At 43.4% G+C, this 72,089-nt stretch overlaps 1 protein-coding gene across 1 annotated transcript; it reads right to left on the bottom strand.

Annotated features, from left to right (window-relative positions):
* Positions 1–24,896: 24,896 nt before the first annotated feature.
* On the bottom strand, positions 24,897–50,929 carry LOC122733939 (non-histone chromosomal protein HMG-17-like). The gene is made up of 2 exons (XM_043974639.1): positions 50,865–50,929; positions 24,897–25,173 (listed from the first exon to the last, which is right to left on the bottom strand). Exons 1-2 carry the CDS (start codon positions 50,927–50,929, stop codon positions 24,897–24,899), a joined length of 342 nt encoding a protein of 113 aa, XP_043830574.1.
* Positions 50,930–72,089: the final 21,160 nt, after the last annotated feature.

The following is a 72,089-nucleotide window of genomic DNA, read 5'->3' as shown; positions in this document are numbered from 1 at the left end:
GGCAAGCATAAGATGATCATGTAGGAAGAAGTTGCAACCTGCCCCACTGATGAAATAACACATTCATGAGAGTATCTAAAATAAGAGGCCTGACGATACTTCTCCATGCCTTATGGTTATTAAGCACTTTCATATCCACTGGCATATTCGATAATGTTTGGTTTTTTGCGGGGCAATGAGGATTAAGTGACTTGCCCAGGGTCACACAGCTAGTAAGTGTCAAGTGTCTGAGGCCGGATTTGAACTCAGGTCCTCCTGAATCTAGGGCCGGTGCTTTTTCCACCTGTGCCACCTAGCTGCCACTACTGTTTGACATTTTCAAAAGGACATGGGTGGGGCAGTGAGGTGGCGCAGTGGATAAAGCACCAGCCCTGGATTCAGGAGGACCTGAGTTCAAATCCGGCCCCAGACACTTGACACTTACTAGCTGTGTGACCCTGGGCAAGTCACTTAACCCCCAATGCCCTGCAAAAAAAATAAATAAAAGGGCATGAGTAACCTGGCGGGCATCTAGAAGGGGATAGTCAAGATAGTGAAGTGCCTCAAGATCAAAACAAATGAGGATTATTTAAAGGTATTGAAAATGTTTCATTTAGGGCAGAAAAGACGAGCAGAAAATGATCAATTGAGAATCACTTATTAAGCAGTAGACCCTGGGTTAGGTGCTACGAATACAAAGACAAATTTGGGTCCTTGCCTTCAGGGCAATTGTGGTGGTGTTGTCATTATATAAATTATTCTTCTAGTTCTGCTCACTTGGTTTTGCATCAGTTCCTAGAAGAACCCACAATTTCCTCTGAAACTGTTCATTTAATAATCTCTTTATGGCACAGTGACATTCTATTTCATTGTTATATCACAATTTGCTTAGCCATTCCCCAGGCACAGCTAGGTGGAGCAGTGAATAGAGCACTGGCCCTAAAGTTGTGAGGACCTGAGTTCAAATCTCACCTCAGACACTTAAAAGCTATGTGACCCTGGGCAAGTCACTTAACCCCGAGTGCCTCAAAAATCCAGGGCCATCTCCAGTTGTCCTGATGTATATCTTGCCACTGGACCCAGATGGCTCTGGAGGAGAGAGGGAGGTTGGTGACCTTGCACAGCCCTCCCTCACTTAAATCCAATTCACTGCAAGTCATGACATCGCTATGATGTCATGGTCCTCTTCAAGAATAAAGGAACAGGGGTGGCTAGGTGGAGCAGTGGATAAAGCACCAGCCCTGGATTCAGGAGTACCTGAGTTCAAATCTGGCCTCAGACACTTGACACTTACTAGCTGTGTGACCCTGGGCAAGTCACTTAACCCCCATTGCTCCGCAAAAAAAAAAAAAATAAAGGAACAGTCATTCCCCAACTGATAGGTTTCCCCTTAATTTCCAATTTTTGCTACCACAAAAAGAGCTGCTAAAACATTTTCATGCACATAGAACCTTTTCCTCTTTCTTTGACTTCTTTGAGGTATAGGATTGGAACTGGTAGTATAGGAGCAAAGATTATTTTAGTAACTTTTTGGGCATAGTTCCAAATTGCTTTTCAGAATGGTTGGATCATCTCTTAGCTCCATCAAAATTGCATTCATGTGCCTGTTTTCTCTAAGCTCCTCCAATATCTGTCATTTTCCTCTTTTGTCATCTTTGCCAATCTAATGGGTGTGAAGTAGAACCACAAATTTGCTTTAATTTGCATGTCTCTAATTAGTAGTACTTTGACTACATTAAATTTCTTTGTACATAAACTTTTTAATTGTATATAATTTAATTGGCCATAATCAAAACTGTCCATTTTACCTTGTATGGTCCTCCTTATCACCTGTTTACCCATGAATTCTTTCCTATCCATATATTTGAAATGTAATTTCTTCCCTGCTTCTCTAATTTGTTTATGATGTAATTTAAAAAATATCAATTATATATCTATTTGAAACTTAGTATGCATTATGTAAGTTGTTGCTAAATTTCTGCTAACTGTTGTGCCTCTCAATTTTTCTCAAAAAGTCAGTTCTTCCTCCAGTAGCTGGGGTAAATCAAATACTATGTTTGTTTGCTTCTCTATGTTAGAAACCTTATCTGTTCCACTGATGTCTGTCTGTCTGTCTCCCCTCTCTTCTCTCTCTCCCTTTCCCTCCCTCTCTCTCTCTCTCCTTCTCCCTCTCCCCCTTTCTCTCTCTTCCTTTCCCTCTCTCTCTCTCCCTCTCTTCCTCTCTTCCCCCCAGTACCAAATCATTCTAACAATGACTACTTTGTAGTACAGTTTAATATCTCATTCTGATAGATCTCTTTCCTTCCCACTTTTTCATTATTACCCTTGAGATTCTTGAATTTTTGTTTCTCCATATGAATTTTATTAGTATTTTTTCTAACTCTATAAAATATTCTTTTGGGATTTTGACTGGTACAGAGCTCATTAAGTTGATTAATTTGGATTGTGTTGTCACTTTTATTTTATTGGCTTGACCTACCCATGTTTCTCCAATGGTTTAGGTTCATCTTTATTTCTGTGAAAGGTATTTTATAGGGGCAGCTAGGTGGTGCAGTGGATAGAGCACCAACCCTGGAGTCAGGAGGACCTGAGTTCAAATCCAGCCTCAGACACTTAACACTTACTAGCTGTGTGTGACCCTGGGAAAGTCACTTAACCCCAATTGCCTTGCCAAAAAAAAAAAAAGTATTTTATAGTCAGATTCATATAGTCCCTGTGTGAATCTTGGTAGGTGCAAATATTTTATAACTTTTGCAGTTGGTTTGAATATAATTTTTCATTCTGGCTCTTCCTACTGAGTTTTGTTGGTTATATATAGGAATGTTGATGATTTATGTAGATTTATTTTATATCCTGCAACTTTCCTGAAGTCATTATTTTATTTACTTTTAGTTAACTCTCTAGATTTCTCTAAGTATACTATCATTTGCAAAAAAGTGATAACTGGATTTCCTCCCTGCCAGTGCATATTCCCTTGATTTCTTTTTCTTTTATTATTGCCATTTCTAGCATTTCTGTCGCTATGTTAAACAGTAGTCATTATTAACTTAATAACACAATAAGCATCCTTGCTTTGACCCTGATCTTATTGGAAAGGCTTGTCTAACTTTTCTCTATGAGAAATTATGTTTGCTCTTGTATCTAGATAAACGTCATTAATTTTGTAAGGAAAATCCATTTAATCCTATGATTTCTAAAAAAAATTTTAAATGTAAAAGGAGATTTTAAGAATTTCTTTAATTTTCAGTTTCTACTTTGTTATTTAGTTGGTTGCTCAACCACCTTTTGTTCAAGTTTTTAACTGTATTACCAATTTGATGATTTGCACTTTTTCTCTTTTGTTGTTCTCTTTTGTTTAGAGATATAAAGTTTCCCAGCAGATTTTCTATAGCTATATCCCATGATGAATTTTGGGATGTTGTCTCATTATTGCTATTTTCTTTGATGAAAATTTCTGTTGTTTCAATAATTTGTTCTTTGACTTACCAGTTCTTTAGAATTATGTTATTTAGTCTCCAATTAATTTCTAATTATTTCTCTAAGGGTTATTTAATGAATATGATTTTTGTTGCATTATGTTCATTAAACAATATGTTTAGTTTTTCTGCTCTTCTACATTTTTCTTGAGATCTTTATGCCCCTGTATATGTTTTTGTGTGTAATTAATCCATGTATAGCTTAGAAGCATGTATATTTCTTTCTATTCAATTCATTAATCATCAGAGGTTTATGATACCTAATTTTTCTGAATTTCTATTTGAGTTTGTAACTTCTTGTTTGTCCTTTGAATAGATTTATCTAGATCTGAAAGGTGTACATTAAGGCCCACTATTATAATTTTACTGTATTTCTCCAATTTGATTTTCTTTTCTATTAAGTGTTTTAAATATTTAGATACTATGTTGTTAGGTATATTTATATTAAGTGTATGACTTCATGTTAATTCATTATGTACAGCGCCTTTAAGCATAATGTAATCTCCCTGTTTATCTCTTTTTATCTTGTCTATATTTAATGTAGCCTTATTTGAAATGATGATTGCTACCCCAGCTTTTACAAGTTCAACTAACACAATTGATTTCACTTTCAGCCCCTCATTTTAAGTGTGAATATTTTGTTTCAAGTATATGTTAGATAAATAATATATTGTCAGATTCTGTTTTCTAATCCATCCTGTTCTACTCTTCTATTTTGTAGATGAATTCGTCCCATTCATATACAAAGCTATGATTACTAATTACATATTTTCTTCTATCCTATCCTCTTATACTTTTTCTTCTCTTTGCTTCCACCTTCCTTTATATAAATAGAAAAAGGTGGTAGAAGAGAGGGGATTTGCCTGACTCTCATGTTTTAAATGAAACATCCTATTTCCTCTTTTTTGTTGCAGCTCTTCTTTTCCCCACCTTGACCCTGCTTTTAGTTTTTATTCTTTATTCTTTTCTTTTGAATCTCTCATTTACTTTTCTCCCTTCCAGTTTTGCTTATGAATATTTCTTGTTTAGGCTCTGTCCTGTCTTCAAGTATTCGAAGGGCTCTGATTAGAAAAACGGATTAATCTTGTTGTTCCGATTGGCCCCAGAGGGCAGAACTAGGAGCAATGGATGAAAATTACAACAAGGCACACTTAAGCTAGATGCCAGGAAAAACTTCCTAATCATTCCAGGGGCGTGCTAAAGGTAGCTTGAACCAGCTCTCAAGAGCCAGTTGTTAAATTTTCACTATGAACATTTATTTACACCTTAGAAATTGCCTAATGCTACAAATCAGAGCTTAGTTTATTGTTTTGTTGAATGCCTACAATTAAGAAAGTAATGGAGAATGTCAATAATGCCGGTTAATCTTAAGAGTGTGTTGTACAGAGATTTCTCTCCTCCCACCCCTAAAGCCAGTTGTTAAACATTTACCAGCACATCCCTGATTAGAGCTCTCCAAAAGTGGGCTGAACTCTATTACAGCAGAGGCTGTAGGCCCCTTTGTCAGGATGCTGTGGGTGTCAGCTATATCATTCAGATTCGGGTTGGCCTGGATGACTATTGAGGACCCCTCCCACCCTGAGATGCAGTGAGCCAGCGAGTATGCGAGTATCTTGCCATATATGTGGCTTTTGTTCTTTTTGCCTTCAATTCCCATGCTCCTCTCTCCTGGATTTGGAACTAATAACCTCCCATCACAGAAATCTAGGGAAGCCAATGGTAGTGGGATTGAGTGTTGAAGGCCCATAGCAAAAAAGAACCACGTTTAAAGCCCAGCGACACAGATGCCCTTGTGTCAAAGGTTGGTGACAAGCCACTCAGCCAGAGATTTTGAACCCGGACTTGTCATAACAATAATTTATGAATCCTGTTGTTACATTAAAACATCATTAACCTGTCAGTATCTATATCCCCTTCCTACCTCCAAGTCAATCAAAAACATTTTTTTCCTTTTTCTTCCCAATATTGGGAAGGATTAGAGGTGTGTGGCGGGGGAAGGCTAGAAAGCTTCAGGGCAGAACTCCTCAAACCTTACAAAATCCCCAAGTTTCTGCCCTCCTGCATCCCTTCCCTCCCCAAACTGCAGCTACTCAAATCAATCCATTTTTCTTTCTTCGGTAGTTGGACAATAAAAGTAAGATTTACTGCAGCAAATGAATAATAAAAAAGGAATTAGCCGAAAACAAAGAAAAAGGTGCTTACATGGCAACCTTCCGTGTTAATCAAAGCCTCACGGACAGGCTGGACGATCAATATGTGACTTCAAGATGAAATACAGCAGAGCTTCCATGGAGGGGGGAGATTATGGTGGAGGGGGGAACGCTCTGGATAAAAAGGCATCTGGGCAGTGTCAACGGGAAGGGGCCAATGCAAAAATCCATATTGTCCTTTGGTGAGCTCTGAGACAGGGGCCTTCTCTGAGTCGAAGAAATGCCAGTGTTTTCTGGGCCTGCATCAAAGTGCAACCTGATTGTCTCATCTGCAGAAGAAGCCCATCTGTCTGTATTCCCTGAATCATCTACATAATTGACTTTCCAACAAGCCTCCAAGAACCAGGCATTTATCACCCTGATTGTGGCAGGCTGAGGGTGAGGACTTGCCATTTTATCAAGATCATAGCAAATGACACTCTAGTTCCTTCTCTCTCTTGTCTTCTTCCAGATTTCTTCCAACTTGTACTTACACACAGAGCAGATTCTAAAAAAACCCAAATGTCCAAAAAACCCAACCCAACCCAAACCAAACTGAGGGCTGAAGGCAGACGGGTCTCAGGGAAAATGGAAGCTAATCCCAGGAGCACAAGTGAACAGCTACTTGACAATCTGGAGAGGTAAGTTATAGGGGTGGGAGGAGAGAGACCTGGAAAAACCTCTGGTTCAGGTTTGCCTGCCTAGGAATTTGGTTGCTGATACCCTCCATGTCCAGAAGAAAGTAGTAATAACCATTTTGATTTGGGGGTTAGAGGATGTGGGATAAAAATGCAGATCTGCCTGTGTGACCTTGGGTAAGTTACTTCCCCTCCTCTAGAATTCAGTTCCCTTCTCTGTAAAATTAGGGGGTTGGACTAGGTGACCTCTCGAAAGTCCATTCCAGTGCTAGGATCCTTTGATTCATGTTTTTAACTCTTAAAGTTTCCTAAGCATCCACACATAAGTCACTGGACTTGGAGACAGGAAGACCTGGGTTCTAATCCCACCTCGTACTCTTTCTAGCTGTGTAGCTCTTGAAAGAGTCACTTTACCTCTCTTAGACTCAGTAAAATAAGGGGATTGGCCCCAATGGCCTCTAAGACCCCATTCCAGCTCCAGATCTCCGACTCTATTATGTTATTTCACAGCAACCTGTGGAGATGGGGAGCATCAGAATTATTAACTCCATTGGCCAGATTTAGCAAGCATGTTTTTAGTATCCGCTACATGTCAGGCAATGGGCTAGATGCTGGGGATACAGACAAAATCCAAACTGTCCCTTCTCTCAAGAATTCTACTGGGGAATACAAGCTATGAAAATGTAAGTAAATGGCAGAGCAACTTGAGGAGGGAGAGGGGTTGGGGGAAGTTGGGCATCAGGAAAGGCTTCCTAGAGAAGTCTTTCACCTGAGCTGGATCTTAAGGGATCTAGATGAGGAGGGCATACATTGAAGGCAAGGTCTATGCAGAGATCCAGAGGAAGGCGATGACGTGTTGAGTTGGGGCAACTGCCGGCAGGCCAGCTTGTCAGTAACATCGACTGGGAGAAAGGATGCCACATAAAATGTCTGGAGAAGTATGCCATCTCATGTGATCTTCACAATAGTCCCGAAGGTTGGGGCTGTTATTAGCCCCCACTTTAACTAAGAGAACTCAGGCTCAGAGAGATTTAAGCACCTTGCTGAGGGTTGCAGAGCTAGTATCTGAGGTGGGATTTTGGACTCAGGTCTTGACTGTGGAGTTAGCCATGATGGTGTTGTTGTTTGTGCCTTAAAATGAACTTGGTAACCATGTGGAGGTTGCCTTGGTTAAGGAGAAAGACTGGAAACAGGGAAACCAGTTAAGAGACTATTGAAGTAGCCCCGGCAAGGGGCTATGCGAAAGAAGGGGACAGGGGAGAGAGATATGGTGAATGGAGAACTAAATGAATGTGTGTGGAGGGGTGAGGGATTAGGAAGGGTCCTGGAAGGATGGTGATGCCCGCAACAGAAAGATCAATTTTGGTGGGGCCAGGTTTAGATAATGAGCTCTGTCTTGGACATGTGGAGTCAAGTCAAGTAAATGACCACCTATTAACCATTTATTAGCCACTTATTGTGTTAAGTGCTGGAGAAGCAAAGTTGAATTGGAGATGCTTACAGGACAGCCAGGTGGAAATAGCCAGAAATCAGGTGGTGGGAAACCTGGCATGGTGGACAGGGCACTGTGCTGAGCCTGGTTTCAGATCCCGCCTCAGACATTTACTAGTTGTGTGACCCTGGACAAGTCCCTGGACCTCCCTGGGTCTCAGTTTCCACATCTGTAAAATGAAGGGGTTCGACTAGATGACCTCTGAGGTCCCTTCTAGCCTTATAGTCCTATGATGATGACATCCAGATTTGGGAGTTATCTATGAAGAGAGAATAGATCCAATGGGAGCTTATGAGAGAGTATAGAGAAAGAAGGGAAGAGAAGAGGACCCGGGACAGAGAGAGCCTAGGGGGGATGTCCTGGTGTGGAAGATGGTTGATTATCTAGTAAAGGAGACTGCTAAGGAACTGTTTGAATCAGAGGACCCAGGTTCAAATCCTGCCTTTGTCACACTGTATGACTGAATGTCACATAAGTGTCTCAGCATCTGTTTCCCCATCGATAAAAATGAGGAATTTGGAGACAATGTCCCCTAACTTTCCATCCAGCCTCAAATCAATGATCCTGTGTGGGTTGGAGGAGAACTGGGAGAAAGCAGCACTAAAGATTGTATGTGGCTTTTTCTAGGTATTTAGCTTTGAAAGGAGGTGGGATCTGGGATGATAGCTTAAGGGGTTGGCACTGGGAGATGGACATATTTAGAGGCAGCAGGAAAGGAGGCAGTAGAGGAGAGATGAAGAAAGTGAGACCTGTGATGGTTAAATGACTTGTTTAAAGTCACCCAGTTTGTAAGTGGCAGAGGTGACTCCAACCTGGGTGTCTCTTGGCTTCGGGTCTGAGGTTCTTTCCACATCACCACTTGGTTCTCTCCTGCAGGAGGATGTAGAGAGGGAGGCTCCTTGAAGGTGTCTTAGTGGGAACCCCCCTCCCCACACACCATCTCCCTGCTCCAAGCAGTCAGAGCCTGTTGCTGGGCAACTGGTCTCCACAGGGACTCATCAGTCGCTGTTCAAAGTGTCCTCATCTCCGTAGGCATTGGCTACTCCCCAGCATGTCTGAGCAAGCACATTAGCTCAGAGATCTTCACTATCAGTCAGATCTCTAGGGTGACTATGCTTTAGGAAAAAAGAATCCTCTTCTATAGTTTGTTTTAAACTACAAATTTTATTCTTTTTCCCGGAACACTTTGATGTGTGTTTCTAGGTCTGGCCAGCTTTTAGTTTTTCCTCAGCATTGCTGGTAAAGACCTCACCCAGACCACCATATGCAGCAAGGAGGCATAATGGGCAAATTCCAGAATTGTGCTTTAGGCTGGTTCTTCTCTATTCGAAGGTAACTTCTTTTTTTCCAGGAAACCCACTTACCTGGAGGATGAAGTAATTAACGTATGTTTGCAATTCTGAAAGGAAAATGGCGGCTGAATCCTGCTGGTATGGCTAAGCTTTACACACTTTCTGTTTTCTAATAGGAAAGGGGCTTAGTTAATCCTTCATTAATTAAGAGGAACTAATTAAGGTAGATTTCTTTTTCATTTAACTGAATGGTCACTGGCCCTGGAGTCAAGAGGACCCGAGTTCAAATCTCACCTGGGACACTTACTAGCTGGGTGACCCTGGGCAAGTCACTTAGCCCCAGTTGCCTTAAACATCCGGGGCCATCTCCAGTTGTCTTGATGTATATCTTGCCACTGGACCCAACTGGCTCTGGAAGGGAGAGTGAGGTTGGAGACCTTGCACAGCCCTCCCTTGCTGAAATCCAATTCACTGCAAGTCATGACATCAACATCACCTTCTGATGTCATGGTCCTCTTCCCAAACGAAGGACAAACAACTACAATAACAATCATGAGAGGAAGAGCATGCATTTATATTATTTATTTTTAAAAATTATGTTTTATTGGAGACTGGCCTTGGAACTGGAAGGCTTGTTTCATTCTTTCATTCATTCGTTTATTCATTCATTCATTTTTAATTTGTCTTTCATTTATTTATTTATTTATTAATGGATTTATTTATTTATTCTTTTGGGGGGGGGGCAATGAGGTTTAAGTGACTTGCCCAGGGTCACATAGCTAGTAAGTGTCAAGTGTCTGAGGTCAGATTTGACCTCAGGTCCTCCTGAATCCAGGGCTGGTGCTCTATCCACTGCACCACTTCGCTGCCCCCCACTTGTTTCATTTAAATTCCACATATACCATATACTTCCTGTGTGACCCTGAGAAAGTCACAAGACCACTCGTTGCTCTATGTCTATAAATTGCAGAGAAGGTGGTCCACCCGCATTCATAGAGGGTGTCTCCTCACCCAGGAGTTCCCTATGCCAATGAAATCACAGGTCCAGTCATACACCCTCCCTCAGGTATTTGGTCTTTTATTGATGCTTATTGCCTTTATTTTACAATCATTTCCTTCCCCAACTCCATTCCCAGATTGAATACTCCCTTGTGACAGAGAAACAATTAGGCAAAACATTTGATTACAGAAATTTTATTTGACATTGTATGCATCATTCTGTCCTGGGAGTCCCCCACTTCTCTGCTATGAGGATGGAGGGCTATTTCATTGTTTCATCCCTAGGACCTTCAGTCAATCCAGCAGCACTTAATTATGTACCAGGGACAGTATTAGGCACTGGGGGTACAAAGAAATTTTTAAAAACAGTCCTTTTCCTCAAGGAGCTTACATTCTAGTGTGCTGAAGTGGCAAACTGAATCTCTTGGCTTGGAGTCAATGAAGACCTGGATCCAAGTTCCATTTCTGCCACATACTTGCAGTGTGAACCAGGATAACTTAGCTTCCCAGTGTCCCAGGAAAAAAAAAAAAGAATATAAAGTTGCTGAAGAATTGTCTATCTCTGTGGGAGGAGGGAATTTTCACCCTGGAAGTTCCTTACACTGATAAAATTACATATACTATAAAAAAGGTTTCTACTCTACATACAGAATACTGTGTAATTGGGGTTTTTTTGTGTGGCAATGAGGGTTAAGTGACTTGCCCAGGGTCACACAGTTAGTAAGTGTCAAGTGTCTGAGGCTGGATTTAAACTCAGATCCTACTGAATCCAGGGCCAGTGCTTTATCCACTGCACCACCTAGCTGCCCCAACACTGTGTAATTGTAATGGAGGCTACTTTGTTGAAGGAAGGCTAGGATGTCAGGCATGGGTATGACATTTTTTTTCTTTCTGTCTGGCTAGTGCCACTTTTTACTGTCTTTTCTGCTAAATTTTTCCTTTTTTAGCCACACATTAAACAAAGAGGTTATTATTCCAGAGTTTGATTTAGGCGGACCATGACAACTTGAGGGTGCCTTAATGTAGGGAAACCCTACTTGGCAAAATTAGCAAAGGTGAACAGCTCGGTGTAGTAACCTAATGAGGCCCCCAACCTGGGACACGTTGTCCCTGATGACTCTGAGACTCTGGCAGATAGGCATCTAGGAAGAAGGGGAAGTCTCAGAACCCTTAATCAGATATGTGGCTACAGCTGAGTCAGAATAAACTCCAGATTTGAATTTGTGGTGTGGCCGACTCAGATTCGGAGGCCACAATGTGTGAGGTGCCTAAAGGAAGTGCACATAGACACAGACACAGACAAAGATACAGACACAGAAACACACACATACACACACACAAGCCAAAGTGCTGTCTTAAGAGGATACTAGACGTAGAGCTGGAAGGGACTTAAGGAAGGGACATTAGACAACCCCCTCCAATTTTACAGATGGGGAAACTGAGGCCCAGGGAAGGGAAGTGATAAGCCCTGGGGCACACACTGAGAGCTGAAAGGGACCCAATTGACCTTGAAGGCTCTTTGTAACTAGGCTGCTTGTGGCCCTTCTAGGCTTCTTACACCTTTTCCCAACTCCTCTCTTTGTGTCTTTGCTTTTGCTGTCCCCTCTGCCATTCTAGCTCTCCTTTGAGGCCAGCTCTATCCACTGACTAGACCACATGGCCTGTGGGGATGAAAATGAATCGGGAGAAATGTAAAGTCTTACGCTTGGGTTCAAAGTATCAACTTCACCAGTACAAGTTGGGGAAGTGTGTGGCTAGAGAACAGTTGGTTTAAAGATGGTCTGGGGGGCTTAGTGGAGTACAAGCTCAATATGAATCAGCAATATGAAGTGGAGGCCCCCAAAGCCAACATTTTTAGTGCTACCTTAAGAATAGCATCATGTCCAGGAGCAGGGAGGTGATAGGCCCAATATAATCTTTTCTGGTTGAACTACCCTGAGGATACTGTGTTCAAATCTGGGTTCCATATTGTGTGAGGTACCAGATACCATTTTATTTGGAGTGACACTGACAAGTAAGAGTTGATGGAGAGGTTGGTAGACAACTAGTGGGAGGACTGGAGGCCATGCCCTGGGAGGAAGAGTTGGAGAAGCCAGAGTGTTTAGCCCCCAGAAGACAAAAACCTAAGGTGGAGGGCACACTAGCTGTCTTCAAGCATTTGAAGGGCTTGCATATGAAAGATTTGTTCTTCTTAGCCCCAGAGGAAAGGCAGATTTTGGCTTCGTGTGAGCTTAAACTTAAAGGAGGCATTGTGACACACACACACACACACACACACACACACAAAAGTGCATTTGCTCTGGAGTCAGAGAATCTGGGTTCAAATCCTGCCTTTGGTGCTTATTGCCTGTGTGATCTTGGCCATGTTCTTTCCCCTCTCTGAGCCTCAGTTTTCCCCTCTGTAAAATAGGGGAGGGGTGTCAACTAGATGGACTCTAAGGTGCTCTTCAGTCCTAGCTTTAGGAAACTTCCTAGCAATTGGGACTTTTTTTTGTGGGGCAATGAGGGTTAAGTGACTTGCCCAAGGTCACACAGTTAGTAAGTGTCAAGTATCTGAGGTAGGATTTGAACTCAGGTCCTCCTGAATCCAGGGCCAGTGCTTTATCCACTGTGTCACCTAGCTGCCCCCAATTGGGACTTTTCTAAAGCCGAATGGGTCAATTTGGGAGAGAGAAGGTTCCTTTCACTGGAAGTGACTATCAGTTGGGGATGTTGTCAGAATGAAATTTCTATCCAGGTTTGTTTGGACTAAATGATCTTTGAGGTTCTTTCCCACAGTGAGATATTATGATTATATGAATAGCTATGACTATTTCTAAAATGTCCAACCTGTGAGATTAAAAATGTTTTATTGATGCCCCTTCCTAATGACTTACCCATGACCCACCATAGAACCTCCCCCCATAACAAATCTATATATCTATACCTGTATCTGTATCCATAGCATATCCATATCTATCCATTCTATCTCTGTCTCTATCTCTGTTTCTACCTATACCTATACCCATATCCATATCTATCTCTATCTCTGTCTATCTCTCTCATCTCTATCTCCATCTCTATCTCTCTATCTCTATCATCTCTATCTCTACCTCTACCTCTACCTATATCTATAGCCATAGCCATAGTCATATCCATATCCATTCCATATCCATATCATATCCTATCATCCTCTCCTCCTCTCCTCCCCTCCCCTCCCCTCCTCCTCTCCTCTCCTCTCCTCTCCTCTCCTCTCCTCTCCTCTCCTCTCCTCTCCTCTCCTCTCCTCTCCTCTCCTCTCCTCTCCTCTCCTCTCCTCTCCTCTCCTCTCCTCTCCTCTCCTCTCCTCTCCTCTCCTCTCCTCTCCTCTCCTCTCCTCTCCTCTCCTCTCCTCTCCTCTCCTCTCCTCTCCTCTCCCTATCCCTATCTATTTATTTGTCTATCTATCTATCTATCTATCTATCTATCTATCTATCTATCTATCTATCTATCTATCTCAAATTCAATTCACACATTGGTTATGTGTGACAATGTATACTTCATTCAGCACCCATGGACCACCACCTTTCTTTTGAGAGGTATATAACCTGGGAAATTGATAGAAGGGAGGACAGTTGAACAGGCTCTCACATCTTACTGCCACAGTTAGAGAGAGGCTCCTATGCTGACTGGCCTGTGAGGCCCATTTGGTATCTCTCTGGCATCCCTTTAGAATTCCTAGGACAAGCCCAGCACCTAATAAATACTCACTAAGCGAACTGAGCTAGAAGTGAATGCAAAAGGTTTTTTTTTTCCAAATGGCCAGAAATGTTAGTAAATAAGGCTGCTGTTGTGCAGCAGCGCCTTCCCTGGGAGAAGCAAGTGAGGGACATGAGGAATAGTCTCCTTTTTAAGGCTATTATGAACATATCCTCCTCATGAGTGGCCTGCCTCGCAGCTCTATAAAAGCTGCTATAACTGCTGTTTTATGACTTACACCTGGTCATAACCCAGAGGATGGATTGGGTTGCCCATCCTACAAGGAAGGCAGTCAGAGCTCCCAATAGATTTTCAGGAGGAGAGCCAGAACAGCAGCTCTGTGATTCATGCTGGCCAATGTGGTCAGCGCCCAAGTCTGTAAATACCATGGCCGTTTGCCAGAGCTCGTACCCATACCCTTTCTGGCTATGCCATATCCTCAATAGGCCTCACGTTAACTTATAGGAAGGAGTGGTGCCTTTCCCGCTAATTGTTTTCAGTTAAAATCTCATGGAGGGGTTTGGGTAGTAAATAATCTTTCCTATTCTCATCTGTTCTCTTCTCCTTACTCCTCCCAGCTCCGTGAATGTGCTGCACCCCCCTCCAGTCCCCCCCCCCGCCAGATTCAGGAAGTTTATGTTAATTTTACCCAATATTTACAAGACAGGCATAAGCCAGTGACAGCTTTATAGGGCCAATAAACCAGGTTTTTCGAAACAAGATGCTCTAGCCTTCTCTTGACTCCAAAATCCAATGCAAAGAAATGCTCTCTTGTGTGGGGGAATGGTAAATGCTGATTTGTCGCAGGGCCCTGGAAATGTGAGAGGAAAGACCGACTTCCATATGTCTCCATGGCATTTGAGGAGAAATAAAATCAAGGCCCATTAATGTAGCTCGATCTTGGGTTCCAGCTAATATTGTCAGTAATTCACCCTGGCTGACAGTCTCAGAGAGAAATCATAACACTGGGGGCCCGCCAGAATATAATCCCATAAAATAATCACCTACAGGACCTCAGAACGGATCCTCCATATATCAATTTGATCTAGCCAATGGGACTCCTTGCCAGCTAAATGCTGAATTTAATTTTGTACATCACATTTCTTTGGAAAGATTTAGTGCTTTAATTATATTTTTATGTGTCAGCGACCTGTAAACGTAAATCCTCTTTTTGTTTTTCTTTCTCTTTAAGGACCTGGTAGGAAAAATCATCATAAGAAGACTGAGTCAAGTGTTGTACATGAGTCTTCAGGTCACGTCTCTGATGGAAGGAAGAATGAGTCTTCGGTGTTTGTGATGAAAGAAACTCTTTGGTTGTGTCTCCATTCTTTTTTATTTTCTTCTTCTTCTTTTTTTTTTTTTTTGCAGGGCAATGAGGGTTAAGTGACTTGCTCAGGGTCACACAGCTAGGAAGTGTCAGGTGTCCGAGGTCGGTTTTGAACTCAGGTCCTCCTGAATCCAGGGCCGGTGCTTTACCCACTGCGCCACCTAGCTGCCCCCGTCTCCATTCTTTTTAAACAACCTGGTGAACAGCAGTTAACCCGTTCTGACAACCAGAAACGGAGTCTGTATGGCTTCATAGAAGTTGTTTAATTGATTTCTTTAACCAACTCAACTAAATTGTTTGGCATTGTTTAGATGTTATCGACAGTGCTCATTATTACTACCATCTAGTTCTTTTTGGGCTTGGACTGGGGTTTCATTGGTATAGGGCATTCACTGTGACAAAATTCCCTCTATCAATGTGCAATATCTAGTTCTAGAAAGTCGTCTGGAGCCCTGGGAGGTTAACTCAGCTAAAGGATCATATAACTAGTAACATGAGGGTCAGGATTGGAACCCAGGTCTTTCTGATCCTGACGCTGGCCCTATGTAACACTGACCCTCTGCTAATGTCCATATTGGGAGAAGAAAAAAACCCCAGGTCATTCATTAGGAAGCAGGTTATTGACTTTCAAGGTGAAGGTTAATCATTTATTTGCTTTAAGTAAGATGCATTCCCTTCATTAAAACCATCAAAGTCAGTGAATGAAAAGGTGTTTGGATTTCCACAAGAATGTGAAATTCACACCTCATGTCACCTCTTTGATCCACCAGGGAAACACTTGCTCAGGCCACTCCTGGAGGAGCTAGGTAAGAATTCAATCAATAAAGAGGGGCAGAGAGAACATTCCAGGCATAGGGAAAAGCAGAAGCAAAGGCCTGGAGGGAGGAGAGCACAAGAAAGAGGGCAATGAATGGTTGGATGATGCCTTTTACAGGAGAAGTATAAGACAAGCCCTTTCTGTGAATTCGCTCACTGTTTCTCCCTGCTGCTTGATGGAAGGGTGTCTTGGAAAAAGCCTTGAATTTGTCAGCAAAGGGTTTGGCTCTGACTCTCTCTCTCTCTCTCTCTCTCTCTCTCTCTCTCTCTCTCTCTCTCTCTCTCTCTCTCTCTCTGTGTACATTTGGACAAATTAAAAAATATCTCAGTTTCAGTTTCTTTATCTGTTAAATGGGGAATCTCTGAGCTTCAGTTTATCATCTGTTAAATGGGGAAACAAGTTATACAATCTATTGTGAGGATCATACTTTGTAAACCTTAAGGAGCTTTAGAAATGTGATTTACTATGGTGAAATGTTAGCAAGGTTGTTTTAGCTAATGCTTAAAAAAATTCCTGTTGCATTAATTGAATTAAATTGAGTTCACTTATCGGAGCCTTTGTTTCCTTTTCTGTAATATAAAGAAGTTGGAGTAGATGGACTCCGAGTCCCTTCCAACTAAAAAATAATCTTGTAATCCTATGAAGAGATGGAGAGATGTCACTGAGTTTTTGGTTTGGGAACCAAAGCTCTGGAACCTGGTAGGTAGGGCCAGGTACCCAATTGTCAATGGGTAAAGACCAATCTGGCTCACCGAATCATAGCCAGTGAATTGTAAGAGATCAAAGAGATCATCAGGGGGCAGCTAGGTGTCGCAGTGGATAAAGCACCGGCCCTGGATTCAGGAGTTCCTGAGTTCAAATCGGGCCTCAGACACTTGACACTTACTGGCTGTGTGACCTTGGGCAAGTCACTTAACCCCCATTGCCCCGCAAAAAAAAAAAAAAAAAAAGAGATCATCAGGTCCAAGCCATTCCTGAATATTGATCTTCCTAAAATTATGCAGCTATCTGATCGATTGGGGAATTGAGTTGGCCGCCTTAGCTTTGCACTGGTCTACTGATGGAAATTGGTGTGCTGTCAAATCAAATTCACATCAAGGGGGGGAATGTCTGCATGGTGGGTTGGAGTCGGGGTGGAGGTGGGAATAGTGGGAGGTCTCAAAGTCTTTGGGGGGATGAGAATGAGTTTGACTCATTGGGTTTGGTGGAACCAATAAGGTGCAGTTAAACGATCACTAGACTTGGAATCAGGACACCTGAGTTTGAGTCTCAGCTAGCAAGGTTTGTTACCCTGAGTAAGGCATTCCCCTTCTTGAAGACTCAGTTTGCCCAGCAGGTTGATAGTGCTCATATTACAGATCTCACAGGTTTGTGGTCAAATTGAAACTTTTCCAAGTTCAAGGTCATCTACAAGCTGCCTCCATTGTATCTTTTCTACCTATTCTCCTATTATGCCCTCAATACACACTTCTACAGCCAAAGTGATGGCCCTCTTTCTTGTGCTCTCCTCCCTCCAGGCCTTTGCTTCTGCTTTTCCCTATGCCTGGAATGTTCTCTCTGCCCCTCTTTATTGATTGAATTCTTACCTAGCTCCTCCAGGAAGCTTTTTTTTTCTTTCAAAATTTATTTATTTATTTAGAATTTTCCCCACCTTACATGTAAAAGCAAGTTGTAACATCAATTTTTTTATAACTTTGTGTTCCAAATTCTCTTCCTTCCTCCCTACCTCCCCTTAAGAACTCAAGCAATTCAACATAAGCTATACACATGTGCAGTCATGCAAAACACATCAGACAAAAAAACTTTAGAAATGGGAACTAGCAACAACAAAATGTATGTCAATCTGTATTCAGATACCATCAGTTCTTTCTCTGTAGATGGATTGCATTTTTTTCATAAGCCCTTCAGAGTTGTCTTGGATCAAGGCACCGCTGAAAATAACTGAGCCATCCGCAGCAGATCATCTTATAATATTGCTGTTATTTTGTATACAGGACATTTCACTTTGCTTCAGCTCATGTAAGTCTTTGCAGGTTTTTCTGATAGCATGCTGCTCATCTGTTTTGTTTTTTTTTTTCTTCAGGGCAATGAGGGTTAAGTGACTTGCCCAGGATCACACAGCTAGTTAAGTGTCAAGTGTCTGAGGCTGGATTTGAACTTAGGTCCTCCTGAATCCAAGGCCAGTGCTTTATCCACTGCGCCACCTAGCTGCCCCATCTGTTTTTTTATAGTAAACTACGTTTATATAGTACTTTAAAGGGAGATTTCCTTACGAAACACCCGAGGTTGATTATTGCAACAACATTATAGCCAACATCTATATAGTACCTTATATCTGACAAAGAATTTTCTTCACACTAGCCCAGCAAAGTAAGTACCACCATCTTCATCATCACTCTCATCTTACATTGTTCTTGCCTTTGCTTCAAATTTTTCTCCAGTTACTATTTCTGTTTCCCTACATCCTATTCGCTCCTCATGATAATTCACTCCATTTCCGATCTTCTTTTACCCTATCCCTCCTCAAAAGTGTTTTGCTTCCCATTATCCTTCTCCCAATCTGCCTTGGGGAAAAAAGAAAAAGAAAGAAAGAAAAATATGCTTCATTCTTCACTCTGAGCCCATCGGTTTCAAATGTTTTGCACACAGTAGTTGCTTAGTATTTGCTGGAAAAATGATCTTCAAGAACTTTATGGTTCTTCTATTGTTCTTAATTTCCTTGTTTGCTATGTGTTGTAGCCTGCTTCCACCCCATCATGTATCTCCTCGTTGCCTTCTGAGTAGCATACATATGTTAAATTATTTTTTACAGGAAGATGAGGGTTAAGTGACTTGCCCAAGGTCACACAGTTAATAAGTACCAAGTGTCTGAGACCAGATTTGAACTCAGGTCCTTCTGAATCCAGGGCTGGTGCTTTATCCACTGCACCACCTAGTTGCCCCCCCCCCACATATGTTAAATTCTTAAACAGCTGTTACTCAACAGTACAGTAACTTCAGCTAAGATGAGATGGGCCCTTGGTTCTGGGAGAAGTTTGGACTCAGCTGAGACCTTGGCCCTACCTCTGACCCTTACAAGTCTGGCTTTAATCCTCTGCTGTTGGGTAGATTTTTGTCTAGTCTTGGTTTGTCTGCCTGTTTTCGGGTGTACCTGACCGGCTCCTTTCTTTCTTTCTTTTTTTTTTTTTGCAGGGCAATGAGGGTTAAGTGACTTGCCCAGGGTCACACAGCTAGTTAAGTGGCAAGTGTCTGAGGCTGGATTTGAACTCAGGTCCTCCTGAATCCGAGGCCAGTGTTTTATCCACTGCGCCACCTAGCTGCCCCCTGGCTCCTTTCTTACAGTTAGTCAGCAAGCATTTTTTTACATTCTCACTACATGCCAGGTACTGTGCTAAGCACTGGGATTATAAATGCAAGCACAAAGAAAGACAGTCCCTGCCCTCAAAAAGTTTATATTTTAATGGGTAGAAGACAATATCTAAAAGGAAGTGGGAGGGGGTAGGGAGAGAGAAGATATCTGGCTAGGGGGTGTGATGGAGAAGCCCAGGGTGCAATCTGGTAAGAAATGAAGAGATGGGTGGCATGGCTGCCCTCTTTAAATGGAAGTCCTGGAAGGAGCCATCCAATCAGAGGGAGGGGCCCCAGGGTCAGAGAGTACTTCTGAGGTGTGAATTCCAGGGCTGAAATGATCTTTCAGGATGAAGTTACTGGAGCATATTGGAGAAGTCCTCAGAGGAAGGCAGTCAGGTGAGAAATGAAGAGATGGTTGGCTGGAGCATCTTTGTAAAATGCAACTTTTCACAATCTACCAGGAAATGAAGCGGTTGGACTAGATGGCTTCCAACTCTGGATCTAACATCCTATAATTCCCCCCTCTTCAGTGCTTCCCTTTGGGATCCCAACCCTACTGGTTTCTATTCTCCTGCCTTAGATTCAGGGGAACTGTCCCAAACCGCTTTGTGGACCCAGCATCCTCTGCTTTGACAGTTGGCCCAGAATATCTCATTAGTTAGCTCCACACATGCTCCTGACTCTTGAGTGTACCCAGGTCTCTTAGTGGAGTAGGCCCCATCTGTGCAGTAGGATTACCAGCTGCACCTGTGATGACACCCTGATCATCCCCCAAACCCCTAGCTGCCATTCTCCTGATCATTTCCCCGGATGACATTGTACAGGAACTGAGTTTCAGTCGGCCATTTTTCAGTCATATCTGACTCTTCATGCCCCCATTCAGGGTTTATCTTGGCAGAGATACTGAAGTAGTTTGCCATTCATTTTCTTCTCCAGCTCATTTTATAGATAAGAAAACTGAAACACACAGAATTAAATGACTTGCTCAGGATCACACAGCCAGTTAGTGTCTGAGGCCAGATCTGAACTCAGGAAGATGAATCTATCCACTGCAGTTTGCTCAGAAAATGGGTTTACTTAGTGCCAATGGAAATTGTCTTTTGTTAAGTAGGGAAATTTTCTACTAATCTAAAACTCCTTCATCTTTCACAGCCAGTTACTCACTGAGGTAACCTTTTATTAGAAGAGCTCTCTTCCTGAGAGCAGGGAAGAAGTCTTTGGGTTGTGGTAGGGAGGGAGAGAAGATTTGAATTTTGACCTTGTCCCAGAGCAGAACCCCCCTATGCATCATGTGAATAGTAAATGTGCCTAGGGTGGGTATTGTGGGCTGACTGGAACATGAATGTCTGCTTTCTTAACTGGAGGCTAGGCCCTGGGAGGGTGACCTTTCACTTACAAATGAGCGTTGCTATTTCTGCAAGCTCGTGGGGATAGCTGCAAATGCTTATGTGCTGGACTGATGTTTGCATATCGGAATCTATTACTGGCGGAGACCCACAGGATGCAATGTGGGAAATGTAATTTGTCATGATTTTTTCTCATTTCGGAGTCAGCATTCTTTTCCATGGATTATTCTTCTTACAGAGGTAGCCAGGAGTACTGGCCTTGCAGCCAGGAAACTCCGAGTTCCAAATCTTGTCTTGTATGACCTTAAAAAAAATATGTATGTATATACCATTTGACTGCTTTGGGCCTCAGTCTCCCATCCACAAAATGGGGCAATAATATCTGCCCAACCTGCCTCACAGGAGTCAAATGTAAAGTAGTTCCTACTGTGCCCCCACCCACACCTCCCAAGTCAGAGTGGCCGGTAAGATCCCACAGAGAGACGACCACTTTAGGTGCAAGGTACTCTTTGGGTCCTCACTGGCTTGCAAGATCATCCTGATATGTTTACCTCTGAAGTGATATGATATTTAATTAGCATATTGTATACACGGTGGCGCTGTAGCGTGAGTGCTGGGTCTGGAGTCAGGAAGACTCATCTTCCTGAGTTCAAATCTAGCCTTGGACACTTACTGTGTGACCCTAAACAAGTCACTTCAACCTGCTTGCCTTGATTTCCTCATCTGTCAAATGAGCTAGAGAAGGAAATGGCAAACCATTCTAGTATCTTTGCCAAGAAAACCTCAAACCAGGTCACCAAGAGTTGGACATGACTGAACAGCATCTCTCTCTCTCTCTTTATACATATATATATATATATATATATATATATATAAACATTTAGTAAAGTGATGTAATAAAGATAGTGGCAAAAAATCTTTCCTGTGTCTGTGGTGTATTTTCCCACAGGTAAATCCATCAGCAGCAGGGAGAGCGTAGCTACACATAGAGGGAATGCAGAGAATGCAGTGATTTGGCTAGTGTATGCTTAGAGCAGACAGGGAAGGTTGGAGGAGACTGCATATGGGACCCCTTCCCTAGCTCCAACACCCCGACTTCAGAGATCTAGAGATCTAGAGTGGTGGAAGGCACTATATAGTCCAACCCCTTCATTTTACATATGGGGAAACTGAGGCCCAGGGTGGTTGAATGACTTGTTCAAGGATAAGTCAGAATTGGGATTTGAACTTAGCATTTTTTCACTGTACACTGGTGCTTATCTTGCATCTCCCTCTCCTGGATGGCTATCCCAGTATATGGGAGGGTTGGAATAAGGGATGCGAGGGGCATCTGGATAGGAGAAGGGCTTTGGGGACTATGCTAGCATATGCTATTGTGATAATAATAAAAGTTCTCATTTTTATATATTTTAAGGTTTGCAAAGCATGTTCATATACATGATCCCATTTGAGCATCCCAACAACCCTGTGAGGTAGGCGCTGTAGCTATTACTGAGAGCAGCGAAGAAGTCTTTGGGTAGTGGTAGGGAGGGAGAGGAGATTTGAATTTTGACCTTGTCCTAGAGCAGAACCCCACCCCCCCATGCATCATGTGAATAGTAAATGTGCCTAGGGTGGGGTATTGTGGGCTGACTGGAACATGAATGTCTGCTTTCTTAACTGGAAACTTACATGTGGGGAAACTGAGGCTTAGAGCAGCAGTGACTTACTTGTCCTTCATCACACAGCTAGGAAGTGCTGGAGGGAGACTTCAAATCCAGGAAGCACTGTACCATGCTGTACTGAGACGGAGAGAACAAAAACCTGATCTGTGCCTACCTGTGTCCAGATACCCACTGGCAACTGCCCCCAAGTGGACCTCCCTGATCTGCATAAGATGCCTTGATGGGCCTCTGGTGTGCAGCTGGATTCCTCTGACATTCCTCCTAGCTAGAGAGACACCCTCCTGTTACTCAAGGCTGGAGTCTTGCTAAGATACCTTTCTCTGCTCTGGTAGGTCTGTCCCATCCATTTTTCTAGCTGCCCACCATTTGTCCGTCCTGACCTGCCCCACCCCCTTAGTCCTGGTACTCCTTATATTGAGGCACAGGATTGGTCTGAGGGGCTGGAGAGTATAATGTTGTTTTGGGGTAGTTGTATCAGGAGCTCTGTGCATTTAATGTCTTTCCTCCGACATCTTGGCCGGGGAGTATGTTAATGGCTGACTTTCCTAGAATGGGCTGAGCTTTCCACAGTGTTTTCATCACTAGGACCTTGGATGGGGGAAAGTACAGTCCCTGGAGGACAGGACTCTCAGAACTCTTGTCTCCTGGTTCCTGGCTCAGCATTCTTTGCAGTGTATCATGTTGTCTCCCAAGGGATGTGAAGGTGCCTGAAGGGGAGCACCAAAGGGGAACCAGGGCCTTTCCCCCTGAGCAATGGGTGTTGTCTTTCTATTTTCATGTTGGCCATCTTTATCATATATGTGAAACTTGATTTAGTTCAGGGTACCGCTTGTGAGTTTGCCTCACTCACTCTCTCTCTCTCTCTCTCTCTCTCTCTCTCTCTGGTGCAATGAGGGTTAAGTGACTTGCTCAGGGTCACACAGCTAGTAAGTGTTAAATGTCTGAGGCCGGATTTGAACTCAGGTCCTCCTGAATCCAGGGCCTGCGCTTTATCCACTGTGCCACCCAGCTGCCCCCACTCATTATCTCTTATCCTGACACTGGTGGAGATACCACAAGGGTTGGAGAAGAGAGTACTGGATTTGTAATAAAGAGGCCTGAATTTATAATCCCAGCTCTACTCCTTTCCTTGCTGTATGACCTTGGGCAAGTCACTCCCCTTTCTCTGAGCCTCAGTTACCTCTTTCATAAAATGGGGATGATATGTACTTATCTGCTTCACAGTGCTGTTGTAAGTTCTGTAAAACACGAAGTATTTAAAGTATGTTCATATGCATTATCACATTTGAGCATCCCAAGCCTCTGTTGGTTCATTTCACATAGAAGGAAACTGAGGCCCAATGAAGGGAAGACACTTGTTCAAGGTCCCGCATAGGATCGTAGATCTAGAGCCAGACAGGACCCCAAAGGCCATCTAGTTGACCCTCCTCATTTTGTAGGGGAGAAATTGAGGCCCATGGAGTAGAAATGACTTATTCAAGGTCACACAAGGTATTCTAGACTTAGAGCAGGAAAAGCCCTCAGAAGCCACCAGTCAAACCCCCTCATTTTACAGAGAAGGAAACTGAGGCCCAGGTTGGGGAAGGGACTTGTCCAAGGTCACACACATAGTAAGCATCAGAGATAGGATTTGAACCCAGGTCCTTTGATTTCAAATCTGGTGCTCTTTCAATTGCACCTTTGGAAGACTTGGGCCCAGCACTGGCCATTTCCCAGTGTGTGGCTCTGGCCAAGCCACTTCTCTCTGAACTACAGTTTTATTATCTATAAAAGGGGGATAATGTTAATTGACCTACCTTCCCCCATATGGTTTGGGTGAAATGAGACATAGCTTTAAAAGGACTTTGTGGTCTCTAAATGGTTTTGTGAACTGTAAAACACCCAAGACACGTGAGACGTTAGTCACAGACAAGTGGGGCTCTCTTCAAAACGGCAGTTACAGCAAAAATGCCTGGTACTTTGAATCTATGGGGGGAATAGAAAAATGTCTGGGCACAGGTGCTGGTCCTGGAGGCATCCGAAGCAGATGTCGCAGTGCCAATATTGACTTCATATTTCAGTCCACATACTGATTTCTTGACTGGAAGGCAACAGGCTTAAGTCCAGAATGATTTGATAGAAATGGTATCCAGCTTATTCATCACAGGAGAAAAATGTATCTAAGTAGGTGGTTATTACTTTACTGATGAAAAATGAAATCTTAGTTGGGTACAAAGGTTCAGTTGTAGCTGGGTGACACCAGGATGGCAATGGCTTGGGGTGAGGGTCAGCAGGTGAATAAGAAATAGCACCTACCCTGTTGCTGGTGATTCCTGGGCTGTAATTATTGAACTGATTTGGATTGACCCCTGGATTTTGATTCAGAAAGCTTCAGTTCTCATCCTGATTTTGTCTCTAAATGACCTGTGTGATCTTGGGTAAGTCTTTTCTCTTCTTTGGGCATCAGTTTCCCCATTTATAGAACAAGGGACTTAGGTTTGATAATCTCTAAAGCATCTGACAGGGCTAAAAAGTAAAACAAAATTCTGCATTTTCCTTAAACTTGGTAAAAATAATATTTCAACCAGTTTAGTTACCAGAAGAACTCACTTATCAGAAATGGACACAATTTATTTGGCATCTCTAGTACCTTCAGCTTTCCTTGTCTGATCTGTTTTGGCATCTCCATTTTCTGTAATATTAGCCTTTCCCTTTTCCCTTTTGGGTAAATTCTCTCCATGGTTTGCTGGTGCCTTTTGGGGTTCACACTCCTGAGGGTCCGGGTAGGCAGATAATTGTCTCCTCTGTGGTTCGTGCTGAACCTTGGTCTTACCTCCTATAGCATCTTCTTCAGCCTTTCTCTTAGGTATTTTAAGGATAGTGGTGAGGGGCCCTGATCCTATGATTCTACTTTAGAATTTGTGGTCATTCGATTAGAACTTTGGCCGAAGTTTCCCTTTGTCCAAGGGAAGGAGACAAAGGAAAACAAGATGGCAGGGGCCACGTTTAGCTTGCTTCGGAGACTCAACAATCTTTATGGCCCCTTCTGGTTTTAAATCCTATGATGCTATAACGTGTTCAACGACTCTCGAATCCAATTCATGAAGCATTCATTAATGCTTGTCGGGTAGATGCTGCATAAGGCAGGTTTTGGCTTGACCTAAAGAGTGAAAGCTATCTAAATGGGCTCCCTCCATTGATGTCTTCAAGCAGAGGTTGGATGACCCCTTCTCTGGTCTGCTGTAGTGGGGATTCATTTTGAAGTATGGACTGAGTTAGATGAAACTCTATGCTCCCATGATAGACACCTTTTCTTTTTAAAAATTGATTTAAAGGGAGGGGGCAGCTAGGTGGTGCAGTGGATAAAGCACAGGCCCTGGATTCAGGAGGACCTGAGTTCAAATCTGGCCTCAGACACTAGCTGTGTGACCCTGGGCAAGTCACTTAACCCCCATTGCCCCACAAAAAAACAAAACCAAAATTGATTTAAATTTATATCTTTTGTTTTTCCACTCCCCACGTTTTCCCTGTAGTCTTCTCTCTTCCCTTCCAGAGAGCCATCCCTTATTAAAAGAGTTCAGGAGAAAAAAGAAAAAAAAATCAACAAAGTATTTATTCAGAGACCAGCCTGAGTGCAGAGAGGCACATGGAAGGGAGGTGAAATTTTTTGGTCATAGAAACTCACAAAACCTACTGTGCTCTCTCTCTCTCTCTCTCTCTCTCTCTCTCTCTCTCTCTCTCTCTCTTCCTCTCTCTGTCTCTCTGTCTCTCTGTGTCTCTGTCTCTGTCCCTGTCTGTCTCTGTCTGTCTCCGTCTCTCTCTGGTGCACCCAAGGGTCCTTGGCTATCTGTAGCAGCAGAAGGGAAATAACAGACACTTGAAATATTTATGTAAGTGTCAGGAGAGAGAGGGAAGGAGGGCTGATGCCTCCCTCTCCCGCCCTAGGGCTAGAGTGTATCGGCAGACCTCAGGTGTTCAACTACAATTTCTGGTGCCTTTGAAAGCTATCTCAAACTGAACGGTGGCAATCACAGGGTAGGAACGGCTGGCTTGTGGGGACAATGGCTTTTCCTGAGTGTTAAGGGCCTTATTACAGTTCTGATGTCCTTGTAATATGTTTTATGCTGGCAAAGGTATATTGCAAGGGAAATACAAGGTAGGAGTAATTCAAATTCTTTGCTTGGTGGCATTCTGTAAACCTTGAAGCTACTGTCCAAATATATCTCAAATCCAGGGGGCGGCTGGGTGGCGCAGTGGATAAAGCACTGGCCCTGGATTCAGGAGGACCTGAGTTCAAATCCAGTCTCAGATACTTGACACTTACTAGCTGTGTGACCCTGGGCAAGTCACTTTACCCCCATTGCCCCGCAAAAAAAACCAAAAACAAAAACAAATATATCTCAAATCCCGAGAAATCCATCACCGCAGTAGAAAAGAGCGATGAAGAGCTTTACAAATCCCTTTTGGCCTTCTGGGTCCCAAAGGTACCTCTTCCCCATTGCCCTCCTCCTTGTGTCCTCAGGCAGAGGTAGCAAGCTTTAGCTAGCTCTTGGGATATGTGGGCTTAGCTAGTGCTGGAGGGTACAGAGCAGCTGGTCTTTGCTGCCATGCCCCAGACAAGGCAGGAGGAAGAAAGGGTGGTTTGTGCTCAGGCCTGGTTACCGTGGCCAAGTCAGGAGGAGCTGTGGCAGACCTAGCCCGGGACCAAGCCAGCTGGTCCATGCAGGTTGGGGGCACAGAATACAAACTGCCACTTTGTATAAAGGGCTGAAGCCTTAGGGAGGCAGGCTGAGTCAGACCGTAGACCATTCTCCAGTTTGATATCTCTGCTTCTACAATTGTTTCCCCTTATATGTCTCAGCACTCTGATTTGGTCTTCCAAAGAAACCTGGTGCTGACCTGACTGAGAGCCAGGAGAAAAAATTCTTTTCCCACCCCAGTCTTTGCTTAATACCTGCCTGGTACTAATCATGAGCAGAATGTATGGGCACTGGATCAACATGAAAGGCTTTCAGTTTTGAACATAGAAGGTTTTGTATACAGTAGGCACCTAATAAATATTTTTTGACCAGAAGGATGAACGAAGGCACCGTTAAGTACTGGGAGAGAGGCAAAGGTAAGATTTGTTTGTGTTTATAATCTAGAATGGGGGCTCTGATGCATGCAAAATATGCAATATCATAATAAAATGATTAAAAGGTAATAATATTAATGTCAAATATTAAAAAGTGACTTAATGGTTGAGGGGGAAGTGACATTTCTAGGTGCTCTACTGCCATTATTCAGTAACCTCTCTTCCTTTGAGGTTTACTCAATCCATATCCACCATCCAATCACAATTCTGGTAGCTATCTGTTGTCTAACAACCTCTAGGATTCTCCCCTTATTTCCTCAATGAGTTTTGTGTCTGGCTCAGGGTCTCTCTCTCCTTCTCCACTCCTGCCCTTATACTAGTTGTCTTCAAAATACACACTGAGATGGGGCAGCTAGGTGGCGCAGTGGATAGAGCACCGGCCCTGGATTCAGGAGGACCTGAGTTCAAATCTGGCCTCAGACACTTAACACTTACTAGCTGTGTGACCCTGGGCAAGTCACTTAACCCCAATTGCCTCACCAAAAAAAAAAATACACACTGAGACTCCTTTCAAACTCCTAACCTCAGTTCTTCAACTTTTAAAAATCTAAATTAAAAAATTTTTTCTTCAACTTACTTTTTGCTACCCCACCTGGGTCACATAAAAAGATGGTCATACCCTTGGCCTTGTCATCTACCACAAATGAAGCACTTCCATGTTCCCTTATCTGATCAAACTTTATCCTTACTCTTCATGTGCTGCTGATAAAAGATGGAGAAAACTCACTATCTCTGTCAAGAAACCCCCAAATGGAGTCACAAAGAGTTAGACACAACTGAAAAATGACTGAACAGCAGACATAGTCGTTTACATGTTGTCTCCCCCATTAGACTGTGAGCTCCCTGAAGACGGGGACTATCTTTTGCCTTTCTTTGTATCACCCGTGCTTAGCGCAATGCCTGCCACATAATAGGCATTTAATAAATATTTACTGACTGACTAAAATGTCTATACCATTGACTCAGATATTCCTCGTCTAGGTATATAATCCAAGGAGGGCACTGACAAAAAGAAAGACTCCATACACACCAAAATATGAATGTCAACACTTTTTGTGGCAACACAAAATTGGTGCACAAATTGTGGCACAGCAATGTAATGAAATAGTGCTGTTCTGTAAGAAATAACTAAAACCAAGAATAGAAACATAAGAAGACTTTATGAACTAGATGAACACAGTGAAGTGAATGGTGCCAAGAAAACAATATGCACAATGACTGCAAAAACCCACCTCCACAGAGCAATCAAAACTGAGTGCTGCAAAAATAGCAAGACTGGGCAGCTAGGTGGTGCGGTGGATAAAGCACTAGCTCTGGATTCAGGAGGACCTGAGTTCAAATCTGGCCTCAGACACTTGACACTTACTAGCTGTGTGACCCTGGGCAAGTCACTTAACCCTCATTGCCCCGCAAATATATATATAAAGACCAAACTTGGTGCCAAACGAGCATATAGGAAGACACTTCCTTTTTATGCCTTGCAGAGGTGGGGGTCCATGAGAATACTGCATGTAATTTTGCATATTCTGAGGTGTTGTTTGGTTTTGTTGGACTTTTTTTTCTCTTCTGAAATCCTTTGTTATAAGGGATGGCTCTTTGGAAGTGAAAGGAGGAGGGATGCAGAGGGAAATGCAGGAGATATAAATATCAATAGAGAAAAATTAAAAAAATTGAGACCTCTGGCACCCCCTTTTTTTTTTGGTGCAGGGCAATGAGGGTTAAGTGACTTGCCCAGGGTCACACAGCTAGTAAGTGTCAAGTGTCTGAGGTCGGATTTGAACTCAGGTCCTCCTGAATCCAGGGCCAGTGCTCTATCCACTGCGCCACCTAGCTGCCCACACCCTTCTATCTTTAAAAAAAATTTCCCTTTTTTTGTTCCATTCTCTGATGAGAGATGACCCTTCTCCTTGCCAAGGGCAACTCCCACTTTTGTGCCTTAATCCCAATAATTCTCATGTTCACCATGTCCAAAAATGAATATCTCCTTTTCTTCCTTGAGTCTATCATCTCTCTGTTAGGAGGTGGGTAACGTGTTTCATCTACTGGTCCTCTGGAATCATGGTTGGTCATTGCATTGACCAGAGATGAACAATTTTCAAAAGAACAAATGCCAACCATCAGAAACCTTTTCAAAATTATTCCAATTCACTAATAATCAGAGACATGCAAATTAAAATGATCCTCTCATACCCATAAACTTAGTCAAGCTGGCCGAAGATGGGAAAATTTAATATAGAAGGTGTGTAAAGACAGATGTGATAATTCCTTGCTTCTGAAATGTAAATCGGTACAGTTCTGGAAAACAATTTGGAATCATGCCAGAAAAGTTACTAAATTGTTCATACCCTTTGACCCAAGGATTCTACTAGTAGATTTACATACCAAGGAGGATAATAATATCAAGATAAGATCCAACAACAGGGGTGTGCTGGAGCTCACAAGAGCTGATTATTAAATTTCCAGTGCGCGCATTTATACCTCAGAAATTGGCAAACGCTACAAATCAGGGCATGATTTATTGTTTTGTTGATTGTCTAGACTTAACAAAGCAACGGAGGAAATGGTAATGATGCAGCTTAAACTTAAGAGTGTGTTGGGCATGCAATTTTTTTTCTTTTGGAGAGTAATTTGTTAAAAATTTACCAGCACACGCCTGCACTTACACCAAATTATTCCTAGCAGAATTATTTATAATAACAGAAAGCTACAAACAAAGTATGTGCCAAGCACTTGGGGACGGCTGAAAAACCTGTGGTATATGAATGCAATGGAATAAAATTGTCCCATAAGGAATAACTAATAGAAAAAAAATTTAGAAAAAAACATGAGTAGTCTTGTGAAGTGATTCAGTGTTAAGAAAGCAGAGCCAAAAGAACAATAAATATGATGACTCCAGTAATGCAAAAAAAGAGCACACTAAAGAGTAGTCAATGTTGGTAACAAATTATAAAAGTTAATCTTCTTTTCTGTTAAATGGAACAGCATCATGAAGTAGTTGGAGCAGGGGATTGTTATCATAGGTTCACAGTTCTAGAGCTGGAAGGGTCCTCAAGAGTTTATCTAATTTAGCTCCCTCATTTTACAGAGGGGGAAACTGAGTCCCAGGGAGGGGAAGTGACTTTCCAAGGTCATAAAGATAGTAAAAACAAGGGTCAGGATCTGAACTTATGTACGTTTACCTTGGAGCTCGTGCTCTTTCTACATTACCACACAGATAAGGAAAGGGAGGTACTGAAAGGGAAAATGATTTGTCCAAGGTCACACAGCTCTCAGTAGTAGGTAAAGCCAGGATTCAAAACCAGTTGTTTCTGACTACTAAACACTTCCTATTCTAATTCTTTCTTTCATAACCAGATTATAGATAATCAAGTCCAAACTTTAGGTGAACGGTGAGGAACACAAAGAGAGGGTTGGGTGAGATAGGCATGGGTTGATTTCAGTCATAGAAAAGTGCTTAAAAGAAGTGAGCTTGGTGGAAGACTCTCTCCCCTCCCTGAAACTGGGAATCCCTGGATACTCCTTGCTCATTTCTCCTTTCTGGGTTGCAGAAATCTTTTTGGAGTTTGGGAAAAGCTGGTGCAGGAGCAATGATTCTTGAACTGCATTGGGAAGGTCAACAGACACATTGAGATTGTCGGGACATGAATCACTGAAGGCTTTATGGATCCAGGCAATATTCCATCTGTGGGCACAATTTCAGGTTGAAATACATAATGTCAATTGTGGTCCCCAGCTCCACTTTCCATCAGTAAAATGTGACAGTGATGAAATGCCAAATGTAAATATTCCTAGGTGGAAGTACAAATTTCAAACAATAATGGCCTCATGTCAGACAATATGGAGAGGAGAAAGTTGCCTAGAACTCAGTATTATACTTGCTAATGTATCTGCATCTCCAGTGCCCAGACAACAAAGCTGGAAGACCAATTCCAAAATGCAGGATGGGAAATTTTCACGCATAAGGAATCCTGAAGAGAACATTCAGGAATGAAGGGTCCCTTTCAGGGTTGGCTTGCCCATGAGTATCTCAAAACCACTCCATCTCTCCCTCTCTCCCTCCCTCCATTCTTGTTCTCATTTTCTCCACCCCACTTGTCTCCAGTTTGTATCTATGACTGCACTGGTATGGAGAACTCCCTTCCCCTAACACAGTGTTCTTTACATTTTAAAAATTATTTTAATATATTCTATTGACATCTTTTTTGTGTGTGTCACATTCATTTCTGAATATATACTTCCCCTTCCCTTACTCATCATCCATCCTTTGCAAAAAAAGAAGCAAAGAAAAAACAGTTCAATGAAACTAACCTAACCAAGTCTCACAGTATATGCAATATTCCACACCCCTAGTTGCCCACCTCTGGAAGAAGGGAGGGAGATGCATTTTCTCAGCTCTTCTTTGGGGATAAGCTAGGTAAAAGAGTTCAGTGTCGCATAATTTATAATTTTTTTTTTTTTAGTGAGGCAATTGGGGTTAAGTGACTTGCCCCGGGTCACACAGCTAGTAAGTGTTAAGTGTCTGAGGCTGGATTTGAACTCAGGTACTCAACTTCAGGGCCAGTGCTCTATCCACTGCGCCACCTAGCTGCCCCTATAATTTATAATCTAAGAAATTTACTTTGGGGCAATGAGAGGTGACTTACCCTTGGTCACGTAGCTATTATAGTTGAGGCAGAATGAGAACCCAAGTCTTTCTGTTTCCTCTCTTTTCTCCCAAAACCCAAGGCAAAGGAGGCAGCAGCATTTAGTGGAAAGAATACTTCTTTTTTTTGAGGGGAAAAATACTTCTAATCAGGGGCTCTGAGTGTGAATCCTGGCTCTGCTACTTAGCATCTGGGAGTCCTTGGAAAAATCCTTTCCCCTCTTTGGGCCTTACTTTCCCCATTTATCAAATGCAAAGGTGGGGTCAGATGTCTCCTGAGGTCCCCTTAATCCCTAGATTTAGGATCTCTTGGTTTCACCACAGAAGCCAAGAGTTGGTCCCCTTTCTAAGTAGGTGATGGAGCCCCAATTCCCCCCGGGGATAGTAAAATACTCATTGCTACCATCAGAGCAAACATTTTTAAATGTTCCTTTGTTGAAACAGCTTAAGCAACTGCTAATGACATTGGGAATGCTGCCCCCTCACTGTGTAAAAAGAGGAGGCAGTGTGTGTATAGTGTGGTTAATAATGAATTCTAGCTCAAAGTCACTGGTGGCCCATGGGAGCGAAAATATCTTTTAGGATTAAGGGAACATGTTTGTTTTAGCCTAGATTTTAAGCCAGCCCCCGTCAAGAAGTTTCTTGTATTGGGCTCCTATCATGGCTATTATACAAGACTCACTTCAGTCTGTTACACAGGGCTTGGAGTAGTCCAGAACATGCAATCGTTATCCATTGTCCCCCAAAGGAAAGAGTGGGTGGTTTAGCTTGTGCCCATATTACCCGTGTGTGTTACAAGCAGGGCTCCTAGGAGGATGGGGCTGAGGGTGAGAGAAGTTGCTGAGTTGATTATGAATGACCTCCTTATAGACTCATGTTCCTACCCTATTTGCCCCCTACTCTGGGGAGAGTACCAAGTGCTTCTATACAGTGTACAGTGAATGGTCAACCAATATCTATATACAACCCTTGCCTCCCCCAGCTGCCTTCTGACAGTCAGCTACCTGGCCAAGTACACAAGGAACGTTCCCAGAAAAGGACCCTCCTTGGGAAAAGCAGGTGATGGAGCCGCATCCAACCTGACCTTCCCTCCCCCCTCGTCCAGGTTGATTTGGGTCTGCTCTTTCTGCTGCTGATAGCCTAAGCTACCAGAAGGCAGTGAAGTCAATGGGGTTGCCACAAGTCTTGCAAGTGAACAGCAGCTTTTTTCACCTTGAATACTGGTGCTGAAGACCACACTCCTGTGCCCCATCTTTTGATGCAATGGCTTCAGGTGAATTTCACCAGTTCCTCCCTATTCCACAATCTGGGGAAAGACAAGGAGGAAAAGTGAAGAGGAGGCCCTAAAGTTGAGAAACTGCTGCTAAATCTTTCCAAGCATGTCATCAACTGAGCAACTATCTTAACCCTTTTCTTTTTAAAAAAAATTTTTTTGGTGAGGCAATTGGGGTTAAGTGACTTGCCCAGGGTCACACAGCTAGTAAGTGTTAAGTGTCCGAGGCCGGATTTGAACTCAGGTCCTCCTGAATCTAGGGCCAGTGCCCTAGCTGCCCCAAACCCTTTTCTTGATAAGAGTTGTCAACTCAGCCTACTGGGAGAAGTTTTTTTCCTTCATGGGGACACATAATCTAATGTTCTAATGGTGGTCACTTGCAAAAATAGGATTTGGCTCGGTTCCTTTCACCCGTGAATAAGTAGAAGTGTTTCATTTTTCAAGGGACTATGTTGGTTTAAAGCTATGGGGAACATTTAGCTGAGGAAATTTTAAGGAGAGAAAATGAAAATGAAAATGAAAATGCCAGAAGGCTGTTTAATCAACCTTAGTTGGAAACCTTTAAGACTAATTCCTTTACTCCCTGATTTACCTGTAACTTTGATGGCTGAATGTGCTATGAAAATTGGACCTCTTAGTTCTGTTTCCACATAATGACATGCCAATGATTGTGTCCTGCAGCTATTTATCATGTTTGCTAGTCATGCCTACCAATCAATAGGCCCTTTTGATTTCAGTACAAGATATGTGGGAATCAGGGCTTGGAAAATACCAAAAGGCTTTTGCTTTCCCACTTGGTGATTTCTTACCTTCAGGCAGGGATGGGACTTGGCACTAATAATCTTGACAATGCTTCAATCCTTGCTCGGATCCATGATTTCATCATCATGGGTATTCTTGCTTTCAGTGCCTATCGCAACATAGCTATGCCTTCTTATTCTGTGCAATTTGGATATGTATCTTTCCACATTTGGGAAATGGTACAGTGCCTTCAATGATCCCAAGCTATTTTCTTATTCTGAAACTCATCTTTTGAACACCAATTGTAATTCTATATGGTCATTAATCATAGATCAGCACAGTCTTCAAAGGATCACAATTCTGGGTCACTCTGATGGCCAATGAAAATATGTCAGTAGCCTGAAGCATTTTGCCAATGAGGTGGGTAACAAGAAGTGGCATAAAAGGCATCACAAAAGTATGTGTGACCAGAAGGGACAGTGGGTTAGCCATGTAGCAAGAGGTGGGATAGAGATGTACAGATGAAATAGTAGACCTGAAATACCAAAAGACCTAGAAAAATGAGAATGAATGGATTAAGTCCCCTTGGGGACTTCGAAGGGTCATCACTTAATTTAAATGTAAATATCTATTAAATTAGTTTACTTGTTTGTAATGTTGTTCAGTATTAGGGTTCTATGAAAGCTTTTAATACTCATTTTTACTTTTCTTTTTTTTTTGCGGGGCAATGGGGGTTAAGTGACTTGCTCAGGGTCACACAGCCAGTAAGTGTCAAGTGTCTGAGGCCGGATTTGAACTCATGAACTCCTGAATCCAGGGCCGGTGCTTTATCCGCTGCACCACCTAGCCACCCCCTAATACTCATTTTAAAAGACACAGAGTGGGGGTTCTTAATCTTTGGTCAGGGGCTCTGTAAACTTGGATAAAAAATATTTTTCCCTAAATCCTTTGTAATCCTATATATTCTATGCATGAAAGCCATGATTATTCTGAGAAGGGTTTACCAGACTTCCCCAGGGGTCCATGACACAACCAAGGTTAAGAACCCCTGACCTAGAGGAAGATCTGCAGGATATTCAATAGACCCTCTAAGGCATATTTATGGGAAGTGATGGACAAGATGCCCATAGGATGGAAAGTCATGGGAGGATTGCAATCTATACCTGTGCAGGGAATATAACGTGGATGAGATCATAGATCCATTGAAATAAATTCCAACAAGACACTTGACATAGAAACACTGTTGTTTCTCCCCCTCTCTATATAACCCATATACACTATAGAACCCATGTACACTATACAGCCTGATCATACACCAAGTACACTTGTTGTCCTATACCCAGAATAGTGCCCAGCACAGAGCTGACACTTAATAAGTACTTCTGAATGTTGGATTCAATAACAATAGCTTATACTTGTACAACACTACATGAACAAAGCACTTTGTGCTATACATTGACAGATTTAGATATGAGGCAACAGATAACTTTTTAGCGACCTGAGCACTCCCAAATTATGGTTTGGCACAGTACCTGGCACTGTGTAAGTACTTAACACATTATATCCATATAATCTAGATCTAGATCTAGATATTTATAATGGCATGTACTACATCGGAACGTAGCGAGTTCTCCATTGGAGGGGGGAGTCTTCAAGGAGAGGCTGGCACTCGTTGGGGATGTTGTAGAGAGTATTCCTGCTTAAGGACATATTGGATTGGATGGTTATTGATGCCCCCTCCAATTGGGAGATTCTCCCATTCTGCTTCGGGCAGCAGGGTAGGCTCAGGAGGTCCATCTGTCCCTGATCCCAGCTAAAGGGCCAAGGGTATTTGGAACAAAGGCCAGACTGGTGCTCACAATACATTTGCAAAGGAGAGCTTAACTCTAAGAGAGACCCATACCCATTTCTTTCTCACCTTGGTTTAGCTAGCAGCGATTTGTAGTTCAGGGCTAACATATGTTAGCCCTATCTCCTGCCCTTTTTGCTCTCTGTAAAGGAAGGAAGTTTTCCCCACCAAGCTACTGAGGAGGACTGCTTTTGGTTCTGGTCTACTTTACATGGTGTGGGAAAGAAGCCCTCCCTGTACCCCCACAAGGAGATGGAAGTTGGTCCCCTTGGCTGTGGTTTGTGACCATGAGGAGGGAAAGATGAACCAGGTTAGCCACCTGGAGTCGACAACTGGGAATGATGAGTAGTGTTTTAGGAAAGCCAAGTCAACAGCTGCATCAGAGACTGGGATGGGTTAGGCAAGTGATAAGTTGCTGGTAATTGTTGGCAGGAGCAGTTTCCAAGCAATGATGTCAAGGCTGTCAGCAATGAAAGCTGTGATTCCTTCCCCACCCCACCCCATTTTGGTTACAGAAGCATGGGGACCTTTCTCATCCTTTCCCCTCCTGGAGCATGACTCTTTGAAAACACTTCATTTCCCAAATTACTCTGGGAAGAAAGGGTAAGAAGCTCCCTATTCAAAAATATAGTTGAGGTTTTCTATTGTTTTACTCATCGTTTGTGTCCTAAACAAGCAGGAGTCTGTTAGCATGGCAAGTGGCTGAAGACCTAGGGTTGAACTCCTGGTTTTGAAGTGGGTGGGGGCAAGTGGGCTGGGCTTGGTACATTCATTATTATAAGGTCCCACGATTTGAACTTGAGTTCACACAGGTCTCAAATGGGTGGAACCTGCTGGTCTGCACACATTTTCTTTATCATTTCTACCAACTGCTTAGGGGAAGAAATAATCATCCAAAGAGTCAGAATAGAGGGTTGGGGTGAGGAAGGCTCTGCGCTGAACCTCCGGATCTCGGTGCCCGGTTTTTGATGAGTTGCCATGTTCTGTGCCACCATAGTCGGGAGAAAGGACAGATATGTCAGTTTCATCTCCTCTCCCGGTAATAACATTTCAAATGTGTTCATTTCTTTGTCTTAATATTTTATTACCGACTTGTATTTCTCCTCATCCCATGTGTGGTCCCACTTCTCCCCCATGCGAATTGATTAAGCTGTGTGGCAGTAAATTGAAACAGAAAACTATGCGTCCAGGGTGATTTATCGTTAATGTGAAATTCTATCCCAACCGTAGAGTCAAGGAGCAGGAATCCCAAGCTATTTCCAAATTCATATTCTGAGACAGACAATCAGATACCCCCAAACCACAGCCTCATGTACTCTATTAATCGCATGCTGACAGACCCTTTGGTTGCATTTGTATTTCCAAATAAATACAAACATATGTCACCATTTTTTATTGATTTTGGACTTTCCTGGGAAGGAAACGCTGTTACATTATAATAAATGGTGTCAAGTAAAACAAATAACACAGAACCCATTAAGAAGGCATTTGTTGCAGAACTCAGTTTGATTTGTTTGCATCAGTTGGAATCATGTCAAAATAATGTCTTCGGAAACCAAATAAAAATTTGTTTGCAAATTTGTCTGGGGCAAGCTTTTCGAGAATCAATATGGTTTTCCTCAGTATGCAAATGCAGCCCAGAGAGTTCCAGCCCAAATTCCGTGCCTGAATTATATGATAGCGTTAGTGAATTAATAAATAATCATAGATAATAAATAATATAGGGACTGAATTATATAATACATTTATGAGGAAGTCGAGGGCAAAGAAGATTAAGAAGGATAGGCTTGGGAGGGGATTGATTTTCAGATGAGCTAAAATAACATTTTGTATTCAGAAAATTAATGGAGTTTGGTCCTGTAACTCACAAAGTCCAGTTAAGCTAAATTCCACTGTAGGCTTTCAAAATGGAAAAGGACATGCATGGTTGGCCCCCCAAAAACGGTTTTTTGCGGGGAGCACTAAGCTTTTCTTGTGACGGACTATCTCCGCTCTAGGCAGGCCTCTTCCTCCTTTTCCTCATATCCCTTTCTTCTTTTCTGCAATCTCATATGCCAGGAATCTTCTAGCTCAAATCTTCTTCCCTAATTGATACTTCCATTCCTGGAGGCCAGAGGTGGGAAATCAGTTGGTTGTACCTACTAGGGATGCCATCCCTTACTCTACACTATCTAGGCTTCTTCAGCAATGGGCGGCATCCCTGTTGTAGGAGATGGAGCCAGGTCTACTGAAACCAAACTAGGAAGAGTTATGAGAGCTTGGAATAATGTGGTTTCCAGGGCCAGAGGAGTGCCTCTCACTGTATCAGCCATTCTTATACTCCAGCCATGACCTGGAGATCATCTTACCCTAGGCTCAGGATCCTCTTTGCTGGCTTAATCACAGATGCCTTCCACCTCTCTAGATATCTTGTTGCATCTCATTAGACAGTTAGGTGATGTCATGGATGGAGTGTTGGACTTGGATACAGGAAGACCTGAGTTCAGATCCTGCCTTACTTAGACACTTGCTAACTGTTGGCAGTCACTTAACTTCTCAGGTCTTGAGTTTCCTCATCTGTAAAATGAGGGTAATGATAGCACCCATCTCCTAGGGCTGCTGGGAGACTCAAATGAGATTTTATATATATATATATATATATATATATATATATATATATATATATATATATATATATATATATATATATATATATATATATATATATATATATATATATGTAAAATATTATTCCGTTATTATCTATTTAACATAGATGATATCTATATCGTATGCATTCTATATGAAGTGATTTGCAAACTTTAAAGTTCTATAGAAATGTTAGCTATGATTATTGTGATGGTCATTTATAGTTCCGTATATCAATGAAATAATTATTAGGGACTGTGATACTGTCACATTTACTACCCAGTTATTGTCACTATTATTCGAGACTAGCTGCATCATTGTTCCCTCTTCTGTTGCCTCCTACTTCATGAGAATCTCTGGTTAAGCTCCTTCACTGGTGAGTTAAAATGCTCCAAATAAAGTCCCATCGCCTCCAGCATGGAAACCACTTCCCTGCATGCCTTTTCTATTGAAATCTCTAGACTCCCCTAAGCAACTGCAACGGCTTGGGAAATATGCAAAAGGCCCAGGTCTTCTCTGATAGCTCTAATGAGCCTACCTGCCTGCTTGGCTCAGTTGCCCAGGTCATAGGCAATTTTGTTGCTAGCAGAATCAAATGGGAACCTTATTTCATGCATATTTGCCAAATGCCTTGAATGAGCTTTCCACTAGTACTTGTCTCTATTGCCTCATCACCCTCTTGTTCTTCACCTTGCTGCAATCTGAAGGCCATCTTCACTGTTCCCACTACCCAAATGAAGCTGCCCTTTCCAATTCATCAGTGGCTTTCTTTTCTTTCTTTCTTTTTTTTCTTTTTTTGCTGGGCAATGAGGGTTAAGTGATTTGCCCAGGGTCACACAGCTAGTAAGTCTCAAGTGTCTGAGACCGGATTTGAACTCAAGTCCTCCTGAATCCAGGGTCGGTGCTTTATCCACTGCAGCGCCACCTAGCTGCCCCCATCAGTGGCTTTCTAAAAGCCCCTAATTTAGCAACTCTTTCTCAGTCTTCATTTTCTTTCAGTTCCCTGAAGTAAGGGTCCCATTTACTCCTACTCTCCCTTGTGAATCTTCTCTCCTCTCTTGATTTGAAAGCCATTACACTCTCTAGATTCTCTTCTGAACAAAGAAATTCCTCCCTCTCAGGCTCCACTTCTTTCTTTTACCACCTTCATGTAGGTATAAGTTGAGCTCTCTTTTTGGCCCTTTTCTCTTTTCTCTGCCCCGACCCACCCCGGGGGAATCTCAGTGCCTCCTTCAGCTTAAGCTAACATTCAAGGCTAAGCTGCAGTAGAATCCCTTTGACCTTTGTCTCACTTCCAAGCTCCAAAGTCTCATTTCCAGACGCTCAGTAGGTATCTCGACCTAGATGACTTACTAGAACCCAAAGGTCAGTATGTCCCCAACAACGTCCAGCATTTTTAATTCTTCCCTTCATTGGTTTGTAATCTTAAAGGTCTATAAAAATATGAACTATCAATAATATCAATGACTAATATGACTGAGTAAACGTGATGATAGTAATAATAACCTTTCTAAATCAACAGCCAAGAGAACCCTATCCTATACATAAGGATAGGAATTGTACCTGTGAGATTCTTGGTACAAGGAATTCCTGGGTGAGAAGACTCTCTAAGCAATGCAAGCTAGCAACTTCTCTGCAACTGAAGAGGTTAAGTGACTTATCCAGAGTCGCAAAGCCAGTCCGTGTCAGAGACAGGACTTGAAACTGGATCTCCCTTCCTTTGAGGCTCCCTCTACTCCACTGCTCCTGCTGCTTATTAAATTACAAAAAAGGAGTCATCATCTTATCTACATGGGGAATAGTCTGAAGAAAATTAAGTACATAGGAATGACAATAGAATAGTGACTTGTCCTCAGACATTGTTCTACCTAAACTCCATCCAAAAAGATGCAAACAAGATGCAGATGTGATAATAATAATGGAACTGGTTTGTCCAAGGTAACCATACATGTTTACCTACAGATATTCAGTTCAGTCATTTTTCAGTCGTGTCCCACTCTTTGTGACCCCATTTGGGGTTCCCTTGGCAGAGATCTTGGAATGGTTTTGCCATTTCACTCTCTGGCTCATTTTACAAATGAGAAAGCTGAGGCAAACAGGGTGAAGTGACTTGCCTAGGGTCATCCAGCTAGTAAGTGTCGAGTGTCTGAGGCTGGATTTCAACTCAGGTCCTCCTGAATCCAGGGCCGGTGCTTTATCCACCACTCCACCTAGCTGCCCCCCCCCCATATTCGTTTCTTATTACACCCAGGGCTATAAGATAGTTTTGGCTCTCATCGAAATTATAGTCTCATAGAAGAATAAGGCACAAACAGATAACTTGAATACATAATATTACACTGCAAGTACATCAGAGTTATACAAAATGAAGTGCTCTGTGGGTTCCAAAAGGGAATGTCATTACTGACCCAAAGGAAATTAGAGGAGACTTCTGGGAGGAGGTGACATTTGATTTGGGTTTTAAAAAGTGGTAATTCAATAGGTAAAAAGGTTGAGAGAGGGCATTCCACATAGAGGGAACATCCTGATTAAAGGCAGAGAGATGAGATTATGCAGGAGACATCTGATGGGGCTAGGGCAGGGGTGGGATAGTATAGTAATGGTTAAAAATTGTTCAGATTGCTTGGAAGGTAGAGCTTATGAAATGGAATCACGTAAGGTTGGAATGGCCCCAGGCTGAAGAGGGGCTCAAATGTCAGAAAGAGGAATTTTAACTGAATAGTTAATAGGGAGCCATTGGAGATTTTTTTTGAACAAAGGAACATCAAATCCTCAAAAGAAAATTTACATACAAAGGTTATACAATAAGTTTGGCAGAGGGATGTCGAATGGATTATAGAAGAGATGAACACCTCTAAGGAGGCCATTACAGTAATCTACTTGGGTGATAATGGAAGCCTGTCCTACAATAATGGCACTGGGAAGAGGTAATTAATGAACATGAAAAGTATTGTGGGAGCTTCTAGCAACTAACTCAAGCCATCTACATCCTGGTATTACAAAGTGATCCTACTCTGTATCATAGATACAAACATCATAATACATATGTGTGCAACATAGAATAAGAGCACCCATTTTTCTAGGACTTCAGGGTTTACAAAGTAGTAGAAGGATCATTCCCATTTTACAGATGAGAAAGCAGAGGCTCAGAGATAGGTGAATTGGCCCAGGCCACCACAGCTGGTAGGTATCACAGGCAGGACTCTGCCCATTGTTCCTGTGCTGCCTCCAGTCTTTTCTTTCCAAACAAGACAATCACCTGACCACCTCACTGCCTCACTCCCAGACTATACCCATTAACCAGTCAGGGTGTTCCTGTGTGGTCCTGGAGGTAGTGGGATGGAAACTCTTCCAGGATCTGCGTCCTGGAGACCATCAGGGGTCATGAATCAGCTGCGTTGGAAAGGATTCCAAGGGGGAACAGGACAAAGATCAAGGGTGGGGCCCACGATCCATCCCCTGTCAAGGAATAATCCCGGTTACAACAAGGCTAAAGAAGGCATGGGCACCGCTCTGCACGCGGGATTAATTGATATATGTGCTTTACTGACCCAGCCTTAACCAGATGGGCTGGAGGATGAGTTGATTAAGCAGGAAATAAGAGGCAGCAAGGAAGAGGGCTGGGGTTGCCAAGTGAGCAAAGCCCAGCTGGTCCTTGATGGGCGATTAGTGGGCTGTGGCCTGCTGGAACACAGATGGAAAGCACTTTTGCAGGGTGGGCTTGCCCTAGAGTATATCTGTTGCAGGGGGAGGCATGGGGGATGGGTGACTGGAAGTTCGTCATTTTCTTTTTTGAGGCTTAAACCTGAACAAGGCTACCTGGCAGATTGGCTGAGCTTTGGCCACAGAAACCTCCTCCTCTTTGTCATGACAAACACTCCCTGTAAGGTAGGAATCGTCACCCTTCTTTTACATAGGGGGAAATGGAGACCAAGGCCAGGGTGGGGGGAGGTTAAGTGAGTTGCCCAAGATTAGACAGCATCAGAGTCAGGATTTGAACCCAGATCTTCTGGCTTCCAGTCTAGCACTCTGTATTTCACTTTGCTTTGCTTTGCTCTGCTCTGCTGTGCTCTCCTCCCATCTAATTACCTCTAGAACTGGCACAAGCTGAACATAGAAATAGATAAATGAACATTGGGCATATATTCCTGGCCAAGCAACTGGTTTCAACCACCTACCTGATTTAGGACTTTCATTGAATTTTTTTCAATTAACAAACATTCCATTTCTTTCCTTCCCACTTCCCCTCACCCAGGGGGGAACAAAAGAAAAAATATGTCAAGTCAAACAAAACAAATTCTCACATTGGTTGTGAAAACGTATGGTTTGATTTGTACCCTGTTCACACTCCCCACCTCTCTGTCAGGAGGGTACTCTCTGTCACCCTGGGTACTTGGGCATCATGATTGGGCATTGTTTTGGTCAGAGTTTGGAACTCTTCCAGAGTGACATATAGTAGTTGGTCTACTTTTGAACACCTCACTCAGTATTGGTTCTTACTGGTCTTTCCAAGTTTTTCTGCAACCATTTCTTTTTTCATTGCTTAGACTGCAATAGGGCAGCTAGGTGGCACAACAGATACAGCACAGGCCCTGAAGTTGGGAGGACCTGAGTTCAACTCTCACCTCAGACACTTACTAGCTGTGTGACCCTGGGCAAGTCACTTAACCCCATTGCCTCAAACACCCGGGGCTATCTCCAGTCATCCTCATGTATATCTTGCCTCTGGACCCAGATGGCTCTGGAGGAGAGAGCCAGGCTAGTGACTTTTTGCAGCCCTCCCTCATTTAAATCCAATTCAGTCATGACATCAGCTCCCCATGTCATGTTCCTCTTTCAGAACAAAGGATGAACAACAAGAAGGATACAACAATATTCCATGACAGCCATGTAACACATTGTTGTTAGGCACCTCCTCAGTTCTTGGGTACCACAAAAAGAGCTGCAGTAAATACTTCTGGACACGTGGGTCCTTTTCCTCTTTGATTTCTTTGGGGGTGTTGCTGGGTAAAAGGGCATGCATAGTATAGTGACTTTGGGGATATATTCCAAAATGCTTTCCAGTATAGTTGCCTCAATTGACAGCTCAAAAAATGCATTAATGTACCTATTTTCCCACCGCTCCTCCAACATTTATCCTTTTCCATTTTTGTCATCTTTGCCAATCAGATAGGTATGAGGCAGAACCTCCAAATTGTTTTAATTTGCATTTCTCTAATCATTAGCCATTTGGAGCATTTCTATATAGTTGTCAATAGCTTGAACTTCTTCTGAAAATGGCCTATCCATATCCTTTTGCCCTTTATCAAATGGGGAATCGCTCTTAGGCTCATAAATGAGAATCAATTTTTTATATATTGTGGAAATTAAGCCTTTATCAGAGAAATTTTTGCTGTGAAGATTCCTGTTTTTATACTGTTGTCATTCCTGAACTCCTATGCCCCAGGAAAGTGGTTTATTAGGATCCCTATTTACTATATAAAATGCCTGAATGTACCCTGTAGCTAGGTGCCTCCTAATGTCATTGTGTTTCTAAGAAAACATGTTAGGGGAAACATTGTAATGATGGGCAGCTGATTCCACAGGACTCATAACTGGATTGGGTTATTCAAGATTGGGAAAGGGTTTGGAACAGGATAGGATACCATCATCACCACAACATGCCCGTTGGGCACCAGAGTTGGAACAAAAGGCAGACTGCCAAGGGAAATTTTGGGAGTGCCATTCATCCCACCAGGTTCTGTGATGGGAATAGAAAAGGTCCTCTCTAGCTCTAAGGTCCAGTTTGGCCATAAGACAACTGACCCCAGGCAATGGGGAGGCACAAAGCCAGGGATGAACAAAATCACTGCCTAGAAGGACTTTGTCAAGCTGCAGATGAATTATTAATAAGCCTCTGAAAGAGACCCAGGAGCTGAAACCAGCCCCTTTGTTATTTACATTAATGAGCCTGTGGAAGAGACAGCAAGCAAAATCCCAAGTTTCATACAGGCTAAATTTGGAGGCACGACAATGAGTGGAGAAACAATGAAATCTGCTAGATGTAAATTCGTACTAATAAGTCACCAAATGAAGGGGCCACAGAGGGCCTGTTTTCAGAGCTGGGAAAGGGCTGAGGCAGGACTACAAGTCATTACTGAAATCCCCTCTCATCAGGCCACCTGAGTCGGTGCTTAGGCTTAGGGAGGAGAAAGCAAACGTGAGCTTGCCGGCTGGACACACAGCACACACATCAAAGGAGGTGGCATTACCATCATTAGGGATGTGTGCCAAGGACATTATGCTAGGCAGCTCTTAGCTGGGCTGAATGGAACACAAATTATCCTCATATAGTGTAATGTTCTGTTCCCTGGAGGAACCAGGGTACAGGGCTGGTGTGGGGATAAGAGATTTTAAGCATCATTTTGGTTAGTGCATTTCCTTTACTACAAGCCGATTTCCCTTGATCAGACTCAAAGTCTGCGTCATCTCCTCCCATCCAAACCACCCTTTTGTCAGAAACTGCCTTTCTCTTTGTACTCTCGGATGATTTTCTCCCAACTATCCACCTCAGGCAGCTACACTTGCTTGGGGATTGGTTCTTGCCTACACAGGAAGCGTATCAAAGCTGGGTAAGACTACCAGGCCTATGCCCCAAAGAGATCAAAGAGAAAGGAAAAAGACCCATTTGTACAAACATTTTTATGGCATCTGCTTTTGCAGTTAAAAAAGGGAAATTCAGGGAGTTCTCATTCATTGGCGGAATTGATGAACCAATTATGATATATGAATGGAATAGATTATTGCCCCGTAAGAAATGATGAAACGAATAGTTTCAGAGAAAATCGAGAAGACCTTTGGATTGATGAAGAATGAAGGAATCAGAAGCAGGAAAACAATCGAGACAATCAAATCGAAAGAAAAATAGCTTCGCAAGACTTTAGAACTCTGATCAATACAATGACCACCAACAATTTCAAAGTGCCAAAGATAAAGCATGCTACTTACCTCCTGACAGAAAGCTGATGGACCCAAGATGAAGAATGAGACATACAATTTTGGATATAGCCAGTGAAGAAATTTGCTTTGCTTGATATGGGGGTTTTCTTTGGTTTTCTTTTTTCCAATGGGATGAGGGAGAGAAAAGAAATACTTTTTAATTTAAAAAAGATAAAATAAAGCTGGATACAATGCAGCTATAAGTTATGTCTCCGGTACCGAGGATGAACATTCACTGAGACATCCACGCTCTGTCATCTGTCCTGCTTTCCATGACCAAAGCAAGATGATTAACTAACATTAAGGGTTAATTAAGAGCAGGAAGGATGGAGAATACAGTACTTAGGAAGTGTTATGTGACTGGGAAACTGTACAGAGACTCACTTCCTGGTGGGGTTTGGTCTTCAGAGTATGATGGGAAATAGTGAGATGATGAGAAGTAGCTTACTGATTCAAGCAGGGCTCAAGGCCATGACCATTATCTCATTAGCAGGCTTAGAAACTCCAATCTTCAATGACCCCATTGGCTTTTGTGGGAGGAATAAAAGAAAGAGAGAAAGATTAGAGCTGAGTAAGAAGAAGGAAATTGTCAGTGATTTGGAGGAGTCGGGACTTATAGAAAAGGCCAGAGGTTGTAGAAGAGAAATTTAGCCGAAATTGCAAGTATTTTGAAGAAAATTTTCCAAGTCCAGAATTACTTTTAGCTTCTATGGGAGAAGATTGAAAGAGAAGAAAGAGGATTAAGGGATAGGTATCTGAAGAAAATGATTCAAGAAGAAGGCCTTTAGGAGAAGGTAATTGGTGAGGAAAGGCAAGTTAAGTCAACCAGCATTTATTAAGCACCTATCATATGTCCTGCACCATGCTGAGCACTGAGGTGACAGAGGCTCCCAAATAATCCCTCCTCTCAGGGAGTTCACAGGCCAATGGAGGAAGCAACCTACCAAGAGATGTACAGACAAGATACATACAGAACAAACTGGAGATCAGCTCAGAGGGAAGGTGAAGATGGAGAACCAGGAAAGGCTGCTTGCAGAAGATGGGACTTTTGCTTAGACCTGAAGGAAGTCAGAGAAGTCAGGAGGCAGAGATGAGGAGGGAGAGTATTCCAGGCATGGAGGGCAGCCATTGAAAATACCCAATATGGAGATGTAGCAAAGTATAAGAATAGCAATAATAGGAATTAGCTAGGTGGCGCTGCAGTGGATAAGGCACCAGCCCTGGATTCAGGAGGACCTGAGTTCAAATCCGGCCTCAGACACTTGACACTTACTAGCTTTGTGATCTTGGGCAAGTCACTTAACCATCATTGCCCCGCCCCCAAAAGAATAGCAATAATAGCTAATATTTATTAGTGCCTACTATGTGTCAGACACTGTGCTAAGTACTTTACAAATATTGGCTCATTTGTTCCTCACAACCATTTAACATATGAGAAAACTAAGGCAAACAGAGGTCAAGTGACTTGCCCAGGGTCATACATCTAGGCAATGTCTAAAGTCTTCCTGACACCAGACCCAATGCTCTATCCACTGTGCCACCTAGATGCCACAGAAAATTAGAAAGGTAGGAAAGGGCCAGGTGGTGGAAGTATTTAAAAGCCAGAGGATTTTATCTTTGATCCTGGAAGTAATAGGGAGCCACTGGAGTTATTTGAAGTCAGACCTTTGCTTTAGGAAGATCAATTTGATAACTGATCAGATGATGGGCAGGAGTGGAGAGACACTTGAGGAAGGAGACCAACTAGCTTGCTGCTGAAATAATCAAGGTGTGAGGTGAGGAGGGCCTACATAATGGTGGTGGCAGTGTCAGAGGAGAGAAGAGGGCCTATATGAGTCTAATGTTACAAAAGTAGAAAAGACAAGACCCGGCAACTTATTATCTATGGGAGATGAAGGAGTGAGAAGTAGAGGTTTTTGTTGTTCAGTCATTTCAGTTGTGTCTGACTCTTTGTGACCCCATTCATAGCCTCCAGGTTAAGAATCCCTCCTTTAAATGAAGGCAATTGTTGTTATTATTGTTCAGTAATTTCAGTCATGTCCAACTCTTTGTGACTCCATTTGGGGGTTGCTTGGCAAAGATACTGGAGTAGTTTGCCTTTTTTTTTCCTCCAGCTCATTTTACAGATGAGGAAACTGAGGCAAACAGGGTGAAGCGACTTGCCCAGGGTCACACAGCTAGTGCATTTCTAAGGCTGGATTTGAACTCGTGAAGATGAGTCTTCTTGATTCTATCCTCTGTACCACTTAGCTGCCCCAAGAAGTCGAGGGTAGCACCTGGGTGACTGGGAGGATGGTGGAACAAATGGGTGGGTAAAGCAAATTGGCACAGTGGGTGGGGAAAATGTGTGAAATACTTTGGAGGCTGGTGAAAGGGCAAGGAAGGTGAAATAACTGTGTAGTTGTTGAGACTAAGGAAGGGAGGTTTAATGTGGCTTCAAGTTACTAAGAAGTAACAATAGGTTGTAAAAGTCTGAAAATGCTTAAAGGGTGAAACATAAATACCCACAAGTAGATGAAAGATGAAGCTAAGATCTCACTAAGTATGGAGGGCAGAGTAAATTTTGCAGTGACATGCATGGAGTATGTGATATTTGCATTTGTTACAGAACATGGTTCTAAAACCTATTCTACCTGATCTAGGTGGGGTTGCTTTTGTCGATAAAATAAATGTAAAAGGGTCTTCCTCAGTGGAAAAGAAGATGAAGGGTCTTGCAGAGCACCTGTCCACACTCCAGGCTATCAGGGATCATGATGCATTCCTAACATCAGCAACAGCAACAAAACCATGTAAAATGGGGGGAAAGGTGAGGAACTGAAAGAGATGAAACCTGACCACTAGCTAAAGGTTGGAGGAAAGAAAATGTCACTCAGAGAAGGAAAGGAAGGAAGAAAATATGTATACACCAAGAGCTAAAAAACAAATGGGAAGCTCTTCCTGAAGAAGAGAGCCTCACTCTGAAGTGGAAGCAACTCTTTGTTCCTTAAAGCATCAGAAAGTACTAAAACTGGTGCCCGGGACAATATTGTCTGGTAAGGGTCAGAAGAAGATAGGAGTAGTGGTAGTTGGTGAGTCACTGCCCAGGGGCACCAGGGCAGCAATTTGTTGACCCCAAGGAGAAGTCTGTTGTCTTGTATGTATCTGATAGGTAACAAAGAGCCCATTAAGCTTTGTCAAAATGTATGAACACTCTCTATGTCTGGTGATCCATGTAGAGATAAATTATGTTTTTGAAATGAGTCTAAAAATGATCATCAGTGTTTGGATTATTGGCAATTAATGTTGACAAAATATTACCAAGCCTTGTGCAAGAAACTGAAGATCATGGCGGGTGGGGTAGGCTGTTGTTTTTCTCTTTGCCATCCATTGGAATCGAGGGATGCAGAAGAGAAAAACTGATTCCAGAAGTGAAGAACTAGCTAAGAAGGTGGTATATGAGAATGGGGTTTGGAATTTGACTCTGCCTTAAAGACTAGAATGATGGTCATGAATGAAGTGTAAAGAACAGGCGAAAAGGATGTTATGAAGGAAGAAGATAAGCATTTATTAAGCACCTACTATGTGCCAGGCACTTGCTGGGTACTTTACAAATATTACCTCATTTGATCCTCACAACCATCCTGGGAGGTTAAGATGCTATTATCATCTCCTCTTTAGCGGTTGAAGAAACTGAGGCAAATAGAGGTTAAGTGACTTGTCCAGGATTATACTGCTAGTAAGTGTCTGAGGTCAAATTTGAACTCAGGCCTTCTTGAGTCCAGGACCAGTCCAGTCAACTGCCTCCTGACAGAAAGAGGAGGTGGAAAGAGAGGGGGATAACAGGTTGAAGGCCTGATTGCTTCACTTGTATCCTTGTGATTTTGGGAGAGAGTGAGGAAGGCCTCCATCATACTTAGTAGATTCCTTGTGGCAAACTTATGGGAAGACGTGGACAAAGGTGGAACAGGATGGGCACGTGTGGGGGGCTTGAAATCTGCATCAATGGAGGGAACTCATGAACTGATAAGGTTGAAGATCCACTGGACTCTTTGTGTAATATGAATGCTGAGGGCTAATCACATAAGGAAGGTGCCCACTTCTGACATGCCCTGGCTGTATAGTACCGGGCAAGTCCCTGTTGAAGAATGAATTTGGCATTCTGCATTTTTTGGTGGCTTTGCCAAGGCGATTTTATTACTTGTGTATGGAAGAGGAGAATGGGACCAAAGACTCTTGAGCAGGTCACACCATCATGTTCTCCCCTGAAGTGGAGGATATCTGAACAATTCATAGTCTTACAACTCAGTTGGGAAGATAAAGAATAGATTGGGGGAGGTGCAGAGTCGAAAGGTCAATGGAAGAGCAGTACAGTGCCCGGAGAGGGAAGTACAAAGTCATGAGATTGATGAAGGTGTAGTCAGGCCGATCACAGTGATTGAACTGGGATTAAACCATCCTAGGAATAAGTAATGCGAGTTTACACAGAGGTTTTCTGTTATCTAGCCCATCTAGAGATAGTATTCTATCCCTCGGAAGGAAACCTATTTCCTTGGAGTTTGGGAGTTAGCAATTCCATGATTGATAATATTAGACCACATCTCCCCACAGGCCTTTGCACAGATGTCAGTCCCTCTAGAAGCACAACTAATTAGACAGACCTAGGGTTCCACTTCCACATCATTTATCCTTTCGCTTCCCTAGGAAATTCTCGAAGATTGTTAACTCGTAGAGCAGTTGCTAATATGCATTGGTTGAGGGAGTGTCCACACCCGGAGTTCCCTTTCCTTAATCCCAGTTGAGGACTAAAGGGAAAAAATGTTAGCATTGTTTCCATGTGTCAGTGGCAGAAGGTCTTCCCTCCCCCAGTAGACACCTTCTCATCCTCTGTGACTCTTGACCTTATCCTTCCCGAAATTGGCTTCGTTGAGTGAGCTGGAAACCACCTTGTGGTTTCTGTGTTAATCCTGGGCTCCCAGGGCAGCCCGTGGGCTGGCCATCTGTTCCCCTTTGCTCTCACTGCATGACCAACCTACATCCTTTTCCGGTCACACCTGTCCTTGGTGAGGTCTTTTATGCCACTTCTCACAGCAGTATTACCTGTATATATATACCTGTATGGCAACGACCAGAGCTGATGGTGGCTGGTTAGACCCTGAGCTGGAAGCCAGAGGAAGACCCTGGAGGCTGAGAGCAGGAAGAGGCCACTTGAATTTGTTGTCCACGGAACAATTGCAGGGACTACCTTCTTCCTCCAGAATCCTTTCTCTCCCATCTCTCTCCCTAGTCCGGGGACATCCAGACCCTGCCCGCAAACTTCCAGTGCTGGGGAACTCATCCCCTTCCGAGTTAGCTCATTCTCCTTTGGACGACTTACACCATGAAGAAGTTTTCACTGACATCCAGCCCATGAATATGATATCGCTGCTGCTGCTCAGTCATTTCAACCGTGTTCCACTCTCTGTGACCCCATTTGGGGGTTTCTTGGCAGATACTAGAGTGGTTTGCCATTTCTTTCTTGAGCTCATTTAAGAGATGAGGAAACTGAGGCAAACCGGGTGAAGTGACTTGCTCAAGGTCACACAGCTAACATGTTTCTAAGGCTGGATTTGAACTCATGAAGATGTCTTCCTGATTCTAAGCCCTGTGCTTTATCCACTTTGGTATGACTTAGCTACTCAATTATGCCTCTCTGCAACTCTCCCTCCTTCTGTTCTAGTTTTGTCCACTGGGTCCAAACAAAACAAATGTAATCCATCTACTCTTTAGACCCTTGGCTCTACCACAGTGCTCATGTCCCCTTTAGAGTAAGGTAGTTCTATGAAACAGAATTAGCTGCTCATATGCTGCTATTATATAAAATGTGATTCAACAGATCATCGATTTGGAGTTGATAGCCATCCAGTTTAGCCCCCTCATTTTACAGAAGAGGAAACCGAGTCTGGGAGAGCTGAAGTGACTTGCCCAGCATGTAACAGCTAGTCAGTGTCTCAGGGTGGGATTTGAACTCAGGTCTTTCACCATAACCACGTTGTTTAATGATTATTCACACATGTGTTTACTCAGAGATCCCTTGAACTGCCCCAAAGTTATGGCTCCCTGAAGATCACTGGACAGTTTTATTTTTGGTGAGGCAATTGGGGTTAAGTGACTTGCACAGGGTCACACAGCTAGTAAGTGTCAAGTGTCTGAGGCAGAATTTGAACTCACGTCCTCCTGAATCCAGGGCCGGTGCTTTATCCACTGTGCCACCTAGCTGCCCCACTGGACAGTTTTAATCCTAAAATTTGGTTCCTTATTTTACCCACAGTAATGCTATGTAAGCGAGGGATGGGGAAAGGTGAGATACCTACCTATAACCACTTCTAACAATATTAATAAGAAGAGGAGACATTGGGGCAGCTAGGTGGCGCAGTGGATAGAGCACTGGCCCTGGAGTCAGGAAGACCTGAGTTCAAATCCGGCCTCAGACACTTAACACTTACTAGCTGTGTGACCCTGGGCAAGTCACTTAAGCCCAATTGCCTCACCAAAAAACCAAACAAACCAAAAAAGAGAGGAGATATTTATGGAGCATTTCAAAGTTCCCTTCATCTGAGCCTTATAACTACCCCAAGAGGTAGGTGGCTCATGCACACTATCAACCCATCTTATAAATGAGGAAACTGGGGGGTCAGACAGGTATAGAGTAATTGATCAGGGCCACATAGCTAAGAATTTCCAGAGGCCAGATTCAAATCTGGATCTCTCCTGACTATGCCCAGGTCTCTTTCCCTGAAAGAAGCCCAAATGGGCAGAACCTAGTCTGAATAACCCTTCCCAGCTCTGAAGCTCGTTTGCCTTTAAGTAGATACCTGTCTCTCTCCTTCCTCCATCTCTTGTCTCTCCTCTCTCCTTGCCTGGCTCTCATCTCCCTCTGTCTTTCCTAGCCCTCATCCTCTCCATTAATTCCTCTTTTCTCACAGCCTTTTCTCTGGGCTCCTCTCCTCCAATTCCCCATACCCCTTGGAGCATCATTATGTGTGTGCTCCCTGTTTGCTGAATACCAGGCATGCTTGGGAAAGCCGACTGTCCTAGGGGAGTGGAGCCCCCATTCGGGCCCATGCCTCAATTCTTCGTGGCCGCCGCTGGCTTCTTCTCCCTACAGTATCCTGGTGCTGGAGTGGAGATGAGCACCGTGAATGTTAATGAGCATCCGAATGGGCATTAATTTTTGATGTTCTTCATTAACAAGCATTATAAACTATAACAAATTTTTCATTTGACTTAGGGCCAAAACGTGGATGAGCAGTTGTTTAAAGATGGAAAGCTGTAGGCCTCCCTTTGGGACAGATGGGCTGGGCAGAAATATCCTTTAATCACTCATCAGCTGAAGACGAAACGCCAATGTCCTGCTACAGGCTTAGGGGCTGGGAGGGTCTTGAGAGATTATTTAGAGAAAACTGAGGGGCGGCTAGATGGCGCAGTGGATAAAGCACTGGCCCTGGATTCAGGAGGACCTGAGTTCAAATCCAGCCTCAGACACTTAACACTTACTAGCTGTGTGACCCTGGGCAAGTCACTTAACCCCAATTGCCTCACCAAAAATAAAAATAAAAATAAAATAGAGAAAACTGAGGCTCAATGAGAGGAAGGGACTTCCCCAAGATTACTCATAGGGTTCTAGATCCAGAGCTAGAAGGGACCTTGGCGGACATTTAGTTCAACACATGCATTCTACAGATGGGAAACTGTGGCCTCAAGACATGAAATGATTTGAAAGAAGAGCATACTGATGCCTTTAGCCAGTGACTGGAAAAGCAGGTTCCCCAGTTCAGGACTCTGGATTCTAAATATGCCACAGGACTTCTCCCCTGAGTCCCATCAGCACTTCCTTCCGTCTTTCTCTCATTACTCCTTCCTTACTGCTCGCCCCTTCTCTCCCCTCCCCCTATCCATTTTAGACTAATGGAAAAACACTCATGTCTTGCGATTGGGAGTTACTAGACCTAGTAATTGTGAAATGTCCAATAATGACACTTCCAGCTTCAAAATATAAATGTTTGGCAGAGACAGGCAGATCGATGGATGGAGAGATCTTTCTTTTAATTGAGAATGGGAAATTCTGTGAGGATTTGGGGTGTGTGTGTGTGTGTGTGTGTGTGTGTGTGTTTGGAGAGAGTTTTTAAAGGGGCCATGTCTCATTCCTTTACTCGAGTGATTTAAATCAGAGGCCAATGAGGACCTAGAACTGGATTTGAGTCAGAAGACTTGTGTTCAGGTACTGGCATTGTTATTTCCTCACACTGTGACCTTGGGAAAGGCCCTCTCTCTCTCTGGGCATTCTTCTCTATAAACTGATAGGGGTGGACTAGGTGGCCTTCAAGGTCTTTGAGAACCCAATGTCACCTCCAAGCCTGATAAGATGTCAGTGGAAGCTTATTTAGGTTCTGGACAACAAATACACAATGGGTGTATTTGTCGTGGGTACCAGTATAACCCCCAGCTAGGCCAACCTTGGGCCAAGGGGGCTGGAGCAGCTGCCTGGGTACTGGGTCATGATGTCAGGGCAATGCCCACCTGATCACAATGCTAATCTTTCACAGGTCTGAAATTTCATCAGCTATCACACTCCTTTAGGGGCCTTCTGGAAATGAGTACATGTTGATTGAGTTAAGTCAAACCCCCTCCCAGTGGTCCATGATGGTGTGAAGATAACCCTGGGCTCTGAAAGACTATACCCAGTGGTGTTTCCTGATTTGTAGAGCATCACTTGGAGAACATTGTTGGTTTTTTGGGGAATATTGGTTTTAAGAAGAAGAGTCTTTATGGTTGGGGATTGAAAGTGCTGTGCCCCAATCCTAAATGTAACCTGGCTCACTCTCCTTGCCCTCATTAATACTGCATCCAGCTCATTGTTTATCTGCAGTGTTTCTACAAGAACAATGAATTAGTTGCTTGAATTGGACAATGGGTACTGCTCATCCATTCTGCTTTTCCTGTGTGGTTTGTTAGACTGATATCTTTGGAGTGGCCATGAATCTCACTGAGGAAGGACTGTAGCATGTTTGGCATTTTAAACCCTTCACAAACTGGCCACAACCTATCTTTCTAGCTTTATTGTATGTTATTCCCCTTCACACATTCTTCAGTCCAGTCAGATGACCTTTTCCATTGGCTGTCCCCACTATGCAGGGAACATATTCTTTCCTCACTGCCACCTCTTTAAATCTCGAGCTCCTTCAAGACTAAGTTTAGGTAGCACCTTCTACAGGAAATCTGTCTTGATTTCTCTTCTCACTCCAGCTACTAATCTCCCTCCCCAAATTAGCTTGTATCTATTTTGTCTACATTTAAATGTATAGTTGTCTTCCTTGAGAGGATATAAGCTCTTTGATTGAATTTTTGTCTTTCTACTTCTAGTGTTTGGTTCAGTGCCTGGTACACAGCAGGTGCTTAATGAATGCATATGGATTAGTTGCTGATTGATGGGTCATCTCTAGGGGACATCTTTCACAACCTCAGTGAAAACTTTTAGTGATCCTATCCCCCTATTATCAGTAATAGTGCCTTGAGTAAATGTGGGTGGGGGTTTCTAGCCAGAGACCACAGCAGACTCACTTTGATATGAATACTCACAATCCCTATTGTAGGGAGCTGTCCCTTTAAGCCTAGCCACTCAGGCACCGTATCCCACTGGTCAAAGGCCAAGTGAGTGGGAGAGCTAGAGCCCTGTTAGTCATTTCTTTCATACGCAAGAGCCCCATCTTACAAAGGATGCAATCAGTGCCTACTATTCTTTAAATGAAGTGTTAAATTCTAGGTAATTTACAGACTAATTCCGGATGAGAAAGCCTCACTGCTATGCATGCTTCTTCAGCTGCTCTTTCAAGATTCACCTGAGCATCTTCCCTGCGTGGCTTAGAGACAGGTTCTGCTGCTGAAAATCATAGGGAGTCTCTTCAAATTTACCTTTCAGGCTTCAGCCTATCAGTTGCTCTTGGTGCATTTAGAGTAAATGAAAATAACCAGACATCAATTTCTTTTAAAACTATTTTCTCCTTTTTTTTGCTCACTCTTAATGAACCATTTCTTTGCCTTTCATTTCTCAATCTCCTTCCTCCTCTGTGGGAACATTCAACATGTCTTCACTCTCGAGACTGTGGCTTCTGGGACTGTATTTCTGAAGCCTCTACTTGGTAAATAACAATAATCCCAGTTCCCTTCCACTTAAGTCATCTTCTGATGGCTTATCTTGGCATGGGGGTGAGTCCCTCGGTTCTGAAGGCTGTCTCAATGAAGGGTAAGCTCTGGTAGAGCCTTCCAAGCTGGATGGGCTTTGGATATGTGGTGGCGATGGATTGTATTGGTTGTTTAAGGAGTAGCCCAGAAAAGGTTCCTTTACACATGGGTTGGCCAAGAGGTTTCTGACCAGAGCAAGTCGTGAAAGTATTGACTATATGGTGTAGTAGAAAGAGCATTGGCCCTGGAGTCAGAGGGCCTGGGTTCAAATTTGGCATTAGACACTTGACACTTACTAGCTGTGTGACCCTGGGCTAGTCACTTAACCCTCATTGCCCCACAAAAAAAGAGAATAATAGCTAGATCTAGATAATGTCTTACAATTTTCTTTTTTTTTCCTATTTTACAATTTTCAAAGTGTTTCACATGTTATTTAATCCTCACAACAACTTGATGAGATAGGTACTCTTATCCCCATTTTACAAGTGAAGAAACTGAGGCAGACTTGCCCACAGTCACACAGCTAGTGTTTGAGGCCAGATTTGGCTTGACTCCATGATTTTTTTTTTTTGCAAAGATGCTGGAGTGGTTTTGCCATTTCCTTCTCCAGCTCATTTTAAAGATGAGGAAACAGGCAAACAGGGTGAAGTGAATTGCTCAGGGTCACCCAGCTAGTAAGTGTCTGAGGTTGGATTTGAACTTAGAGTTTCCTGGCTCCAAGTTCAGGGTTCTCTCCACATCTCTACCTAGCTACCTTTATTCAAAACAGAAACACACCTTGTGCTGGATACCTGTGATCTTTGAATCACATTCTAGGAATCACCCCCAACTCTTTCTTCTCACTTACTCTCTACATTCAAGCAGGTGCCAAGTCTCGTTCTATTTTCCCAGCCTCTCAGGCACCTGTCCCCTTTTGATTGATCTCACAAGTGCTGCCCTAGCTCAGCTCTCCATCACCTCTTGCTCGGACTATACATCACAATAGTTTCCTGACTGGTCTCCCTGCTTCTTTACAATGTAGCTTCCCCAGAGCTGCCAAAATGATCTTCCTAAAACCCAGGTCTGACCTTCTCTGTCCTTCTTTTGCTTAAGAGAAAGCTCAGGGGCTCCCTATTGCCTCAGGCTTCTCATGTTGGCATCTCCAGTCCTTTACATTCTTTTTTTGGGGCAGGGCAATGAGAATTAAGTGACTTACCCAGGGTCACACAGCTAGTGTCAAGTGTTTGAGGCTGGATTTGAACTCAGGTCCTCCTGAATCCAGGGCCTGTGCTTTATCCACTGCACCACCTAGCTGCCCCCACGTGCATCTTTCTAAAGGAACCTATTCCTGCTGCTCTCTCCTTTTCCAAATTACCTTGTATTTACTTATCTGTGCAAATACCATAGCCCCTCCCTCCCCATCCCAGTACAAAGGACATTTTTTTGGGCAGAGGCGCCTTTATTTCTGTTACTTGTATCTGCAGTGCCTAACACGGGGCCTGGTACAACGGAAGTGCGTTGGGACCCTCATTGGATCGCATTGAACTTGGTATTTACTAGCAGGAACCAAGGAGCTGGGAACATGAGATGGAAATGGAATTGCTAACAACCCTGAGCAGCTGGCCAACTTGTTTATGTTTTCTGCCCAGCGAGCCCCGGGGCAATAGCCAGACGCTGTTTCTCAGAGCAGCACTTGACCTTACAGGTTGAGGAGGTCTGCGCATCCCAGCTCGCCCAGCTCACCCAGAGAAATAAGCCTTTTCTAGCACAGGGACAAGAAATGGCTCCCAATTAGCCCCCTCCTCATTTCATCTTGGCTCATCCACTAAGTTCAAAATGTTTGTCTCCCTTTTACAACTTCAAGTTTCTTCTCCCTGCACTCCCCAGTCCCTAACGAGCTGCTGATGTTCCAGGAAATGTCTTTTCCCGTAGAAAGACATCTTCCAGCAGCTGAACAGCTGGAGGCCTCTGACAGCCAATCAGCCAGGCCTTGGGATATCAGTATGATGAGCAACTCACTGGAAAGTGTCTGTTCTCTAGTTGGGCAAATGTCATCTCCTCCAGGAGGCCGGGAAAGGACAGCGAGAGACTGAACCCGTGGCACTGTAACTGACTTCTAGGGAAAAGAAAATCTATAAATACAAATATGCTACAATTTGAGAGAGTTGGAGCTGAAGGCAAAGCCTACAGAGGCATTGATTGCCCTTCAGGACAGCCAGCTGCCCTGTTCACAGCTTTAGTTTGATGCAGGGAGAGACTGGAAGGTTCCTGTCTTAATAGGACCAGTGAAGTACAGAGTGAAAAAAGCCTAGGACTCTGAGGCTGGAGATGGGGGCTCTGGGCTAGGCTGTGTGACCCTGGGCAAATGATTTCACCCCTGAGGGCTCCAATATGCCCATCCATACAGTAGAGACAGTTATACTTTGCAGGGTTATTGCTGAGGCTTGTAATGATGTAAAACAATTTTGGCTTCAAAAAATCCTCCACTTCTTGGGGCAGCTAAGTGGCACAGGGGATAGAGCATTGGTCTTTGAATCAGGAAGACTCATCTTCACGAGTTCAAATCCAGCCTTAGAAATGTACTAGCTGTGTGACCCTGGGCAAGTCACTTCACCCTGTTTACCTCAGTTTCCTCATCTGTAAAATGAGCTGGAGGAAAAAAAGGGCAAACTACTTCAGTATCTTTGCCAAGCAACCCCCAAATGGGGTCACAAAAAGTTGGACATGACTGAAATTACTGAACATAGTGGATTTGAATCCAGATCATCTTGGCTCCAAGGTAGCCCTCTGTCCACTATGCCAAGTTGCCTCTCTCGTTGTAATAACATCCATAATAATAGGTCATACTTAAAAAATGCGTTACAGTATATTCCTTAGCAGCAAATTGCATTTTTTTTGTCATGGGATTTGGTTTATACTGAGCAATCTGTAATTTCTCTTCTAATTCTCCACTCCATCACCTTGTTATCTGCAGTGTGCATTTGTATGGTGCTTGGCCAAAGTTCATGGCTAAGTCTCTGGCCAAGGAACAGAGCAAAACTATCTGTGCCACCCAGGGATCCATCCTATGATCCTGACCTCACTAACATAGTGCTCCAACCCAGCAAGCTAAGCTAATTGACCAAAGACATCTCTGTATCTGTATGAGAACTATAAGTGAGGCCTATTTTTAATTTTTAAAAATTGTTGAGGGGAAGCTAGGTGGCATAGTGGATAGAGCACCAGCCCTGGATTCAGGAGGACCTGAGTTCAAGTCTGGGCTCAGACACTTAACACTTACTAGCTGTGTGACCCTGGGCAAGTCACTTAACCCCAATTGCCTTGCAAAAAAAAAAAAAAAAGAAAAAATTGTTGAGGGGCAGCTAGGTGGCACAGTGGATAAAGTGCTAGTCCTGGATTCAGGAGGACCTGGGTTCACATCCAGTTTCAGATACTTGACAGTAGCTCTGTGACCCTGGGCAAGTCACTTAACCCTCATTGCCCCACCCCAAAAAATTATTGAAAAGAACGGTTCTCTCTCTTTTTCTGTCTCCCCCTTCTCTCTTTCTTCCTCTCTCTCCCTCTCCTCTCTATCTCTCTCTTTCTCTTTGTCTTCTCCCTCTACCCCCCTCTACCCTCTCTCTCTCTCTACCTCTTTCTCTCTCCTTTAATATGTAGGTCACTGACCTCAAATAGAGACTGAATATAAGGTCATAGACTTTAGTCCTGAAGAGATCAGTTAATACTTAGCAATTTCTTTTCTTTTTTTTTTGGCAGGGCAATGAGGGTTAAGGGACTTGCCCAGGGTCACACAGCTAATAAGTGTCAAGTGTCTGAGACTGGTTTTGAATTCAGGTCCTCTTGAATCCAGAGCTAGTGCTTTTTCCACTGTGCCACGTAGCTGTCCTCAATGCTTAGCTATTTCAATAATAAGTTCCAAATCTGAAGGGAAAAATATTAGGAGGAAGTGTGGTTTAGTCAAAAGAGTTAGAGGATGATGTGGGTTCAAATCCCACCTTTTCTACTCATATCCTGCATGACCGTGGGCAAGTCACTTCCTCTCTGTGGGCCTCAGTTTCTTCCTCTGTAAAATGAAGGGGTTTGAACTAGATTGCTTTTGAGATCCCTTCTAGCCCTAGCCCTAGGATCCTAGGTGTGATGTTAGGCAAATCACTTCCCCTCCTGAGGCCTCAGTTTTCTCCTCTGTCAAATGATAGGGTTGGATTCTGAGCTCCTTTCTAGCTCTAGACCTACTGATCCTCTGATTAAGTGAGAAATGACGCTAAACTCTTTTTTTTTTTTGCTGAGGCAATTGGGGTTAAGTGACTTGCCCAGGGTCACACAGCTAGTAAGTGTCAAGTGTCTGAGGCCGAATTTGAACTCAGGTCCTCCTGAATCCAGGGCCAGTGCTCTATCTACTGCGTCACCTAGCTAAACTCTTTAACTTCGTCAATGGGAAGTCTAGGCATCCCCACTGGCCACCAAGTTGTGGTGCAGTCACCACTGTCCTTCTTGTGACAGTTTTGCCAAATTGTAGGAATAAGCATGATGGGGAAGGGTGAGTTTGCTACCTTACCAGAAGGATTGTAAAGTGTAAACTGCACTTGTAAATTTGAGCCACAAAGTGCTGGCAAGTGTCAAAAAGATGTGAGCATAAAATGAGGCTGATTTTTAATTAAAATATTAATTTAAATGAAGTTAAAAATAATTATCTTCATAAAAATGACAATACTATGTTTTCTTTGAATTAAAATGTGAGGCTATTGGATCAAAGATTTAGAGTTGGAAGAGACCTTGGTGGTCATTGAGGATGACCCCCTCATTTTACAGATGGGGAAACTGAGGCCCGGGGGTGAAATGACTTGTCTAACATCATAAAATGGCAGAAAAATTCAAACCTCAGTCCTCTGACTCCAAAATAAAGCACTTTTCACATTGAGTAAATGATCACAAACCACTGAGTTCAGAAATGTGGTTCAGATGTCATTGCTTTTTAATCTCTCATTTCCTCCCATAGTGGGTGGGAGTTCATTATTAATCTTTTTTTGGGGGGGCAGGGTAATGAGGGTTAGGTGACTTGCCCAAGGTCACACACATCTAGTAAGTGTCAAGTGTCTGAGGCTGGATTTGAACTCAGGTCCTCCTGAATCCAGGGCCAGTGCTTTATCCACTGCACCACCTAGTTGCCCTGGTGAATCCTTCTAAAGGAAGGCTGCTGAGGAAGTGGCCCCTGCCTTAGGCAAATCTGGTGATCCAAACTCACTGAGCACAAATTGTGAGGTGGTATCCTTGCATTGTGTGAGGATTCTCTGTATCCCAGACATATCCCTGCTACTGAGGTGGAGCCTGTTGCCTGGTTGGCGGCTTGGCCAAACCAACTATTAACTTTCTCATTTCTGCATGTGCAGTGGGGACCAACTTTTTGAGGCACCAACTGGAAGTGAAAGGGAAGTGGTTCCTGTCTAGGAGGTGGGTGCTTCTTCTCTGGGAGCTAGGGGTCTGGATGTACTTCCTCTCTGAGAAGCTAGAAACATCTCTAGGGGATCCAAGGCCTTAGAATGAAACCTAGAGAGAGAGCAAGACCATAAATGGAGGTAAGTGACAACCTGAGGTTATTATGGGTAAAAAGAGAGTCAGGATGTCCAGAGCAAGGAGATACTGCCTCTTTAGCCTTACCCTTAAGATCACCAGGAATAAATAAGTGCTTCACTGTGAGTTTGGGGCAGGGGCAAATGGTATCGTACCTCAGAGGTAGTTGGGCTCTGCTGCTGGTGGGGATGATGGGGAAGAGGTGGCTATTTAAATTATTTTTTTGTTATGACTGTTTAAATAAATCTGCTCTTGGATTAATGTCTTATAAGCCTTTCTGCTAGTAGGAGAAATAAGGAATAAAATTCTTTAAGAGATGATACAAAAGGGGCAGCTAGGTGGTGCAGTGGATAGAGCACCTGCCCTGGATTCAGGAGGACCTGAGTTCAAATCCAGCCTCAGACACTTGACACTTACTAGCTGTGTGACCCTGGGCAAGTCACTTAACCCTCATTGTCCCCACAAAATAAAATAGAAGGGCCTTCAGAGGTCATCTTATTTATTTATTTTATTTTTTTAACAGGGCAATGAGGATTAAGTGACTTGCCCAGGGTCACACAGCTAGTGTCAAGTGTCTGAGGCTGGATTTGAACTCAGGTACTCCCGAATCTAAGGCCAGTGCTTTATCCACTGCACCATCTAGCTGCCCAGGTCATCTTGTTTAATAGTTAAGGAAACATCTTTTTCTGTTTCACAGAAGTAGAAATTGAGGCCCAGAGACAAGAGACCCACCCAAAGTCATGCCCTAGCTCTCCATACTTCTACCATACAATTCAGGTAGTGGTGTACTCTGTGGCAGGCTTCAATCCTGCAGGCCTTGCAGGGGGAGATGGGACCAGCTGCTATCACTGCCCAGGGTCAACATGATTAGAAGAGGGCTTTAGAGAATTGAAGGTAGCTTGGCTCTGAACAGTTACTTGGGAGATTTAGTCAGGAGATGCGGCCGCCTCGATAAAGGCAGGTGGGAGGCAGCCAGGAATGGTTATATGTGATTTCCTCTTTTTCCTGCTGATACAAAGAAAGCCTGATTGCATTACTTCCCAGCCTAACGCTGGGGAGCAGCTGCACATGCAATCAACAATCACTGGTGGGGAGAAAAGTGGTCCTTGGGTGGTGCCGAGCCGTAGTGAGTTTCAATCAAGAAGGTGTCAGGAAGGGCTGAAAGGGATTTCTGCTCCAGAACACAAGACAGGTGGGCCCTGCTTTAAAAGGCAAGTGTGGTATTTAAAACTCCTCAAACATTGTTTGCATCCTAAAAAGATAACAGGCAATTTGGTACCACAAAAAGAAGGTTCTTAGCCCAGCCCCTGTGGCTTCAAAGCTATTTGCTAACTGTGGGACTTTGTGCAAGTCATTTTACCTCTCTTGGCTCCAGTTTCCTCTTCTGTCAAATGAGAGGCTTGGATTAAACCAGGTGTGCTTTGCCTTTTTTTGTGCCCAGGACTCGACTGGCAGCCTGGTGAAGTCTAGGGATCACTTCTCAGAATCCTGTTTTTTAGATACACAAAGTAAAATATGAGACAAGGGCTTTTTTTTTTGGTGGGGCAATGAGGGTTAAGTGACTTGCCCAGGGTCACACAGTTAGTAAGTTTCAAGTGTCTGAGCCTGGATTTGAACTCAGGTCCTCCTGAATCCAGGGCTGGTGCTCTATCCACAGCATCACCTAGCTGCCCTCACAAAGTAAAATATGGAAGATTGCAAAAGAAACCAGTTATATTGACATGCAGCTATTAAATTCTTTAAACGAGTTCATGGGCCCAAGTTTAGGAACCTTTGGATAAGACAATCTCCAAGCAGAGCTATACCTAGGGTGATGTGGCTAGGACACAGGTGGAGGGAGTGATTTCTGCTGCCAGTAGTGGTCTGGGGACTTCCGACTCTCCTTGTGCATTGCTTCCATCTGGGTTGGGACTAGGCGAAGTGGGCCCCAGGATAGGGAAAGAGAACAGGGACGTGGGCCAGCTCAGGAGAGGAGGGGACAGGGTGCCCTTTTCCCAGCATGACTACACCCACAGTCAGACTGTCTTTCCTACATCCACCCGCACTGCAGTCCTTTATTCTCTGGTCACAAGTTCGTTTGTCCTAGGTGCTGGGATTCCTAGTTATGGCTCTGTTGCTAGGATTCTTTCTGGCTATCAAGCCAGAGCTTATGAAGATGAGATGATCCTGCTCTCCCCTTGGAGGCTCGAGCCTGGCTGTGTGGTGGGTGATTAGAGGATCTCATCAGGTGCTGCCTTCTGAAGGGATCTCTTAAAACAGAGTTTGAGCCTGACCTGAGTCATTCACCTGCCTCATGAGGCCTGCTTGCTCTCTGTTCAACTAAGCTTATCAAAATGTCTCCCATGGCTTTTCAATTTCCCTCTCCACTTCTATTAGCACTGTTTGAATATGTGTCACCTGGACTTGGTGTCTTGTCAGTCGGAAGAATCACAGATACTTTAGGAACTGGTCTGGCTGTCCGTGGCACCAGAGCAGAGCAAACCCGGCTCAGTGCTGGGGATTTATAGCCACTTGCCATTTTCACTTAGGGCCAGCAGCCCTCACTGCCTCCCCTGGGGGAAGAAGAGGAAGGTAACACTTTTGGAGGAAGTGAATAGACAACTTATTGCTGGCCCCACTGTATACAGATGTTAAAGATAGACAGATAGGTATGTGTATGGGAGGTGGGGGAGCTGGGATCTGCCTCTTGGGGTGAACTAGAGGAGCTTATTAATTAGAACAAGGTTTCTTAAAGTGTCATGTGACCCCCTATGGGATAACATAACTGAATGTGGGGGTCACAAAAAAATTTGGCAACAGTAAAACGTTATGTGAGGGGGGCAGCTAGGTGGCATAGTGGATAAAGCACTAGCCCTGGATTCAGGAGGACCTGAGTTCAGGTCCAGCCTCAGACACTTGACACTTACTAGCTGTGTGACCCTGGGCAAGTCACTTAACCCTCCTTGCCCCTCAAAAAAAAAAGGTTATGTGTACCTATTTTATATACCTATGTACCTGGGGTCATGTAAAAATTTCTTGGGCAAAAAGGGGTCACGAGTGGAAAAAGTTTAAGAAGGCCTGAATTTTAGAGCGAGGTTTCTCTTCTTGCAGCAAAGGAGCATCATTTCTGACCAGTGGCTCACAGAGACCAAGGACTCCAAAGACATGGGTTTGTATTCTGCTTCTGAAATGACTGTGCTTGGACAGATACTTACTTACTTCTTTCTCGGCTTGGATCTTATAGCAGAGACACAGATTCAGTCGCTCCTTTTCCATACTGCCAAGGAGAGTGTACCCAGACACACATAAAAGTGTAATAAGATGTAGAGTTAGACGTAAGCTAACAACTAGCCACCTTTATTAGACTGCCCACTTGGGAGGCAGAGGATCTGGGTTCTAATCCTGACCCTGCTACCTATTAGCTCTCTGACTCTGGGCAAGTCCCATCACCTCATGGGCTTTGGTTTCCTCCTTTGTGAAACAAGAAGGTTGGGTGGGCTAGATGATCCCTAAAACTCTTACTGTCTACGTTATAATTAGACTACAGTGAGAACTCTAATGAATGAATATGCAAGTGAGTCTCTCAGGCTGTGAAAATTAGTGACTACATGGACACAGACAATAGTCTATTCCTGACACGAGCAGATTTTGCAAGGCTTGCATAATTAAATAAATGGAAAGTCCATAACTGGCTTCTTCTCTGAGCCCCAATCACCCTTTACAAATGTTTTCATTTTGCAGTCAGTAAGCATGCATGATGAAATGGAAAGAATGAGTTCAATTCCTGGTTCTTCTGCTTACTACTTGGGTGGCCTTGGCCAAGTTATTTGGCATCTCTGGGCCTCCATTTCCTCCTCTGTGGAATGTGGGGTTTGGACTTGATCTCTGGTCTTCTGTTGAACACTTGAGCCTTTGTGTGATTCTTGGTCATTACAATTTCCTCCATTTTCTTATTCATTTGTTGATTCACTTATTAAACAACTGTGCAGAGGACTGGGCTAGGGAGAGCCACGGGTTGGCCACAACCCAATCCCTTCCCTAATGGAGTGCACATCCTGGTAGAGAGGGAGAAGACAGATCGCTGTCACACACAACATTCTATGATAAGGGAACCAGAGAAGAGCAAGCCAAAGTGTTGGGTGAAGTCTGAATGAGAAGATCATTACCATTAGAGAAGGCTTTGTGGAGAGGATGGCCCTGAAGTTAAACTTTTTGTTTTTTGTTTTTGCAGGGCAATGAGGGTTAAGCAACTGGCCCAGGGTCACACAGCTAAATATGTGTCAAGTGTCTGAGTCCAGATTTGAACTCAGGTCCTCCTGAATCCAGGGCCGGTGCATTACCCACTGTGCCACCTATTGTATTGTCCCCTGAAGTTAGACTTTCATGAAGGAGTAGAAACTCAACCAAGATAGAGAAGGAACATGCTTACATGAGCAAAGTAATGGAGGTCAGAGGATGCATGACATGTTCAGGATATGGAGAATGGTCCAATTGGATGAGAGTGTCTTGGTAACTTTGCACTAGTCATCCCCCACGTCTGGAATGCTCTCTCTCCTCGCCACTGCCTTTCAGAATCTCTGATTTCCTTTGAGTCTCAGCTCAAACTACATCTCCTGCATGAAGCCTTTCCTCCAGTTTCTAGTGGCCCTTTTCCCAAAACTACCCTGTATCCATTATTTTGCCAGGCAATGGGGGTTAAGTGACTTGCCCAGGGTCACACAGCTAGTAAATGTCAAGTGTCTGAGGCTGGATTTGAACTCAAGTCCTCCTGAATCCAGGGCCAGTGCTTCATCCACTGTGCCACCTAGCTGCCCCCCTTGTATGCATTTTTATGTTGTCTTCCTTTCTTGAATGTAAGCCTCTCAAGGGTAAGAATAATTTCATTTTTGTCCTTTGTCTCCAGTACCTAGCACAGTGCTTGGCACACAGCAGGTGTTTAACAAATGCTTATCTATTGATTGGAGGAAGGAAAGAAGGAAACTAGGGTTTCTAAGATGTGAGAAAGAAGACCATTCCCCCCATGGGAGGTGGCCAGTGCAAGGAGCACAAGTGGGAATGAAGTGACATATGTAAAGAGCAACAGGAAGCTCATTAGGGTTGGATTGTAGAGTACAGTAAAGAGAGTGATAGAAAAGGAGAAAAAAATTATTTTTATAGGAAGATTAAAATTGCTTTAATAAAATATTTTATACACTCAAAAATGTACAGATAAAAGAAAGTCGTTTTCATTTACCCCCTGCAAAGGGTGGTCCCTGCAGTCAGAGCTTCTGAGTCTTTTTTTTTTTTTGTTTGTGTGTGTGTGTGTGGCAATGAGGGTTAAGTGACTTGCCTAGGGTCACACAGATAGTAAGTGGGAAGTGTCTGAGGCTGGATTTGAACTCAGATCTTCCTGAATCCAGGGCCTGTGCTTTATCCACTGTGCCACCTAGTTGCCCCCAGGGCTTCCGAGTCTTGACAGAGGTACCTGAACCTGAGTATCCTCTTGCTTTGATTTTTGACTTCTTTGGTATTCGAAACTCATGGGAATTTGAAGATGAAGACTTTTTCATTTTCCCTTCAAATACAATTTCCTGTAAGGGCTGCTGATCCCCGGTTTGCTTGGACCTTGCTGTTCTCTCCATCTCCTCCAGTGCGCCTAGGGTGGCGGCAGCAAGTGGCAGCACCACCACAGAAAGTGCAGAAGGACCAGTTGGGTTGGGGCAGGGGGCTGGTGGGAAAAGACTTTAAACAGAGGAATTAATATTTCATTCCAGAGGCAATAGGAAACCACTGGAGTTTATGGAGAAGGACAGTGATGTGGTTAGATCTGTGCTTTAGGAAAAATCACTTTGGCAGTTAAGTGGAGGATGTTTTGGAGAGGGAAGAGACTTGAGAAAGCCATTGTCTGATTTCTTTGGGTTTTTTTGGTGAGGCAATTGGGGTTAAGTGACTTGCCCAGGGTCACACAGCTAGTAAGTGTCTGAGGACAGGTTTGAACTCAGGTCCTCCTGACTCCAGGGCTGGTGCTCTATCCATTGTGCCACCTAGCTGCCCCACCACCATTGTCTGATTTCACCTGGAAGGGTTTACTTCCAGGCACGACATTTAGGAAGGGTATTGATCAATAGATAAACTTGAGAGTGTCCATCCAGACCAAGACAACCAGGATGGGTAAGAGATGGTGGAAATCTTAGCATAAATTGTGAATTAGAACGAGTGGTAGATTTTTTGGGGGAGAAGATAATGGGTTCTGTTTGAGGACATCTTCAGTTTGAGGTGCCTATGGGACATCCAGTTTGAGATACTCACTAGACAAACCATGGCTGGATGCGTTGATCTGGGGGTCATTTGCATAGAGATGCTATTTAAATCCCTAGAGGGAGGGAGATAGGGAGAGTGGGAGAGCAACACACCAAAAAGGAAATTCTATGGAAGATGATTTAGCAAAGGAGCTCAAGAAGGAATGAATGGTCAAGTGAGAGGCAGACCTGGAGAGAGCACAGAGAATGAATATCCAGGAGCAGAAAGTGGTTACCAATGTCAAATGAAGCAGAGGGGTCAAGGACAATGAGGAATAAGAAAAGACCATCAGATTTAGCAACTGAGGTCACTGGTGACTTTGGAGAGAACAGTTTCAGTGGAATGATGAAGTCAGAAGCAAGGGGCTGAGGAAATAGAATCCTTTTGGAGGGCTTTTTTCTAGGTCTTTGGCTGTGGAAGGGACAAGAGATTTACAATGATAGTTTGAGGGAATGATAGGGTCTATTGGAGGTTTTCTTTGTAAAAGGTGGGGAGACTTTGGCATGTTTGAAGATAGCAAGGAAGGAATCAGTAGATAGGGAGAATTAGTTGTTTAAGAGACTGAAGATTGGAAAAATCAGCAATGATAGAAGGGACAGTCTGCTGGAGAATATGAGTGAATTAATAAGGAACACCTATAGAAGGGTTGGCCTTGACAAAGAGGCCACCTATTCATCAGAAATGTGATGAGAGTGGAGAATGATGTTGGGGGGCTTGTGATGGAGAATTGGGGAGAAGAGGGAATTCCCAGTGGATGGCCTCAATTTTTTCAGTCAAGTATGAGCCAAGGTCAAATATGGGGATGTGGGTGAAGGGGGAGATGTGGGAGGTTAGGAGAGTAGGTTTTGAATAGCCAATGGGAAGAGTGGGATAGGGAATCAGTTAGGGAGGTATAAGAGGCTTACCTTGCTGCAGTGAGGGCCACATTGGTGTGAGAAAACACCCTCCCTCCAGTTTGGTTTAACACTAAGTGAGTAAAAGAGGAGGAAGATGATACAGGGCTGGACTTGGCAAGGCACGAGAGGCAACAAGACAAGGGGGAAATCCTCTTGTAAAGGACAATTGGAGCTGAATTTGTTAACTGTAGGGTCAAAGTAGGAAGGGAAGAAAGTGAAGTCGGAGAAAGGGCAAAGGCCTGAGAGAATACTGAGGGAGTGGAGGCACTGGACATTGTGGTGAGGGTGAAGAATTGATTTAGAAGGGGTGAAGCACAGAAGGTCTGATCAATCTATCGGTGACAATTGTTTATTAAGTTCCTGTACTAGGGATACAAGAGAAAACTGCCCTCAAGGAATCTACAGTCTAGTCAAATAAAAGGATTTCAGAGTTCACCACAGGATCAGATAATATACCTCAATCTTAGCCTCACATCTCTGTCCCCATCACTGGGAAAGAAATGTTGGTGATAGTTGAACCTTACAATAGATTAGATTTTTTTTCAGGGCAATGAGGGTTAAGTGACTTGCCCAGGGTCACACAGCTAGTAAGTGACAAGTGTCTGAGTCCGGATTTGAACTCAGGTCCTCCTGAATCCAGGGCGGGTGCTTTATCCACTGCACCACCTAGTTGCCCCAATAGAATTGAATACAATATCTTACAAAATGTTCAAGGATCATGACTATATTCTGTTGCCCGCCATTATATTTTTGGAACCTTGTGTGTGTGTGTGTGTGTGTGTGTGTGTTTTAAACTCTGTTAAGCACAGTAAATATCACTATCATTTGGGAACTCACTCTGTACTGTGTATTAATGAATATAGATTGGAGTCTTCCCTATTTTCAGGAGAGTAATTGATTTCCATCCAGTTCTTTAGTGCACTCACCACATCTTTGAAGGCTGTAATTTTCAAGTCCAATATTTGTATGTCCATGCCCACACCCTCCTAAGTCCTTCAATCAGATCATGTTATCATTCAAGAATGCTAGCTGGTCACCAGTTTAGAGCATATTTACTATGAGATAATTAATTAAAAAATGAGATCTGGGTTCTGGTTCAGGCCTGGGGTCTGCTAGGACACAGGTAGACTTGTGGACACATGGCTGGTCAAAAGTGCCCTATACTTACTCAAACCCATTCTTTTAAAAAATTTTTTTGGGGGGCAATGAGTGTTAAGTGACTTTCCCAGGCTCATACAGCTAGTATGTGTCAAGTGTCTGAGGCTGGATTTGAACTCAGGTCCTCCTGAATCCAGGGCTGATGCTTTATCCACTGCTCCACCTAGCTGCCCCCTGAAGAGGAATACTCTTGCAACGATCATCCAGCCTCTGCTTGAATACCCCCAATTAGGGGGAGCTTACTACTTCCCAAGGCAACCCATTCCCCTTTGGGACCACTCAAATGATTAGGCGGTACTTCCTTATGTTAAGCCTAAATTTATATCTTTGCAACTTCTACCGACTGATTTTTGTTCTCTCTTAAGGGGCTAATCACAGCAATTGGGGCCCCTTTGAGTCTTCTTTAGGCTAAAATCCCTATTTCCTTCAATAGATCCTTATACTACTGACCAACTTGGTTACTTCCCTGGGGATATTTCTCCAGATTATCAATATTCTTCTTAATCTGGGGTGCCCCAAACTGAACACAGGACTCCAAATATGGTCTGACCAGGACACCTCCTGGTTCCTAGAAGCTATGTCTCTCTCTTTTTTTTTTTAAGTGAGGCAGTTGGGGTTAAGTGACTTGCCCAGGGTCACATAGCCACATAGACACTTAAGTGTCTGAGTCCGGATTTGAACTCAGGTCCTCCTGACTCCAGGGCCGGTGCTCTATCCACTGCGCCACCTAGCTGCCCCAGCTATGTCTCTTTTAATGTAGTTTGAGATGACATTCTCTTTTCTGGCTTGTGATCCACTAAGACTCCTGGATTATTTTTTTACATGAAGCTATGGTACCTGACTCCAAGTTCAGCTCCCATTTTACTACTGTACACCACCTCTCAAATCAATATTAAGCCAACTTAATGCACAATGTACCTGGGCATTTCCGAACCACTTGGGCTTATTCATATTACAAAAAGGTGGTTTGCTTTACAAAAGAACTCCTTTTAATTGAGTGGTTCATTTGAGTTTGTTTATAGATCCTTTTTTTTGGTGTGGGGCAATGAGGGTCAAGTGACTTGCCCAGGGTCACACAGCTAGTAAGTGTCAAGTGCCTGAGGCTGGATTTGAACTCAGGTCCTCCTGAATCCAGGGCTGGTGTTTTATCCACTGCAGTGCCACCTAGCTGCCCCTATAGATCCTTAATTACTTGTTAGAGAGCCCGGGACTGGGAAGACAGAGAAATTTAAGGTGACAGTGTTGGAAGCCAGGAAGGTGGGGATGGGGGTGGGATTGAAGATGAATGCAACAAGAGGAGGAAGCACTTTAGAAATAGTGGAAACCACTGCATCATAAATCAAGATCTAGCTTGAACTGGAAGGAACCTCTGAGACCAACCAGTCCAACATCCTCATTGTATAGAGGGGGGAAACAGAAGCCCAGGGAGGCTAAACATTGTACCAAAGTCCTACGTTTCCAGAAAGAGTTAGTGCTCTTTCTATTGAGCTGCTGCTCAAGATGTTTCAGAGACTCGCTATTGCCCCTAGGACACAATATACACTCCTTTGTTTGGCATTTAAAGCCCTCTACTGTTTACACTGGCCTCTACCTTTCCAGATTGATTTTTTTTATGTGAGGATATTGGGATTAAGTGACTTGCCCAGGGTCACACAGCTAGTAAGTGTCAAGTGCCTGAGGCTGGATTTGAACTCAGGTCCTCCTGAATCCAGGGCCAGTGCTCTATCCACTGTACCACCTAGCTGCCCCTCCAGATTGATTCTGAGTTCATCCCCTTTGTGAACTCTGCATTTCAGCCAAAGTGGTCAGCTTGCTGGTCTGTGAAGCTAACATTGCATTGCCTACCTCTATCTCTTAGAATTGTTAGTTTCCTTTAAGGTTCAATCCATGGACCACCTCCTTTGGCAAGCCTGTCCTGATTCTCTCTCTCTTCAAATAATCATGTTTTTATACACATCACATTGCTTTATATGTTTTAGCCAATGTAGAATCTAAACTCCTTGAAGCTGGGGAATATTTTTTCTTCTCTGTAGTCCCTGAGCCTAGCACAGTGCCTTGTGCACAAAAGGCATTTAATAAATGCTTGGTGCATCACATTTGACTACTGGTACCGTGCCTAGAGAAGTATATGTGGATGCATTATTTTATGGATTCCTTCAAAAAAAGCATTTATTGGGGCAGCTAGGTGGTGCAGTGGATAAAGCGCTGGCCCTGGATTCAGGAGGACCCGAGTTCAAATCCGGCTTCAGACACTTGACACTTACTAACTGTGTGACCCTGGGCAAGTCACGTAACCCTCATTGCCCCACAAAAAAAGCATTTATTTAATACCCTGGCTAGATTTCACATCAGAGGTGCTAGTCATCCTTGAACACCACTTTGTTGCAATGGCTATGAAGGTGGCTGAAGCAGGTGCTCTGGAAGCACTTAGAGCTTAGTCAGACATGGGCAATGCCGAGGTCATGCACTGCATCCTGGGCCATCGCTAGTCATCCTGCCTCTTGTCCGGCCACTGGACTCTG

Source organism: Dromiciops gliroides, chromosome X (genome assembly GCF_019393635.1).
Source record: "Dromiciops gliroides isolate mDroGli1 chromosome X, mDroGli1.pri, whole genome shotgun sequence".
Classification (NCBI taxonomy): Eukaryota; Metazoa; Chordata; class Mammalia; order Microbiotheria; family Microbiotheriidae; genus Dromiciops; species Dromiciops gliroides.
This window is presented reverse-complemented; position numbering and strand designations above follow the sequence as displayed.

What these genes read in the sequence shown, in the direction of transcription:
- LOC122733939 (XM_043974639.1), bottom strand. Translation starts at nt 50,929, where the DNA reads ATGACTGAGCAGCAGCAGCGATATCATATTCATGGGCTGGATGTCAGT. An exon ending in AGTGAAAACTTCTTCATGGT is followed by an intron (nt 25,174 to 50,864) that starts GTAAGTCGTCCA and finishes ATTCTAAAGTAG; the next exon opens with AATCATAGGATCAGGGCCCC.